At 39.1% G+C, this 71,046-nt stretch overlaps 4 protein-coding genes across 11 annotated transcripts in view; 1 reads left to right on the plus strand and 3 right to left on the minus strand.

Annotated features, from left to right (window-relative positions):
* Positions 1-9,738: 9,738 nt before the first annotated feature.
* Positions 9,739-32,145, minus strand: rufy2 (RUN and FYVE domain containing 2). Of its 6 annotated transcripts, none has more exons than XM_047362852.1 (20): positions 31,998-32,145; positions 28,120-28,423; positions 24,042-24,215; positions 23,793-23,910; positions 22,348-22,449; positions 22,121-22,244; positions 21,581-21,645; positions 21,423-21,488; positions 21,260-21,329; positions 21,065-21,166; positions 19,776-19,892; positions 19,594-19,686; positions 19,421-19,495; positions 19,249-19,346; positions 15,181-15,300; positions 14,827-14,956; positions 12,936-13,039; positions 12,709-12,757; positions 11,387-11,467; positions 9,739-11,259 (listed from the first exon to the last, which is right to left on the minus strand). In XM_047362852.1, the coding sequence occupies exons 2-20, from the start codon at positions 28,193-28,195 to the stop codon at positions 11,119-11,121; spliced, it is 1,905 nt and encodes a 634-aa protein (XP_047218808.1). In that variant the 5' UTR covers positions 28,196-28,423; positions 31,998-32,145; the 3' UTR covers positions 9,739-11,118. The 6 variants fall into 6 exon arrangements, with proteins under 6 accessions (XP_047218808.1, XP_047218807.1, XP_047218809.1 ...); XM_047362851.1 differs by having other exon boundaries at positions 31,877-32,055; XM_047362853.1 differs by having other exon boundaries at positions 12,936-13,030; positions 31,877-32,054.
* A 6,606-nt stretch (positions 32,146-38,751) lies between these two features.
* On the minus strand, positions 38,752-41,458 carry LOC124866572 (transcription factor Adf-1-like). Its single transcript, XM_047362417.1, has 2 exons — positions 40,867-41,458; positions 38,752-39,242 (listed from the first exon to the last, which is right to left on the minus strand). Exons 1-2 carry the CDS (start codon positions 41,212-41,214, stop codon positions 38,913-38,915), a joined length of 678 nt encoding a protein of 225 aa, XP_047218373.1. The 5' UTR covers positions 41,215-41,458; the 3' UTR covers positions 38,752-38,912.
* A 1,238-nt stretch (positions 41,459-42,696) lies between these two features.
* Positions 42,697-51,727, minus strand: hnrnph3 (heterogeneous nuclear ribonucleoprotein H3 (2H9)). 2 transcript variants are annotated; one of them, XM_047363748.1, is made up of 11 exons: positions 51,590-51,727; positions 50,394-50,486; positions 49,333-49,488; positions 48,897-49,037; positions 47,091-47,229; positions 45,383-45,576; positions 45,021-45,113; positions 44,654-44,772; positions 44,168-44,303; positions 43,798-43,854; positions 42,697-43,678 (listed from the first exon to the last, which is right to left on the minus strand). In XM_047363748.1, exons 1-11 carry the CDS (start codon positions 51,687-51,689, stop codon positions 43,599-43,601), a joined length of 1,308 nt encoding a protein of 435 aa, XP_047219704.1. In that variant the 5' UTR covers positions 51,690-51,727; the 3' UTR covers positions 42,697-43,598. The 2 variants fall into 2 exon arrangements, with proteins under 2 accessions (XP_047219704.1, XP_047219705.1); XM_047363749.1 differs by lacking the exon at positions 51,590-51,727 and adding an exon at positions 51,249-51,436.
* A 12,524-nt stretch (positions 51,728-64,251) lies between these two features.
* LOC124867563 (phenazine biosynthesis-like domain-containing protein 1) overlaps positions 64,252-71,046 on the plus strand; it is a 7,052-nt gene continuing 257 nt past the window's right edge. Inside the window, exons 1-10 of one of the 2 annotated variants that reach the window (XM_047364066.1) lie at positions 64,252-64,427; positions 64,786-64,885; positions 65,058-65,156; positions 65,349-65,458; positions 66,217-66,246; positions 66,347-66,435; positions 66,580-66,671; positions 66,881-66,924; positions 67,014-67,076; positions 68,982-71,046. The exon at positions 68,982-71,046 is cut by the window's right edge and continues 257 nt beyond it. In XM_047364066.1, the coding sequence (XP_047220022.1) occupies positions 64,344-64,427; positions 64,786-64,885; positions 65,058-65,156; positions 65,349-65,458; positions 66,217-66,246; positions 66,347-66,435; positions 66,580-66,671; positions 66,881-66,924; positions 67,014-67,076; positions 68,982-69,026 (756 nt within the window). In that variant the 5' untranslated portion in view covers positions 64,252-64,343 and the 3' untranslated portion in view covers positions 69,027-71,046. Of the gene's footprint in view, positions 64,428-64,785; positions 64,886-65,057; positions 65,157-65,348; positions 65,459-66,216; positions 66,247-66,346; positions 66,436-66,579; positions 66,672-66,840; positions 66,925-67,013; positions 67,077-68,981 lie in introns of both variants that reach the window. The other variant, XM_047364065.1, reaches the window with a different exon arrangement.

Raw genomic sequence — 71,046 nt, forward strand, 5'->3', positions numbered from 1 at the left:
TGATTCTTGCAATAATATATATAAATATGTCAGACAGATAATTAATGGAGGCATGCACTTTACATAAAGAAACAAGACTACAGGTTAGAATAAATAATACAAGATTATCCTGGTCATAGTTACCTTAACTTTATCTTTTAACTGTCTGTAGATTAAAACGTAGAAAGGCGTAAAGAGGAAAAGAAAGTATACCACCTTTAAATTCATGGATTTTAGATTTTAGGACAAACAAAACATTTTCTGGTTTTCAGAGTGATCAAGATATATTTAAATCTGATCTTAAATGTACAAAAACACAGCAGATTCCAGACTGTCATTTTTCATTCAACAATGATAAAGCCATAAAGGAAAAGTTAATATGTCCTTATAAATGCTGTACAACTAATATTAAATAAATAACTGACATATTTAATTGTAATGAATGTATTTGGCATGTATGCATATAGCTTCCTTGATTTTGTATTTTAATAAAATCAAGATTTTATTTGAAAAATATGTTGACAAACAGAAAATCTCCAGACACATAAAATGAAAACCATCTGTGTTGTTATTTACTGCTCGACTTACAGTGATTATCTTTTTAACTGCGTTTCTCTTTTAAATGAAGTCACACATTCAAAGTCTCAGTGCCTGAAAACTAACACTATACCTCAACCTCACCACGATGGTGGCAGCGTCATGCTGTGGGAATGCATTGTGGGAATAAAGGAGAACATAGTACAGGACAGATTGATCCTCTCCAGTTTGCTTATAGGTCAAAGAGGGGAGTAAATGATAAAGAGTTTTTATACTATTGACCCTGCGTTCATTTCCTGATTGATGGATTTTATAACAGTCGGGACAAAACGGGTCAGAGTTACCTGTGTTTTTTGGAGCCCCTTTTTTCATCTACTGGGTCTCCCAGTAGATGAAAATGGTGTGAAGCTTCCTTTTTAAACATAAATGTGGATAAGACCAAAGAAATCTGTACTGACTTTAGTATAAGCCTCATCTCTATAACTCCGGTAGTGATCAGCAAGCAAACAGCTGGACCAGCTGTTACCACATAATAAATACCTAGGAGTACTTATTGATGATGCTATGAATCAGAAAAAGGCAGACCCAAGATTCAGCCAGACACAATACTGAAAGTTTAAAAGGTTTATTCAGCCACAGGAAAACGTCACACACGTAACACTCCTCACAGCTTCCAGGAATCACTGCTTTTGTCTTGAGTGGAACTTGAAACCCAGAGGGGAAACCTCAGTGGGCAGCAGGCGGTGATCTCCACAGCACAGGTAAGAAGTGACTCCAGGCTGAATAATCCGAGGGCTAGGCTGGCTCAATAATCCAAGGACAGAAACAGGGTCAACGATCGGAACAAGAGGCGTCAGGCAAGGGGCAAGCAGAGGCATAAACCAGATGCAGGAAACAAGGTCGACAACCAAAATCCAAACAGTCCGACAGGGAGCAGGCAGAGACATAAATCCAAAAGGCAAGGCAAGGTCAAGAACAATGATCAGACAGGAAGGAACGCTGGATATCTACTCACACAATGGCTTTCAAAAATCTGGCACCGTCTGCTTGTCAGAGTCGGTATATATCAGGGAAGACACAGGTGCTTGGCATTCCACAGATTGCACTACACTGCAGCAGCCACCAGATGCATCTAATCTGCTGATTGCAGCCAGGGAGACAGGGTAGAGCAGACGTGCCAGAATCATAACAGATGATAAACTGAGCTTTGACCCCCAGGTAGAGTCATTGGGTAAAAAAGTACACCAGCATATGTACTTTTATTGGAAACTTTTAGTTTTTGTCAGTCCTGTTTTTATTAAAGTGTCTTGTTTTTGTTTTATTGAGTAATTGTTTACCTTTTCTGTCATCTGTTGGCATGGGTCACTTTCAGTTAGGAACAATAACTGTTTGTAGGGTATTGTTAAAGAATGCAGTAAAATCGCTGGCATCCCTCTTTACAATCTTAGTGACCTCTATAATAATTGATCATTAAAGAAAGCTGTGATTATTATATCTGGTCCCAGCCATCCACTTTAGACTGAGTTTCCACTTTTGCCATCAGGATGGAGATGTGGAATCCCACTCTGCAAAACCGATTGACTGAGGAAGTCTTTTATTGCCGCTGCTGATGAATTCAAGCATGTGAGAATTGTTGTTGATGAGGATTGTTGTAATTTTTTTCTGCTGACTGTACAGCAAATTGTCCTTTAGGTACAATAAAGGTTAACTGAACTGATCTGCAGGGACAGGGAAGCTGGTCAGAGATGACGGGAATGTGGATAGAGTTTAATACAGGACAATAATGGAAGAAAAATTTTTTAGATTATGTGAAAGACTTAAGCCTCAGATGCAGATACACCTTTCAGTTGGACAACAGATTTAAACTTACAGCCAGATAAGGGTTGGTCACCTTCAGTCCTTAAGATGCAGAAAACAGGCTCTTGGTCACTAGAGATGGCCATCCCTGGTTTAGATCAAAACATATTCATATGTTAGAAAGGCCCACTCAAAGTCCAGACCTAAATCCTATTAGGAATCTGAGGCAAAACTTAAAATATGTTCAGACTTAATCAATTCTGACTAAACTTAAGCTCTTTCGCAAAGAAAAACCGACAGAAAATTGAGGATCTAGATGTGCAAAGCTGGTAGAGACATAATCCAAATGCAGCTAAAATTGCAGCAAATTGAGGTTCTACAATGTATTAACTTTTAAAACCAATGAATCATTTCCCTTTCACTGCACAATTATGCACTACTTTGTGTTCTAATGTGGTCTATCACAAAAAAAAATCCAAATAAAATACACTGAATATTCTGGTACAAAATGTGAAAACTTTCAAAGGGCATGAATACTTCTGCAAAGCACTGTGAAACTTAGTTTAATGTCACCACATAAGCCACACACAGTTCCTCAGGTTATGAAACAGTTTATTTTATTAAACAGCTCTTTGAAAATATTAATGCTTTTTTAAATGCATTTGTGCACAAGTTATTGATTCATTGTTTTATTCATAATAATTATATTAAACATATGTTGAAGTAAAAAGTCTAAAAATCATCTCAAAACTGCCTCATTCTTTGTTTTATAACCCACAGAGGGCTCCGGATTAACTTTCTGTGAAATAGCTTAAAAATGGACAATGCTGAGTAGATTTGATAGTAATTTTTCACTGTTTTGTAAAATTCTACATGCAAATTTCCAACTCTCCCTGTGATGTATTTCACATTTAAAGAGCTAAAGTACCAACAACAAGATAACTCTAGCAGTCCTGAAAGTATCCTCCTCTCAATGAGCTCTGTAGTCCTGTGGCATGGTAGTTTATCAGGTACTAGGGGGTTAGTTACAGGATCATCTCCTATCGTCAGTGAGGTGTGAACCCCAGATTTCTCACGCCCCACCCTCTATCCCACCCATTACACCAGCCCAGGTGTCAAAGCCCCCACTGAGGTGACACTTATCACTAGTCTGGGAAAGCTGCTCTACAACAACACACACAGAGATAGCAGAAGGTGACTGTGGTCGGAAAATGTCTCTCCTTCTCACCAGATATTAGGATAGTCGGGTCTAGACCACAATGATAAAAAAATGTCTGTGCATCCCTAACAACCCCTTAACTACGAAGAAAGCAGCCTTGATTACGGGTTTCTCCCATTAATGCTGCCCATTGAGAGAAACCGGCCTCATAGTGATGTGTATCATCTGACTCATGCTGTTAACACTAACACTCACTTCCACATTTATCTGCGTGGCTACCTGACCGGAATCTGTTTTTAGGTTGCATATCTTGCTCTGCTCTCCCTCCTCCTTTCCTCTGAAGATAAAAATGTCACTCTCATTGCATGGGATGTGTGTGTGCCTCACAGAGAGTGTGTGTCCAGCAGATTTGGGGGGTTCACTTACTAACTGTTAGGAAGAAACAACTAAAAATCTGTTATATGTATCCAGACTGTAACAAATATACACACTATGCAGCTTATTTAAAACTCAGTGGAAACCTTTGAGTTCATATTGATGCTCTGACAAGACACCAAGGACAAGCAGAGTATAGAATCTGAACATTTGTGGAAGACAGTAGCCAAATGTTACTAGAGATGACCCTGTGACCAGGGGGTCCCAAGGTTCAAATTCCTTGACTGCCTGACTGGCAGAGAGAGCCACACGAACTTACAAGGAGGAGCTGCCAAAAATGTTGAGGTCTCAGCCCTAGCTCACAGCACTGCAGTGGTCCAGTCAGTACCAACACTGATGGATTGTTGATGGGATTAGTGTTTGTCAGTTTCTACGACCAAACGAAACCATCTCTATCTCTTCAGTTACCAAAACTGCCTAACAAGAGATAAAAATACAGGCACATTCTGATAGATTACAATATTATTGAACAGTTAATGGCAAAAAAGAAAACCAGAAGTTCAGTTTGTCCAAAAATTTGAATATTTGGATAAGGTAGTTATTAAAAAATTATTTTTAATATAGAAATTTCGGCCTAATGAAAACCTTGTCCTTCTGTTGTTCAATAAATTCACTCAGCACTTGGTCTGGCCTCTTGTTCCATGAATTACTACATAATGCTGCGTGGCAGGGATTCAATCAGCCTTTTGCTCTGCTGAGGGGTTAAGGAGTCCAGTTTGCTTTAATGGCGGCCTTTAGTTTGTCTGCATTGTTGGGTCTGGTGTCTTTCATCTTCATCTTGATAATACTTCATAGATCCTTTTTGGGGTTTAGGTTAGGTGAGTTTGCTGGCCAATCAAGCATAGGGAAATTATGGTCATTAAACCAAGTAGGCTGTGCTGACTTTGGACTTAATGAAACCCAATGGAGTCTCTATCACAATTTTTTCTTCCACTCAACTTCCCATTTGGATAGAGCATTCTGAGCATCCAGCTTCTTGCACAAAGCTGCTTTGTGTCTGATAGAAAGTTCTCAAGAAAGTTCTCTGGTAGTATAACACAAAAAGATTGACCAAACACGTTTCCTCAGTTTTTGTGCTAAGTTAATGTCACTGTGTCTAATGAATCAACGTGTTTCACATTTTAAATTGAGTTACTGGAATAATTTACCTTTTTGATGAGATTCTACTTTATTAAGATGCAGCTGCATAACTTTCAGTACAGAAAGTGGAAGGTACATTCAGTACCTTCCAGTTTCTTCTTGACTTTGTCACTTCTGTACAAAGATTTCACATGATTGTCTAAGTTCATAATAATAATAATGGAAAAACAGACCCTTTTTAAATAGTTGTTCTAAAATGTTGTATCTTTTTTTTAATAAAAAATGCAAGATTTAAGTTGTTTAATTGTCACCACATTTTGTTTTATTGTGCAACTTTCAAGGTATTTTGAAAATGCAGTTTTATGTAATAGCAGTTACAATATAGCTCCATTTGGGGGAAGAAAATATAAATCTATAAAACTCTAAGTGGATGCATGAATCTCTGTGCTGCGTCCATGTTATCAAACTTCTTCAGTTCAATTGAAATTCGGGTTAAATGTCTTTAGCGCCCTCTGTTGGTAAAAGTTATTACTTCATAACTTTTTTTTATAGACATGAAACATATTTACTCATATTAAATTCCTATAGAGTGTTTTAAATAAGGTTCAGGTTAGACCGACTGTTTCAAAACGACCTCTAAACAATAATTTTGTTTACCTGCCCAGTACAGTCTTTTTGAACTGTTAGTTTTTTTTAAGTGGTCTCAATGACTGCTGTTTCCTGAGCAGGAACTGAAGCTACCTTCCATAATCTGCTGATAAACAGAAAACAACAGACTCTGACGCTGCTTCTAGTGTGTTTACTCATCCTGCTAAAAATGCAAATCAGTCTCCTTTTTATGAATCAGAAGAAAGAAGCTTTTTTTTAAGCAGATAAACTGAAAATATTTTAAAGGTGCAAGCTAGGTGTCAACAGTGAACATCAGCCCCCCATGTTTATCTGATAAATCTAATAAAATTAGCAGTATCTCACTCTGTCCATGTTATCAATGTTGCCATTTTAAATGCTGGTGTTCGGACTTTCTGGATCCAAGTGATAACATGTTGACTCCTGTTGTGGGACTTCTGCAGATAGACAAGACAGTTATTATATAACAGTCACGGCAAGACTGGGTGCAATTACACATGACATCCCTCATGTAATTTGTGTTATTCATTGTGCAGCCCCTGTAATTTGTAGACATACATGTACGTACTAAACTGGTCCCAGCAGAGACTGTTTAATATGTTGCAGATCTGCATGTTTGCCTTTGACATGTAGCAGAAATCTAAAGCCCTGATGTTTGCACCAATCCCACCTGCCTGCATAATTGAGGTTGTTACCCTATAAAGCGATTTTAGTAAACCCCTATTATAATGGCAGCCTTTGATTATATAGTGTCTGAAACGCCAGTTAACAAGCAGTGCAAACAAATGCAGTGCATTGCAAATGTATTCAGTACAGTTGTCCTACAATTTTTCCATTTTTAAATATACATATTTTTCCGGACTGGATTTTCTAGATTATTCCAGCTGTGACTTTAAGGACATACGAGTACAAATTAAATAAAAAAAAAACCAAAACGGTTGGTTATTATTGCTCTCTTCTGCAAATCATTAAACAAACTGTTGCTGAAAATGGCTTCCAATTGAGCAGTGAGGTAAATCAGTGCAAATCTATCAAAGATAATTCAAATCAGTGTTTGTGATCAGTAATCGCTTCATATTCCTAAATAATAAAAAATAAAAAAACATTTTATGGGATTATTTAGCATATAACCAAATCTTGTTCAAGAACCCTTGGTTCTTGCTGAACCAAAAAGATTTAGAGTCAAGAAAAACAGGAAAAAGGTCCTTCTGGATTTTAGAATGGGCATTTTATCTGTTAGTAGCTAAAACACTAAAATTAATGTTAGACAAAAACGCAAGTTTGCTTGATGTGGCAAACTAAAACATAGGTCGTCATCTAAATGAAAAAGCTTTTTATTTTTCATAAACTCCGTATTTTTTATCTTGAAGAAAATAGAATTAAAATATAAATTCCAGAAATTTTTACATTTCCCCTATTTATCTACATCTGGACAAGAATGAAATCAAAAAAAGAAACAAAGAAACCTATGATAAATCATGTCTGCAGAATGCCACAGGCTCTAGAGAGGGAACAGCAAACATGTGGAGGAAGCTGCTCTGGTCAGATGAGACCATAACTGAACCCTTCAACCTACATGCAAAATGTTATCTGTGGTGAGAAACAACACTACATCACCCTTAACATACCATGCCAAGACATGGTGGTGGAACCATCATAATGTGGGGGATACTTGGAAGGAGATAAATACAAGGCAATTCTGGAAGAAAAACAGTTAGAGGCTGTTTGAGCCTCGGGTGGAGGTTCACCTTCCAGCAGGACAACAAGCTTAAACATACACCCAGAGCTACAATGAAATGGTTTGGATTCAAGCATGTTCTTAACGTAAATATACTACATATTCACAGAAGCTCTCCATCCACTTCAATTGTGTTTGAGCTACTTTGCAAAGAAGAATGGGCAGAAATACCAGAATGTAAAGTTGATTCGACAAAGGATTTATATACGGTGCTGGATGCAAATCCACCGCACACCATGAATCATTTTACTAAGTCTAAATTTATGCACAAAGTTGTGTTGCTCCATTGTAAAACAAATCCATGTAAATACATTGACATGCATTGTTTTAATGTTAAAATCAGATTTTTGCAAGCCAATTTTAATAGGAAATGAAATATAGGTTAAGGTAGCAAGTGCTTATGTTTGCTTTCATGATGATGTCATAATGATTGGTCCATTTTAAAAATGCATTCATCTTTTAGAATAAGTGGCAGATTTTTTCATTGTATTTAATGTTTAGACAAGGTGAAGAAACTTAATATCAGTAATTATCTACAGGAACCATCTCAACAATTCAACAGGAGTAACAAAGTTTAACACAGAGAACAAGTGCGCCATCTAGTGTTCCAAAATCCAGGCACAAATGAATTTAACTGCATAATGTCAGTTAAATAGGGTCTTCCTTGAAGATGAAAAGCAAACTGTCCTCTTTGACTTAGATAAAAAAAAAATAATAAACTTTAAAAAAAAAATTTAAAAGTAAAACTGGTCTTTACAAAGAGGAAATGAACACCATGGAAATACAAACTAACCAAATAAATGTAAAAACATTATTGAAAGTGAAAAACTTTTATTATGTTGATTGTTTTTATATTTGCATGATATCATCCAAGAAAGGATCAAGGTGACAGTGAGAAAACTTAAGAAGAGGAATTCATTTCAGTAATCTAATGACAGGAAGACAGGAACAGGAAACAGTTTTAAAGCATGTTTAACATACGAAAGAAAAATGTCAGAGTTTGAATTTAATTTCTTAACAAATAAATTAGACAGACAGTAGACATCAGCAATTTTCTAGATTTGAAACTTGGATGACTAGCCTCCTGTAATTTACTTTTACACCCCTCCCAACAAGATTGAGGGGATTCTGAACCAGATTGTGGTGAAATTAGCCAATGATGCAACCTTTCATCATTTCAAGGTTCCTTCACATCTTCAATTCAAATTCCTTACTTTTCCAGACACTAATTTCTAGGTTTCTCTTGTACTTTTCATATTATGGATATTTGAGAAGAGGAAAACCAACCCTGTTACAATGCTTTTGTAGTTTTAATCTAGATGTTTCACAAATGAACGAAAAACAGGAAATTCATGTTGGCTGCAGGTTGTTACAGGTCCATGTCAATAAAGGGCTGTTCCACTGCTTTTTTTTTTGGCATCTACACCAACTTAGGTCAGCTACTTTTCAGAATATTTACCAAGACTTGTCAAATCAGGTATTAATACAGGATATTTCATACTTTAAAGAAAATATATTAAGTTTTTTTTCCCCCAATAATCCATTAAATGTGGGCTTAATTGTCCATTTACATGTTTAGGTTTCACACGTTAGGCTTACAGCTGAGTGACTACTTTCACAGAGTATTTTTCTAAGTGGCAGAATTCAACAGTTTAATTTTTTTTTCCATAAATATCAAAAGGGTAATCAGATTTGTCAGCCAAAATAAAAACTTGAGTATGGCAGTTAATCTGTTTTGAAAATCCAAAAATAACAGTTTTAATGCTTTGTTTACTAGTAACCCACAGTCAGTAAAAATAAATGGTTAAAGTGTGAAATGGCCCTTTTTTAGTTTTGCTTTGGGTTCTCAGGAACTTACAAATCAAAATATTGTGGTACGATGTCATTAAAACATTAATCCATGTAGAACGTTTTTCAGAAATGTAGATTTTTATACTTCCGCAAACAGAATCAAGCCAAACCTTTTTCCATACAGTTTTCCATTTTTCATACAAAATAAAAGAGTTTGAAAATCTCAAGTGGAAAGATTTAGAAGCTATTGTGCAGGACTACAATTAAACTTGCAGATAGGAAAGGCCTTTTGTTTTTTTAAAGACAATTTCATCTGAATAATAAGGATAACAGGTTGTATTCAAATGCTGCACGTCCTGGCCTGTCCACCAGTACAGCCACAGACAGCTCTCAGTCAGCCTGAAACAGAAATAAACCGAACAGAAGACAAAAACACACTGTTGTTTTTTTAAACACTTTATGGAGGTCCAAAACAAAGCATTTTCCCCAGGCAATTATCCAGTTATCCTGATATAACAGGATGTTTTTTCTGGCAGGGATAGTCTCTGTTAGCTTTCATACTGCGTGACCCATGACTGGTAGAAACCCCCCCCCCCCCCCCCCCCCCCCCAAAAAAATGAGTTTTAAACTTTCCTTGTAAACCATGGAGCAGCACTGAAATGACTTTAACAGCTGACTTCAAGTTAACATCGATTGTTTAGACAAATCAATGTGCATAATTCACAGAAATTGAACATAAATACAAAAGATTTACATTTAATAAACTACATGATTGGCAAATACCTGCGTGTGCCATTAATGGTTCATCAACACAAAGAGATTCTGTTGCTCCTCTCGGTCCTCTGGGGAGGATCCACTGCATTAGTGTGGCTTTAATCTCAACTGAACAGCTAGTGTTGCTACTTTGAAATATTTCAAGACAGCAATTGTTTTCTTACAGAAATGTCTTTGCAACAGTTTGGAGAATACTTCAGCAACGTGAGAAACAGATGAATGGTATTTACTGTATTTACATTGGCTCAGATGGCACTATTATAAGTCTGGCCCAGTTTTAAAACTGACAAAGTTTGTGTCCAACAGGCCTTTTCTGTCCAACAGGACATCTGTCTCAACATGATTATGTTTATCTTCAGCAAGACCTGTTTTTACAGCTCAGATAATCCTTGTAAAAATATTTGCAGTCAATATTTTAACTGTAGGCGAGCATCTGTTTTGGATTTAAATTCAACCTGCCAGTTAGGATTAATACTAGTTTTGATTGCTTTAGGACAATTAAAGTTTGTTTTTACTTCACAAAATAAAGGTTCCCCAATGTGCAATAAAAAAAAATACAACAAAAAGGCACATGTCCTTGTGTACCAACTATATAATCTCATCAGTTTAGGTTTAAAGTTTGTCACGTGCATTATGACGATGGAGTAGTGAGAAAAACTGGGTTTGGTTCAGAAACCCATTTAGCAGAACCAGTCAGTGCAGTTTCACATTCAGGTCTTTATAAAGTTGGTCCTTCTTTCAGGTCCCAACTCTCTGATCACCACAACCAAAGACGAACAGCAGCGCTGCTGTTCCAACTCCATATATTACACTCCGTTATGTCTTTTAGAGTCTTCAAAACAATGTTTGACTTTTTAAAACCCTTCCCCTCCATGAATGCTGCCCCTGTATTTTTTATTTTCTTTGCTACAAATAGACACTTTTTAACTTCGTATTAGACAAGCCAGAAATAGAGCAGAGTCATTACTTCCCCTTTCCCTTGTTAGACTTTAGACTGTTGAAAAACTGCACAAACAGACTTGAAAGAAACATAGGAGATGGTGCTCATTCAGCCCGACAACATTAAAGAAACAAAAAAACTATGCATATAATCAGGATTTGTCGAAGTGGTCCACCCTTAGATGGGTCTGGTGAAGAGCTTGAGAGTAGATCAGTATCTGACTTTAGATGTCCTGGCAGGTGGTGGTGGTGGAGGTCCATCTCATGTATTGGAGGAACATCTCTGGAGGAGAAGAGCGTGGCAGGTGTCACAGACTCTGACTGGTTTGGGAGAGGCAGGCAGAGGAAGCTCGTTGTCAGAGCAGCTGTTGCAGAAAATCTCCCCACAGTTCCTGCAGTGGTGCTGTCAACAGAAGGTCAACTTTAATCTTAGAGCCCTCCTTCCTGTGACTTCAGTTTTCCGCTGGAGGCTAAATCTAAATGGCTAGAATGAAAAGGTCAACTTGTGGTTTTTACTCCAGAGTACTGACCTTTCGTCTTGAAATGGAAAACTCCTTCTCACACAGCTTGCAGTGAGTGGCATCTTTATCCTTCAACCACACCTGACCCCCCTGAAAGCAAACACCAGGCTGTTTACTTCACTTTACAGGTGCATCTCTATTTATCAGAATATCATTGAAAAGTCAATTCATAGTAATTCAATACAAGAACTAAAACTCTCATAGATTGAGTACACACAGAGTTATATGTGTTTATTTTTGTTAATTATGATGATTATGGCTGACAGTTAATGAAAACCCCACATTCAGTTCATCAGAAGACTAATAAAAAACAATTTCAACAAGGAAGTTTTAGCCTAATGTAAACTATTACTACATGTACTGTAATATGCACTAAGTACTCAGCCAGGGATCCTTTTGCCAGTTTGTTGGCCAATTAATTACAGTATCACCACTGACATTAAATCAGGTACTGGAACTTTTAGCAGTGTGGGCTGGTGCCAAGTCCTGTTGGAAAATGAAATCAGCATCTCCATGAAGCTCGTCAGCAGCGGAAAGCATGAAGTGCTCAAAGATTTTAGGTAGATGGCTGCACTGAATGTGGATTTGATAAAACACTGTAAAATAAAATGCACTCTACTTTAATCTTAAAAGAGGACTTTGGACAACTGAGCAACAGTCTAGTTCTATTTCTCCTCAGCTCAGGTAAGAAGCTTCTAACTATGGAGGTGTAACACAAGGAAAGGGACAGTTGTAGCCCATGTCCTGGGCACGTCTGTGTACTGTGGTTACTGAAGCTATGGCTCCGGGTTCAGTCCACACCTTGTGAACCTGAGCTTTGCTTCACCATCCTCTTAAGGATGTGATGGTGCTTGTCAACCGTTTTCTGCCATACTTTTTTCCTCCACTTAACTTTCTATTAGTGTGGTTGGATACGGCACTCTGAACAGCCAAATTATTTGGCAATAACATTTTGTGGCTTGCCTTTCTTGTGGAAGTTGCCAGTGACTGTCTACTGGACAACACTAAAAGTCAGCAGTCTTCCTTATGACTGCGTAGGCCAGAAAATGACCATGAACATTCCTGTATTAAAATTCCCTTTTTGTTGGTCGTATGTAATACTGTCATATTCTGGGAATCTGAATCTTTTTACTTGTATTTGCTGTAAGCCACAATCAATCAATTAATCAAAATGATCATTTATGAATGCTCTGAACAGATAAGCATGTCAATTGAATTACTAAAATAAAGACACTTTTCTGTGGTATTCTAATTTACTGAGTTGAACAATTATTGTGTTGCATTTTAGTTATTTAGTTAGTAAAGCTGGCTACAAAGGTCTGAGATTTCACCTGCAGGGCTTTGTTGGCTTCTTTGATGTCCTCAATCTTCAATTTAGACCTGATAGACAAAAAATATTTAAAAACTGTGGAAGAGACTGAAATAAAAAACTTTGTCTAAACAGTACAAACCATAAGTTGGTATAACTGGAGGTTAAGTTATCTTTAAATAACCTAACAAATCATCAGGTTGAAGCTGAGGGACGTGTTTGACAGAAAGCTGGTTAGAGTTTACATACTCGCTAAGTTTGGATCCGAGTTCCTCCAGAGCCTTTTCTTGGTCCTCGCAGATGGTCTTCAGCTGAATGTTTTCATCCTGAAGACGGTGGAACTCCTGGAAAAGCTCCAGTGAAAACGAAAGGAACGCTTCAGATCAGATCAACGTTCAGCAGACGTCAGTGTCTTTGAAGCATACACACTGTACGGTGCCTTGCAAAGGTATTAATAACCTTTCAACTTTTGGTACTATTTGTCACATAACCACAAACATCAGTGAAGCTTACTGTGATTTCTGTGATGGACAAACGAAAGTACTTAATAGAATTGAATAGAAATATCCTTTATTGTCCCACAGTGGGTACATTCAGGTGTGTCAGCAGCAAAGTAAAACAGCTAATGGCTAATACAAAATAAAAAAAAACTACAACAATGTCACAAGACTAAAAACTATAAAAATCTGAATCAAAGCAGAAGTCAAAATTAGAATAGAGGGGACATTAAAAGAAAAACCCACATCACAATAGAGAAATACTGTGCAGTTACAAACATGGCACACTCAGGTTAAATTAAAGTAAATGAAGTGTGCAACATAGTTGGGTGACCGGAAACCTACAAAAACGCATGTCTGGGCGAGAAAGAACAACCGTATATTCACAGAAAATAAGCGAACAACTGCGCAAACATCTGCATGGATGTAAAAACACGTATTGAGTTTGTTGGGAGCAGTGATGGTTACAAAGTCTAACAGCTGCAGGGAGGAAGGATATGCGATAACGCTCCATTTGCACCTAGTGAATTAGAGGTAAAATGATAGATGGTTGTTAAAATATTTCTTTGCAAAAACATTGTAGCGTGCAGATTTATTCCACCTCTTTTACTCCTTCACCCCAGTCCATACAACTACCCTCAGAATTCCTCAAATAAGCCATTTGAGACAAGCTGATCTGCTCCCTGAAAGGAAAGAGTATGGCAAAACTGTAAACCTACTACAGAGTGGATGTCCACTTAAACTGAGAGGCTAGGCAACAGGAGGATTTAATCCGAGATGGAGCAAAGAGGCTCGTTGTAACTCTGGAAGAGCTGCAGAGATCCACAGCTCTGGTGGGAGTATCTGTATAGAGGAATACTTTTAGTTGTGCATTCCACAAATCTGGCCTTTATGCAAGAGGGGCAAGAAGACGGCCATGTTGAAATAAAGCCATAATAAGTGTCGACTCTTCTGACCAGGCGACCCAGCAACCATTTTGAACACCAGGTAAGACTAAACGAAGCTGCTGGACTACATGCAAAACATTGTGTTGAGGAAAACTAAGACCCTGAACACACCACCCAGTGGCAAAACAGCATCATGCTGTGGTTATGATGTGGGGACGTGGAAACTGTCCACAATTGATCAGAAGATGAATGGAGCTAAATACAAGATATTCCTGGAAGAACACCTGTTAGAGGCTGCAAAATGCTTGAGACTGGGGCGGAGGTTCGCCTTCCAGCAGGAGAACGACGCTAAACATACAAACATATAAAGATATGACGGAGCGGTTTCAATCAAATAATATTTATGTGTTAGAATGGCCTAGTCAAAGTCCAGACCTAGATCAGAATAAGAATCTGTGGCAGGAATTTAAATTGTTGTTCATCTGAGCTTAAGTCACATTGAAAGGAACTGGCAAAAATAAATGTGTTCTGGTGGCAGAGGCGTGCCACAGTGAAAGGTGGATCCTTAAAATTTGACTCAATTTTTATAAAATAGAATCACAAATAGCAGGTTTCATTCTTCTTCCACTTCATAATTATGCACCATTTTCATAAAATGAAACATATAAAAGTTTGCAGTTGTTAACGTGACAAAATGTGAAAAGCTTTAAGGGATTTTAATACTTATGCAAGGCTTTGTGTTTTATATTTTCTCACCTTCTTCAGTCCATTGATCTGTAAGGCCTCTGTGCTGAGCTGAGAAACCATGTCTCTCTCTCTGTCCAGATCATTTTGTAACGTCTGTCTCCACTCCCTCTCAATCTTCAGGTCTGTCTCCAGCTGCTGCCTGAATGTCCAACGTAACCATAAGAAAAAAAAAAAAACACATCATAGTACTGCAGACAGATTCTTTACATATCTTTTTCAAACGGGTTGATTACTTAAATTAAAGACAGGAGTAATAAAATACATTATGTTGAGTATTTACTATGTCCAGAGGTAAATATTGTGTGGTGGGGATGCGATGAAAGTGTGCAGGTCTGACGCTCTCAGACAGTGGAGTTTGCTTACAGCTGCTTCTCTCTGTGCTCGATCTGCCGCTGCAGGCTGTCGGCCTTGTTGGCAAAGTCCAGCTTGAAGCGTCTGGACCCCTCCTCGGCGGAGCTGCGGTCCCTCTCTGCCTCCTGTAATCTGCACCATTATAACCAGGGGACAAACTCAGGACCATGGAGAGAAAAATCTGGGAGGCGTGTGCTCACGGGGAGAAAATAAAACAAACAGGGAAGTAAAATGATGGACGGGAGGATGGGTTGAAGACAACGCTTGTACTGCAGTAAAAGATGGGGTTGAAGTGAAGGCTGCTAAAAAGTAAAAGTGTGCTGTAGAGGGATGAGATTCGAACAGCTGTTTGAAGCTACAAAGTAATACATCCATGGAAAGAAAAGAGTGAAAAATAAAGTGAAATAACTGGTAGCCAAGTTCAGCTTTAGTGGCCAGTCAGAAATTCCTCCCATTCCTCTCATTTTATACACAAGGGCCTTTATGGATGGTCTGTTACAAAATTTATTTTCAGGAGGAGAAAACCCATAAAAACTAATCTGAGCAATCCAAAACAAAAAATATAGTTGACTTAAGGTCGTATACCTAAACTGGCAAATAAACTGCAGGTATTTCAGCAGCAAGCTGAATAAAAACTCCAGCCACAACCAGCACTTTCAAAACACTTTCATTTATTGATCACTGTGGTAAAAGATAACAGTTGTGAGGTTTAACTAGCAGAACTTGGTCTTTATTTCTGCCTAAAAATCCAAAGTTTTATAAACATGTAAGTTAGAATAGTCAGAAGGATTATTTTTAATATACTGTATATCACAGAAGTCAGTCAATATGCCAAAAACAAGAACAATGCAGATTTTTACAGCTCTGTTTCTGCACACAATATTTCACGTCTGGGAATTTGACCCTGCAAAATTTTAAAATATATTCTGCAATGTGTCTAAAAACTGAATTAACTCTTACAGAAACTTTTACTACAGACAGCTTGAGAGTGAGGTCAGGAGGGACTGATTGCAGGCACAGACGGGGTCGTCACAGCCACTTTGAAGCAGGTCAGGAGGTGCAACACATGCAGCACAAACCAGCAACAGATCTGAAGCACAGGGCTGCACAAACACAATCCTGTCTGACAGCATGTCTGCTCTGAAATCCTCCCTGACTGACTTCTGGATACCATGAAAAGTTGACACACCTCTTGAACTTTTTCACATTTCGTCACTTTACAGCCAAAAACCTCAGTTTATTTTACTGTGATTTTATGTGAAATACCAACACAAAATAGCACATTTGTGAAGTGGAAGGAAGCGGATTCAGGGTTTTGTGATGCATTAGTTCCCTCGTGGTGTAGTGGGGTAAGTCTGCATCTTTGTTACGGGGGAAATGGATTCAACTCCAGGTTGTGTCAGGAAGGGCATCTGGTGGAATAACTTTGCCAAGTCTGAGTGCAAGTTGTACTGATCTGGTCTAGCGACCATTAAACAAGGGAGCGGCCGAAAAATCGCCTCCTCCCTCTACAGCTGGTTTTAATCTTTGACTGTAGCTGCAGACTTCTAGGATTTTGCTGTATCCATTTCACGCTGACAAGTTTCCCTGTTCTTGATTCAAATAAAAAGCATCCCCACAGCATGACACTGCCACCACCATCTCCATGCGTCACCATTGGGATAATGTTTTAAGGACTTTGATTTCTCTCCACAGGTTTTTGCATGTACTGCAAAAAGCTCAGTTTAGTCTCATTAAACTTATAAATCTATTTTCAAATGATGAGTTAACCAGTGCTCTGTGGGATTAACAAAACCTGCTGTGTTCCCTGGTCTTCATGATGTTCTCTACAAATCTCTGAGGCCTTCACAGAACAGCTGGATATATACTGACGTTAAATTACGGACTAATTACCAACGAATTCTGTGTCTTCTCAAGGCGATTGTTTGCACTGGATTCCTTTCATGGGTATTGGATTAAAGTGGACTGAGTTCAAATGCACGCCACACTTTTTAGATCTGTTTTGGTGGAAAAGGTGAAAACCATATATCCATTTCCTTCAATTTCTTATTTACACACAACGTTGTGTTGATTTGTCACATAAAAATCACACAAAGATTTCTGAAACTTTTACTGTAAATGTAACAAAACGGGAAAAAAACAAAGTAGATGCCGCTCTGTGACTGCATTAACATCACTATTCTGACAAAACGCTACAAATGACTCACCCTACTTTTGGTGTTCCCACTTAATAACAATAAAAAAGACCCAATGATTACACTTCAAACTATCTTACTGCATATAAACTGACCACTGTTGGAACTGAGTGTGTTGCACATGTGACTGAATATATAGGTAGTGTATAATTCATTTAACTGGCATTTAATCAACAATCAAACAGTTCTCTGGACGCAACATCATTAAACCCGTCTCAAATATCACCATGAATCTCAGGACCGTCTCAGGAACTGAACCAAACATCTGTGTTTTACCCGATTCTGCTGTGCCTCTCTGGCCCCTAAAACCATTTCATTATAGTGAGTTAAATAACAGGAATGTTGTTCAGAGTTCAGTGAGTTATCGGTGCGAGCGTGTCCTCAAAAGGAGATGTCTTTGACCAGCTTGTACTGGTGCTCTGTGTCTGTGCTGGCACACTTAACAAATGACATGGCAAGTGTTCTGGTCTGGCTGAGCAGATCTTTATCGCTGCACAAGGGGAGCAGGAACAGAAACCAGGGGGCGGAAATAATAAGACGTTGAGGTTTCAAGCAAAGCAAAATGAATGGGATGGGATAAATGAGATGAACAGAAAGGAGGGAAGAGGGAGGAAAGAAAGGAAGAAAGGATGTCAATACATCAGTACGCTAATGCGGCCTCGGTTACACTGAACAGTTTGGTGACTTTTCAAGACAAGCATGACGTGTTAATGAGACATTGGTTCCTAAAAGTCAGAATTTAGGCTGCATACAAGTTTTCACTGGAAATACTGGAGAAGAGGCTGGGAGGTGAAGGAGGGAAATGTGATGTAGAAAAACAGATGAGCATACCTATATCTCACAAAATCTGACACTTTTTGAGAACATTACTATCATGAAAGATTCAAATTTGAAAAACCACACAAATTGCATTGAAATGTAAGTTATCTCCCACATTAGCTGGTAAGTTCTCATCTCATTTATCCCTTTTTTAATTGGAGAGTGAGAGTCTAAACAGAGTCTGTGTCCTGCACCGCCTGCCTGCATAAACCTGTGGAGCAGCACACTCAGAACCAATCACAGATAAGATGGAGACTTAACCGATGGGGAGAGGAGGGGAGGGATGGACTGTGTGGACTCTGAGAAAGCGAGCGAGGAGAAAATCGTTGAATCATCAACAAACCAGCAGGCAGCTAAATAATAACATTTTAACTTGCATGAAAATATCAGCAGTTTATCTTTTCACAAATAAGCCATGACAGAGGGCCGGGTTTCCACAAGGACATCACTCATTAAATCCTCATGTATAATATCATCTTCTCCCTTATTTCACACAAATAGTGCAATCACCCATTTTTTTTTAGTTAAGGGGTTTTAATCTTTTACTGTAGCTGCAGGCCTGCAGCAAAGGTGACATAAACCTGACATAAAGTCAGATGTAATTCTGTCAGGTATCAACAACGTGTGAAATGCATCTTGGTTCCTTGGGGAAACCCTGAACATTGAGTGAAGTAAAAGATGGTCTAAATAAACTGTCCACATTTTCTTCCCTACTTCTCTTCAGCATGGATATATCCCAACCAACTAGTGCCTTTATAATGCTCTCACGTTTTACTAAGCACTCTTAGTAAAGATGCATGCAAAGCCTTCAAAGAAATTCACTTTTATGGGAGCAGTGTTATCGCACTCTTAAAATTGTAGAAACATTCAAGCATTAAGGTGTACTGGACCAGGTACACATCCTTAGGGGGCGTGGACACAGGCCTTCGAGGACTGGACTTTGACACCTCTGTACTAAGTCAATAAAGGAAACATCGAGGTGGAGAGGACCTGGTATGGCACATGGCACCAATGCATTTATTAAAGAGGTGTGATGTGCGTCTACAGGCAGGGGAGAACATCTCACCTCTGTTCCAGCTGCTTCATGGTGGCATTGATCTGATTCGTCTTCTCCTCCAGGCGGCTGATCACGTCGTTCTTCTTCTTCATCTCCTCGTCGGATGACTAGGTGGGAGAGAAAGAGTGGCTTTCACACACAGGAGTGATTATGAAGAGGGTGAGCGTGTTTGGGCCATTACCTGCATCTTCTGGTACATTTCTACATTGATGGCTTTCACCTCATCCAGTTGATGCCTCAGTCCAATCAGTGTGTCCTGTTCGTTGAAAAAAAAAAATAGAAGTCAACACAATCCCCCTCCATAATCATCATTATTTCCCATTAGATTTATAGAAACCAGAATTCTGCCTTAACCTGTTTTTCATGAATATCTTTTTCCAGAAGCTTCATGGCCAGCTCCATTTCCTGTTTCATCGACACCTGTGCAACCAGCTCATTCTCAACATCCTGAGTATGGACAGAAAACACATGTGATCTGATGTTTGAGTCCTTTTTTACACATTTTACACATCCATTACACACACCCCGAGCCTGACCTGTCTGAGCTGGCACTCCTCTTTCAGCTGCCTCCTGGCTTCATTGTACATCTCATCCAAACCATGACGTGACTGTTTGTAGGTGTCCCGCTCCACTGACGCGTCGCCTTGAGTTACCTGAATAAATAACATTGGCAGAAAATACATCATGTCAGACTTGTTCCTTCTTAGTGTAACCAAATACTCTTAAAAATTGCAGTGTTTGCACATTTCACTGCTCTGACCAAGTCCTCTCCAGAAGGCCTCCACCATGACATCAGATTGATCTGAAATAATATTCTATATTGCTGATGATGTTCCAGAGATCGACAAGTCGTTTTTATTTTGATACATAATATTTCATGTCAAAAAGTGCTCTTTCAAGCAAATGATGCTATTCAGGCTAGTGAAGAAGTAAATGTTTTCAAATTGATGCATTCTTGGGTTTGTTTGCCTAAAATTATAACATGTTGGTAACCTTGAACAAGTAGCTGCAGCCAGTAAGATTTTATTATCCAGGTTTTTTTAAATCTCTCTCTTTGAAAAAGTAAAAAAAAAAGACCTCAAGTAGACTGTATTTTTAGCCTTGCTTGTGTAACGCGCCATGAACACACATTTTTCTGAATTCCTCTGGTGTGGTGGTCGCCGCCTGATGACATCACAGTGGGCAACTTCTGCGAGCTCTCTAATCCTGCCTCAGAGAAGAAACCCAGCACCATCACAAGCTTGCAAGCATGACCCACTTGTTTAAGATCCGATTTGCTAAAACATGTTGTTTTTAATGCATAATATTAACATATAAATTACCCATTATCAAAGAAGCAACCTTTAAACAGCAAACACTAACTTCATCCAATTATAATTTCAAATATGACAATTTATTATTTATTGTTCCTATCTTGAAACCAACAGTGGAAAATCGATTCAATCCCAACTTTGCTGCCAGTTGTTAGAGTTGGCAGATATTGCCAGGTGGAATTTATTATTAACAGAAAACTACACCAATCTTATCATACTTTTTACTTTCTGAGGCGTTAATTGCCTATCCCTAATATAAATGACATTGCTTTCTGTGTGGTATGCAAGTCAATCAGAATGACAATCAATAAATATGAGACTTATAAGATCACTAATATATCTTATATGAGCACAATTTTGACACAAAAAGATAGTTAAGCAGCCTTATCAAGTGGTATATTAGTGTAGCCAGTTCATGGTAAAAGCTAAAAATATTTTAGTTTTGGCTTCAGTTTAAGCTGCAATAAGAAAGGACATTTTTCATTTTGGTTTGTGAATGTGTTGCAGTTTACCTCCAAATGTTGTTGTGCCTTCAGCAAAATCAGGTTGTTTTCACCCCTCAACTGCTGGTTTTCTTCCTGCAGTTTGATGATGTTGTTCTTGGCTATGGCTAGCTGCAGACACACACAGTTCAATAGTAATAAAGCTCACCCTGACACTTCATTTCTGGAGTTTCGACTTGGAGATTTTGTTTTTGTAGCCCCCACCTCCTCTATGAGCTTCGAGTTGGACTTCTCTAGTGAATCGACTCTGCTCTGAAGACCATGAACCGTGGAGCTGCACAGAAAAACACAAATAAAAACAAACTTTTTTTGTTTGTTTTAAATTGGACTTGCACTAAATTTAAGTTGTTTTTGAAGAAAGCCTTACTTAAGTTGCCGGTTCAGTTCTTCTACGTAGTTCTTCTGATCCAAGATGGATGCTATCTGGCTATTCCTGTTGTCATGGAAACAGAAAAAAGAAAACAGCTGTGAATCACATTCGGAGGCAGACACCAGCTGCATGAATCAGTGAAGAGATGGCTGCACCTCTCCTCGCTCCTGTAATCATCCATGTCATTTTTCAAATACATGGAAAAGTCAATCACTCCGACCTGAAAGGAAAAGACAAATAGGCAAATAGTCACTGAAGAGTTGAAGTACTTAGAAAAAAAGCAGAGACAGCAGACCATACATTGAAATACATAAGTCATTGTATTCAGATCATTCAAATACAAGATTTCAACAGCAGCTGGACTATGCTTTACTATATATCCCAGCCTTAGTTAACCTGGTGTGAACATTAGCTGAGCAGCATTTTCGAAACACTGACGGGAACATATCTGCTCATTATTGGCATAAAAAAAAAAACAACACACCACCAACCTTTCTCCCTGCCTAATGGCAAGATAAAGCCACTTCAATACATCCAGGATCAGAAAGGTTTTATTGATCCAAGTGGAAATACTTTTATTATGATCACTCATCCTTTTTTTAGTCGGGTTAACACACTATTTGCAGAGTTAACGGTAAATGGATGATGTGAAAGTATTATTTTCACTGTGTGATGGTGTTTAAAGCCTCGGTTACCTGAGAGTCCAAGTCCTCGCCTTTGACACACAGGTTAGCATCGATGACGTTCAGGCCCACCAGCAGGCCCACAATCACCGCTCCCTCCTCCTCCAGCATCAGCGCCGAATCCTCGTAAAAATCACTGAGTGTGAAGATGCAAGAGATTGTCACGAGGTGCCTTTACCCTAACACAGCTTTCAAAATACAATGAGCAGACTGGGGTGTTTTCTTTGTCTTGGGTGTACCTGAGGAGGTCTTTTCGAGTGATGAGGAGTCGCAGGTAGTCGGCCAGCCGTTTCTGCATAAGTGCCAGACGAAGCCATGCCCTGGCTCTGCCCAGAGGGGTCCTGCAGAACACAAAGTTGTTCTGGGTCATAATATCTTTGTGCTGACACTGTGATTGGACACTTCATCTGACCACTGATGTAAGAAACTTAAAACCAAAAAAATTAAACTCTACATATCTAAGAATCCATTGTTATTGTTATACAGGTGCATGTTAATAAATTAGAATCTCATCAAAATATTAATTTTTAATAATTCAAGTTGAAAATAAAACCCTGATATTATATAGATTCAATATACACGGCATGATATATTTAAAGTGCTTTATGATTATAGCTTATTGCAAATGAAAATGCAAATTTCTGATCAGCAGACATTAAACAATATAAACAAAATTTAAAAACAATAATAATAAAAAAATATTTTATGCAGACATTTTATGGTGCAACTTTACAGTTTTCCAGCAGACAGTCACTGATACTGCCTGCAAGAGGGTAAACCCCAAAGGGTCATTCCTATACAAGCTGGCTGTATCCCAGAATATTAATTTAAAATTGAGTGTAAGGAAAATGTGTGGTAGAAAAACAGTGCAGGGTGCTAACCCTGAATCTGATGCAGCATCAGAAGCTGCACTAAGGAGAAAAATCACCTTCTCATTAGCTGTAAGCCGTAATAAAATTAATTAAATATTACTTTGTGTATAATAATTCTATATCATATATAATTTTCACTTCTTTAATTGAGTAACTGAAATAAATTAACTTAATTAAATTAACTAAATATATTCTAATTTAATTTATGCATGCTCATCTCTGCACAGATTCTCTGTATTATAACATTTTTTTTGTGTTTGTAGCCTCTAGCGCAGAACCATATTTCATCAGCCTTTTCTTAACGTTGGAGTGTGCACCGCTTTGCTGCATGTCTTTCAGTCTGACTCAGCGCCACCAAAAGGAAACAGACTGCGCTTTTGGCAGACAAACACACAAATGTTCCTCATTTTGCTGGATTGGAGAAACAATTAATATTTCTTACTTGGTTTCCTGTCTGGAGAATTATTGTCCACATCTTTCAACTTTCAAATGCACTCAGGTAAAAAAATAAGCAATAAATGCATTACTTGTATAAAGGAAAAACATATTTAATTTAATTGAATTATTTAAACTAGCCGTTGCTTAATGCTGACAATGATTTTTACTTCTGATGGTAGCATGACTATTTTTTGGTTGTCTGTAGAAAAGAGCAATAGAGGAAGAAAGAAGTGAAAGGCGAAGTGAAAGTAAATAACACACAGGTACTTCCCTGAGCGGGATCAGGTCACCATCTCCTGTAACACCTGTTTGTTTAACTGCTGCAGATCAGCCCAATGAGACCAAACAAGCGTGTGCAGGAGTTTAATCCTTACTTGAGCCCAGGTAGGTCTCGTACAGAGGCAGAGATCTCTGATGCTTCCGGACACAGCTTCTCCACCAGCTCCAGAGGACCCCACAGAGACTTGTTGAAACCCAGGAAGGACTTCTTCACTGGAAAAACAGGGGGAAACTGCTCAGACATGCATATGTGCAAATGAATGAGTGAGAACTCTGTTAGGGCGGGTAGATGAGACAATTTCCTAGCCTACACAAACATATCTAAAGGATCCTCCTTTACTTACCTCGGAGGCCGTGTTTCAGACAGTGCTCCATGACCACAAAGAACTGCTGGAGAGGTGGGTAGTCTGAGTCCAGCGTCCGTCCGAAGCTCAGAGCCGACTCAATCAGGCCTTTGATGCTGAGCTTTGCCATGTTCAGTAGGTTGGCCCGCTCCATGGCCATGGGGTCACGCATGGCTGTGGGGAAAGAAATCCCCTCAGTAGACAGTTAAAATATATTGGCTTACATTTTACTACTCCGAAACGCTGACATGAACGCAACCAACCAGTATCAAGGTATAACATTTTTTAAAAACCTATGGGTGTGCATTTTGTTTGGAATTTAGCATAACATTCTGATTTTGCCTTCAAACGATCTCAATTGCTCGGCATATTTGGGTATGCTCCTATTTTATAATGTCTGATGCACAGTTCACCCTTTTCAAAGGCTGAACCCACGTGCTTATGGTGGTCGTGCTGAAAGGTCAGCATAGGTAAAGATGGCAGGAAGTGAAGAGGAGAAGCGACTAAGCGTCCCGTTGTTAACACATGGTCTGTGACCACCTTCTATGGCCACTGCAGCAGTATTTAGGAAACCAAAAAAAGGTACAGTCTGTTGATTTCTGTGGGAACACAAACACATGGATAAATGCATCATGATATGCTACTACATGGCGTCTGCAAAAGTGCCACCCATCAATCCTTTAAAGATGATGCCGTTTTAAAACTACAGCTGATAAGATACCACAGCAGATAGATTTAAGAAAAAGGTTACTATAGTAGCTAAATAATTCATGTTGATCCGACAAATGTAAGCATATTAAATATATCGAGTCAACTTGAGCTTTGTACTGATTACCTACAACAGATTTTGGCCTGCTAAACTGCTGAAATCCCTGCTTTTAAGTCAAACTTTCTTAAATTAGATACTTTCCATTGAGCTAGCAGTGGATAATGTGACAAAAACATTTTCAATGAAACCAGTTTTAGCAGAAACTGGCTCATTGACTTAAAATTAAATTGATTTAAGAAGCAATAAGTGAATGAATGTACAACTCTCTGATGTAACTTAAAAACATTTATTTTGTAAATCTGGACATATTTAAGACTTTTAAGGCTACAAATTGAGAGTTTATTTTTAGACTTATTAGTAGCCTGGAGAGGTTGGAGATGGTGCGCCACCAGTGATCTTCCTGGGTAGAATATGAACTGTGAAAGGAACATGTAAAGTGTTTATGACCAGCGTAACCGTCTGAATTAAGCAAAGCCGTCTGAAGACCAAAACATATTATAGCAGTTAAAGTGCACGCTATTTTAATAATTTTTAAAGCGCCTTGTTTTCCATTTAGTTGGTTACTCTGAACAGAAATGCTTTACATATTCTGTTCTCAGCAGGAGTTTAACACAGGAAGATCATCGGTGGCGCACCGCCACCTATCTCCATTTACTGTGTAATCAATCATTGGCTTCTGTGTAATTATATCCACACAATAGGAACTTGAGGATAGTTTTAAGGTACACGATTATGATGCTTTGGTCTGGGCCCCTTTCTTCCTCGCTGTTAGCTTCAGGCTCCGGGACCCACTGAATTTATACTGAACGGAAATGCCAGGAGATTTATCTACTGCAAGGGTGCTTATAACCGTTCCACAGAATATCCTTTAAAAAACCCTGACCTATCCCTTTAAAACCAACCATAATATCATGGCCCAGAGCAGTTTAGTTTGAGAATGCATTTATGCAACATTGCAATCAACTGCTTTATGATTTTTTTTTTTCCAGTAAAGAAAACCTCCAGGGCCTGACCCTGTGATCACCTAAGGGTGATCTGCTTTTAAATGCTCCACACGTGGAGGTTTGAGTTAATGTGTAGCCAAACACCGCCAGAGGATAGAGCAAAGTCAGGAGGCACTGTTGCCGCAGCAAGTTAGCATGGAGGCAGACATTTTTCTGCAGGTGACTGAAGCACAGGCAAATGGCTTTTGAAGCACTGAATGAATGTGACTACTGGTTTCACTGTATGCATGGTTCTAATGTTGATCAAAAACTGTCAGAAGTCAGAACACAAACGCAGCTGCAAGCTTTGGGCTACAACACATAATCTAACATAAATTTGAGCATTTTGTAAGAGGAAACTGCCGAAGAAATTTACATTTTAGCTAAATTATAACAAATATCAACAAAAGTAGAACAGTTTCACATTGTGTTACATTTCAGTCAGAAACCTCAATGTATTTTAGGGTATTTTATGTGATAGACTAACAAAAAGTAGCAGATATTCATGAAGTGGATGCAAAATGATCCATGTTTTACAAATAAAAATCTAAAAAAGCACTCTGAAATCCTTAAACAAAACAGTGTGACACATTGTTATCTAAATAGTGAATCTTATCAAAGTAAGGACCCATATTACTTGATCTGGTTCATTTTAAAAGCAAGTTTGTGGTAAAACAAAAAAGGGTGACAGCTACCAGTTTATATTTAGCAGAGCGAGTGAGAAGGTAAGAGATGATGCTGCTGAGAAAATAAAGACGCCAACTGCTGAGTGGACAGAGTTGGGAGGCTTTTGTAGTTTAGACAACTGAATGACAGAGCGTGGAGTGTGTTAACCCCAAGGGAACTCATTTCTAAATGCATCCGTGCATCATGTGAGGCCTCGGGTTAGAAAGCTGCGTGCATCAGTGCAAACAGAGGAGGATGCATGAGTGTGGAACATTGATTGGTCGCACTATGGTGGAAACTACATACAGCAAGAGAGAGAACTGGGTCTGATACACTGTTTCATTTATCACACCAGCATATTACTACCAGCATACTGTACCTTGGACAGTCCAGTCCCCAGGAAGGGAAGTCCTGTGTTCCGACACTTTGGGAAGGACATGAATGCTTCCTGAAATGGTCTCTGATGCTTTCCTGGCTAAAGCGAAGATAGGAGCCTGCCATCGCCCGTCTACCACACCACCTCCTCTCACTGTGCTGTTCGCCTTATCCCCTGCACCTGATTTCTCCTCCTGTAGCCTCAGTATCCCGAACACCTGGCCTTTCTCTTTGCTGCTGTCCGCCTCAGACAGAGACAGGTCGTGCTCCGCAGCAGCAGATGCCATGTTCAAGGGAATATTATGCAAGCTAGCTGAGCGCCTTGATGCAAAAAAAAAAAACCGCACAAATTATCCAGATTCTTCGCCGTTAGTTAGCTAGCGATTTAGGCACAGCATAGTAATAAAATGTCCGGGATCCCACCGGTTAAATGATGGCACTGGTTTAACCAGAAGAATCAGCTGTCAACAAAAGTTACACCGCTCCCGGGCGTCAAACATGCGTCAGTTTTCCTACATGATGAGCGCCAGGGCCGGCTGTTACAGCGCAGCAAACAGGTTCTCATAAAGGTTTTATTTTCCGTAGATCTCGGAGGTGTACAGATTTGTTTACACCCAGCAAACCTAACCGACAGTTGGCGTCTCAATGGTCCCGCTGCTGCACCCTGTGAGGAGGCGGCGTCAGGAGGCCCACGAAGCTCACAAAAGGCAGCAACCAGCACTACGTAATGATTTTACAGGCTGCTGCTAGCCTGCCGCCCCCTACAGCTGGAAGTGTGAACTGCAGGGTGTAGCTGAAAGAGGGTGGTACATCCATGAGTTATGGTAACTTCATTCAGGATTTTCCCCTTTCAATTGAAATTTATTAGCTTGAAAACATAAATCTTACAGAGTTCTTAGCACGTTTAGACTTTAAAATATTTACTCTCAACTAGATGAACACTATAGATATAAAAAAGGCACAAAGCATTTTTTCCCCTCACTGTCTCACATTAAACCAAACTAAACGTTTCCTGTTTTAGGTCAGTTACAATTACCAAAAAATATTTTTCTTTGGTATTTGCCAGAATAATTAGATATTTCTTTAACACAAATGTTTTATTACTTTCTTTAAAATCAGCAATGTACATGTATTTCCCCAGTACTTTGCACCTTTTCATTTAAACAGACTGGTGTGTGATCTAATGAATATCCAAAAACATGAGTGTGGTATTTTTGTGGGGGGTTTTTAGTTGTTAAAATAGAACAGATAAGGTCAGTCTTTTAAATTTAAACCTTGGGCCTACCTTGGTTGTAAGCTAAGCGCTCCATGCTCTCACTGTGAGTGATGCCCCAGCGATGCAAACTCTGAGGGGAGTACATGGTGAGCGGGATAATTGTCTGCCCACTACCTCGATGAAAGGTGACCCTGAGTCTCGAAGCCGTATGTTTTGAAGTGGATTTTGCAGATCTACTGCTGGCCAGTGAGGTTTTGTTGTTTGTTTGATATCCCAGACGACCCTTCCTTCCGCACTGTGGTGGATCGTATTGTTGCAGTCCAGTTTGGTCAGGTTTGTCTTTAGACTCTGGGTGTGCTCAGCAGGGATGAATCTGTGATAAAAAGCAGACAGTTCAAATTGATCTAAAAAGCACAGGCTGGAACAAAAGAAGCCACACTGCAGATTTGGATAATGTTGGCTTGTCTGATGGATTAAAAAAAACACAGATTGATCTCATGTGATCAATTTGTTAAAATTTTATAAATGAATAAAAACTGACAAAATGACAGAATGTCTGGCTATCAGGCTGCTATTGTTCAAAGTAACAGAAATGATTGTGTATTATGTCCATTTTCTCTTATCCATAAAAACACACATCCTTTACAATCATGCTCCTATTTCAGGTAATTACTAGAACTATTTTCTAATAAATGGCAAACAAAATAAGTCCGCAATATAAATATGACTTACTTTTTCTTTTCATAGTAATTTATCCAGTAAGTCTCCACTTTGCAATAAAATGGCTAAAACCCTCCAATTCCTCCAGCAATCCAGTAAATTCACAATTTAACAGAGTCTTCTGTAAACTATGTGACAAAGCCCTGTGCTACTCTTCCTCTGCTGTGGTTTTCCTGTTCTCTCCCTCTCTAATCACTTAAGGCTGACCATAGATCATATGACCACTTCAGTACACATTTGTGGCTCTTAAGCTGCTCCTGTACTCCCTGTGTCAATTTCCTAAAAAAGCATTTTGAAAAATAATTATTGCATTCACTTTAGGTTATCTAACATGCTGGCCTGTATATATTTATTATAAATTTGACAGCTTCATTTTTTCAACCTTCCACAGGAAGAATGAACATTTACTTGTTGGCTAGAGGCTTAAAGGAAGAAATAAGGCTTACACCACCCACGTTTTTCTTTACAAACCCTTGTTCAAACATAATGAGATCTTGGTAGCTCCTCTAAACTGATAACAGGAAGCCTTTAATAAACTACAACTATCTCAGTAAATAACCCTACCACACAAGAGATGTGACAACATCCTATACACATTCATATTTGCCCTTTGCACAAAATTACTCCCACGCACTTTAAATTTAATTCTTAGGCAACTTATTTGAGGAATAGCAGTGATTGAAGCTAATAGCCAGACTTTTCTGTTAACCAGACTCAACTTAGATATTTCTATGGCCCACAGCATCAATGGTCATTATGGTCAATTTTTCTTGTTTATTTTCCTTAGTCAGTCATTTTCTACCACTTATTCCATAGTGGGTCGTGGTGGAGCTGGTGCCTATCTCCCGCAGTCTATGGGTGAGAGGCGGGGTACACCCTGGACAGGTCGCCAGTCCATCGCAGGGCAACACACAAACAACCATGCACACACTCACACCTAAGGGCAATTTAGAGTGACCAATTAACCTAACAGGCATTTCTTTGGACTGTGGGAGGAAGATGGAGTACCCAGTGAGAACCCACACATGCACAGGGAGAACATGCAAATTCCATGCAGAAAGACCCCTGGTTGGGAATTGAACCCAGGACCTTCTTGCAGCAAGGCAACAGTGCTACCAACTGCGCCACCATGCAGCCCATTATTTTCCTATTTTGTTGAAATACATAAATTATTCAAGATAATATCTACATTTCAAAAACCAAATTCCCACACATAGGCCTTTGGTGACTTTACATATCATATTAGACAACAAATCAAATCCATCCATTTGTATTTCTTGTTTTTTCTGCCTGTATTCTGATGTTTTTAATCAAATTTCTTCTTCAAAGGTGTTTGTGTATTTCACACAGCAGTGGACGTATGTTTGAATCGTATCTGAGAGCACTCTATAGCTTTCACTAATATTTGGCAAAGTAACAGAGTTAAAGCAGTTTGTGAAGAGATGCGGGGCAGACTGGAAAGAAGTTGGAATGCTTCAGAATCTATGTGGATATGTGTCAAAAGTTGCCCGTCCACATTTTATCTCTGTTGTGACTTCTTGTTGGTTCTGTTGTTCTTTTTTTTTGTAAGTCTCTGAACGTTGCACAGAATCCTGGATTAGAGTCATAATGAGGTGCTGAATAACCAAATAAAATTGGTTCCAACATGTAATGTTTCCTTTCAATCACTTTTTAAACTTCTAATTAATCATGGATTATTATCAAAGCTTCTCTTAATTTCTAAATTAACAAAATAATATCAGTCATATATGAAGTACGTTGACATAATGGCAGAAATTCAGACAAGACTTAACACTTTACGGTCATAAAAACAATATAATTTTTGCATTGGAAAATAGGTTGTTGTGTTGCAACAACCGTAAACTGCATCAGCAACTCTTTGTAGTACTTAGTCAAATGCAATTCTTGTGGATAAAAGGCCATATCTGTTGTGTTTGTTAACACCACTCTAACAATATCTCTATACAGTTACTATGTTCAAAGGAAATGCATATATTTAATAAGCTTAATAAAGACCTACGATTAATAGAGACCTTCATTGCTGTCATAATATAATATATATTATAATAATCTAAAATGTGTTGCAGTGCAAAAATGCAAAAAGTGGAAGCAAACAAAAAATGCATACATCTGATATTAAATATATTGTCTAATATTATTATGCTAATTAAAATACACAATAAGTAACTAAGTAGATAATGCTAGTGGATTGTATGTAGCAGATAAGCTATAGTAGAAAATGATAAATGATTGTAATAACCAGTTTGACTCTGCATCATGCCCTCCCCTGAAATAGAGGGTAAACAAATGAAGAAGGAATTGCTACTTAAATATTTCTACATGTAATAATAAAAAACAAATAGAAAAAAGGAATAAACTGAGTACTTGAGATTGTAAGTATGTATATGTATGTTTTTAAATACATCACTAAATAATAAATGGTTCATTATTCTTTTTTATCTTGACCTCCGCAGTTTAAAGTGTGGCCACTGCCTCTGTTTGTTACATAAACATTTATTAATGACACATGAATTAAGTTACGTATTTAACACATTGTTTATGTTTCAATTTTTATTCAGATATTGAACCACTGAAGCAATAATTGAATAATTGATTTTGTTTCGTGGCACTTCTGGCCCTCCATACACTGATTTCTGAACCACACCTACACATCCAACTACTCGACAACATGCCTGCGTTTCTATATAAAATATTTAACCTCTGACGAAACCACCTTCTAAATAACAGACAGCCAAACCAGCCAATCACCACGCTGTGCAGGAAGTTTTTTTTTTTAACCAATGGACGAGGGATGCTGTTTCATCGTAGTAACCAGCCTCTCACTGTGCAGCAACGCTGCAGATAGTGCTGTTATTTTAAATTACTCTACGACATACCGATTTAAATGTAATCATGATTCACACAGAAAAAGACAGTTTTATCAACACAAATGGCATCCAACATGATATAAATACTTAAAGTATTAAATAATTTGACATTATCTGTGTGAAAACTGAAATTTTGTCAACTTCTTGTATAATACTAAAACACCCTAACCTGGTGTAACTGAATACATGTGTGCTATTTTCCAGCGTCTGCATCTCACCTTAAAAGCACAGAAAAGAACTTCACTCATTCAATAGTATGGTAACTGTCAATGGCAGGCTTGATGTTCAGCAAAGCTGTAGTGCATTGGTCCAGTTGCAAAAGATAAAAGCAGTAATTACCAGCTCCCAGATGTCACTCTCAAAGCATGGGTGTCTAAATAAATCTGTCCGCCTATGGCTGCAGCGTCACTGAAGAGTTTCTGCAGCTCAAGAGGCAGTGAGCTGGTACATGCTCCGGGGATATCACGGACAGAAACCACAACCATCACCCCACACAGCACCCAATGAGAAGAAAGCGGGGAGGATGGGAGAAGGGAGGGGTTCGGAAAAAATATAGAGGGAGGAAGGCTTGTAGGGGGGAGAACTAGAGCAAAGAGGTGATGGGAGTGATGTTGACTTAAAGAAAAAACTGAGAAAACAGCAAGAGATGTATTAATTTCTTATATGGAAAGTCACAGGTAAGCAGAATGTTTGAATGAAATGTGTAAAGTGATGAATGAAAACACCACACCTATTACCAGTAGTGAGGGGAAGGAGAGGGAGGACCTTGTGAAGGCAGTGAATCGATTGGCTTGTTTTGAAGTGAATGACTGTGCAGCTAACAGAGCAGCTGGAAAACAGTTAATAAAATACCAGCATGCCTACTGAGAAAAGGCTGCAGAGACTTATGTACAAAGGCAAAAGTATTGACAGAACCAATAATTTTGAATTTTGATATTATTTTTTTACATCTATAAACACAGAATGCAGTTTTTTAATGGCACCATTGTCGTGGTAGACAAAGCAGAAAAGAGTTGTTAGTTATTGTAGACATTGCAATCCCAAAAAATAGCAATATCAAGAAGGAAGAACATGAGAAACACTAATGGCTCAAAGAGGAAATAGAGACATTGTCAAGGCCTCATTGGCACCACTGTTGACCTGTGTGATTAAGGTGTGACCCCTAAACTGCTAGAGTGACTGCAGGAGATTCTGGGAACAACCTTTAAGATCTTTGTCCAGAAGAGTGCAGTTCTAGGCACAGCTAAGATACTCAACGAACCATCAAACTCCCAGGTCTCTGAAGAGGATCCCCACTCTAAGTGGAACTACCCGGGTGGATAGGACAACTGGCAAGTTTTAATTTTTTTATTTAATTTTATTTTTACACACCCAAATCTCCTTGAACCGCCACTTTAACGTGGTGGAGGGGTTTGAGTGCTCAAATGATCCTAGAGGCTATGTTGTCTGGGGCCTAAATGCCCCTGGTAGGGTCTCCCATGGCATCTAGGTGATGGGTCAGACAAAGAGTGGTTCAAGAATCCCTCATGAAGAACAAAATATCGAGGCACGTGACGTCGCCCGGTACGTCGGAGCCGGGGTCCCACCCTGGAGCCAGGCCTGGGGTCGGGACTCGTCGGAGAGCGCCTGGTGTTTATAGTGGGGGCGGGAGACCGCTGACCTCGACTGAGGACATTATCGGGCGGTGGAAGGAGTACTTCGAGGATCTCCTCAATCCTGCCATCACGCATTCCATGGTGGAAACAGAAGATGGGGACTCAGGGTTGGACTCTTTCATCACCCAGGCTGAAGTCACCGAGGTGGTTAAAAAGCTCTGCGGTTGCAAGGCTTCGGGGGTGGATGAGATCCGCCCTGAGTACCTCAAGTCTCTGGATGTTGTAGGGCTGTCATGGTTGACACGCCTCTTCAACATTGCGTGGCGGTCGGGGACAGTGCCTCTGGACTTGCAGACTGGGGTGGTGGTCCCGCTTCATAAGAAGGGGGACCGGAGGGTGTGTTCCAACTACAGGGGGATCACACTCCTGAGCCTCCCTGGTAAGGCCTACGCCAGGGTATTGGAGAGGAGAGTCCGACCGATAGTTGAACCTCGGCTTCAGGAGGAGCAGTGTGGTTTTCGTCCCGGCCGTGGAACACTGGACCAGCTCTATACCCTCTACAGGGTACTCGAGGGTTCATGGGAGTTTGCCCAACCGGTTCACATGTGTTTTGTGGACCTGGAGAAGGCATTCGACTGTGTCCCTCGTGATGCCCTGTGGGGGGTGCTCCAGGAGTATGGAATCGGGGGCCCTTTACTAGGGGCCATCCGGTCCCTGTACGAGCGGAGCAGGAGTTTGGTCCGCATTGCCGTCACTAAGTCGGACCTGTTCCCAGTGCATGTTGGACTCAGGCAGGGCTGCCCTTTGTCACCGGTCCCGTTCATAACTTTTATGGACTGGATTTCTAGACGCAGTCAAGGGCCGGAGGGGGTCTGGTTTGTGGATTTTGTCTCTTTTTTTTGCGGATGACGTGGTCCTGCTGGCTCCCTCTAGCCAATACCTACTGCATGCGCTGTGGCGGTTCGCAGCCGAGTGTGAAGCGGCTGGGATGAGGATCAGCTCCTCCAAGTCCGAGGCCATGGTACTCGACCGGAAAAGGGTGGCTTGTCCTTTTCAGGTTGGAGGGGAGTTCCTGCCTCAAGTAGAGGAGTTTAAGTATCTCGGGGTCTTGTTCACGAGTGAGGGAAGAATGGAGCGGGAGATCGACAGACGGATCGGTGCGGCTGCCACAGTAATGGGGGCGCTGTGCCGGTCCGTTGTGGTGAAGAGAGAGCTGAGGCGAAAAGCAAAGCTCTCAATTTACCGGTCGGTCTACGTTCCTACCCTCACCTATGGCCATGAACTTTGGGTCATGACCGAAAGAACGAGATCCCGGATACAAGCGGCTGAAATGAGCTTCCTCTGTAGGGTGGCCGGGCACTCCCTTAGAGATAGGGTGAGGAGCTCGGCCATCCGGGAGGGGCTCGGAGTAGAGCCGCTGCTCCTCCACATCGAGAGGAGCCAGTTGAGGTGGCTCGGGCATCTATACCGGATGCCTCCTGGACGCCTTCCTCGGGAGGTGTTCCAGGCACGTTCTACCGGGAGGAGGCCCAGGGGACGGCCCAGGACACGCTGGAGGGACTATGTCTCTCGGCTGGCCTGGGAACGCCTTGGGCTCCCCCTGGAGGAACTGGAGGAGGTGTCTGGAGAGAGGGACGTCTGGGCGTCTCTGCTGAGTCTGCTGCCCCCGCGACCCGATCCCGGATAAGCGGAAGACGACGAGTACGAGTACAAGCACCCAAATCTTTTATTAAATTTATTTTTACAGAGCGTTTGCAAAGGTATTCCTTACTAGATTTGAACATTCCATTGTAGCTCTGGCTGTGGGTGTATGTTATTGATGGAGGGTGAACCTCCAACCAAATCTCAAGTCATTTGCAGCCTCTAACAGATTTATTGCAGTGTTAATCTGCATTTATCAACTCTGACCAGTTTGTTTATTCCTGCTGAGGAAACTCATTGACACATGATGATAATGCCAACGCCATGTGTCACCATAGAAACTATATTTTAGGGTGATGTGAAGTTTTAGTTTTCCTTCACAAACGGAGGTTAAAATGTTGGCCAAAACACACTTCCATAAAGGTCAGATTTGTGAGATAAATAACTAATAGTAGTCTTTTCAACAGGTTGGCCCACCTGAGCTGTATATGTCTGTTGCTCAGACAGAGGTACCATGGGCCTCTTGGCTGTTTCTGCCAAGGATACTCTCCTTGACATGCATGTCCATTTAGGTAAATGGCCATGTTTTGATAGGTTTTGTTGTAGTTGCTCCTCAGAAACTCCTGCGTGCTCATTTGTTTTGGTAAAGCTAAATAACACAGAGTCTGCACAGTTTCTTTTGCCCCGGCCAGAGGAGAGGTGTTCCAGCTAAGTCACCAGAACACCTCTGACTTTTCCTCCCCAAAGACAGGGTTTTTATTAAAAAGCAAGGCGTGTACAATTACAACGAAAAAACACATATTTTTAGCTGAGTGTCTGGTTGAACTCTTACACCTGGCATTCAGCTGTCTGTTCAAATCTTCACAACATTCCTGTTATTCTACTTTTGGCTGTTATCTGAAACATGTACATAAATATCTTCACTGGTGCTGGGCTGACCACAGCCAAGTCAGACACACACACACAGAGCAATCCACTAAGTTACACAGTACATTTCATTTCACACATTATTAATCCTAACTTGAGTTTAGCAATGCAGACCCTATTAAGTACTTTAAATATTTTCCAACAGTTTGCAATTGTGCCATCAATTTTAGGTTAACAGGCGGGTTGTGCTTGACGTAGAGTGGTTGGCCTGCCCAGCCTGGTGGCCCAGCTGGTGAATGTTTCCTTCTCATGAACTGGCGGGCTGGGGCTGCTGGCTGGATGGTTGGGTGAGCTTGGCGGTGTGCTGCTGTGCTGGCTGTTGTGTCCAGGGGGGTGGGATCGGGGTGGCAGGCTAGAGGGTGGTGTGGAGGGGCTGCAGCGTGTGGGGTAAGGGGGTTGTGTCCTCTTCTTGGATGTTGGGTCACTGGCATTTGGATTGGCTGAGCAGTGATGATAGAGCTGAGCTGGATAATGTTTCTCCCTGGGCTATCATTGCAGTGGCGGTGATGTGGTGTGTTTTTGTGGTTGCGGGGTCGTGGTGGGAAACGCCAGCCCCGGGTACTTGCCACTGGCCAGGGACCCCTTGCCGGGTGAGTTTGTCCCATCCTGGTGTGGGGTTGGGGGTTCCATGGTGGGCGTGGTGCTAGGTGGTGTCTGCCCTATTGGACCTGTGGGAGGAGGCGCGGTGTGCTGTGGTGGGGGGCAGGATGCGGTGGGGGTGCTTGGAGTGGGGAGCTGTGTGTAGAGCTTGCGCCGCTGTGTGGGTGTGGCTTCGTCGGTTTTTCGGCGATGGAGCTCACCTGTGGGGGTGTGCCCATGTGGAAAGGGGATTGATGGCGTTTGGGTTCGTGGGCATATGTTTGATGTCTGTGTCCTGGTTGGGGGTGGCCCTGTGGGGAAATTCATGTTGCGATTCATTGGGGATGGGGGTTAATGGAGTTAGGATCAGAATTCATTGGGGGGTTGGGACTGTTTCATCCTGAGGTGGTTGGCGGGCTAGTTTTGACCATGTAGACCCCTCATTTGCAGACGGCCTCCTCTCCGGACGAGGATGGGGGTCGTTGGGGACTGGGGTAGGGGTGGGGGGTCAGGGTACGGGCCGGGGTTGCTCAGGTTCAGGCACCAGCCCAGGCTAGCCCAACCCAGGTTCAGGTGCTGGGGCGGTCTGCCTGTCTCCACCCCCGGAGGGAAAGGGACCACCTCCTGGGTCTGGTTGCCCCTATGGGGTATCGGGACCTGGACCTGAGAGTATAGAGTATGTATGGGGAGTGTGAGTGAGTGTACGACATCCATTGTTGTCTGTCTTTACGTTGGGTGCGTGGGTGTTAGTTTTTTATGTGTACGCATGAAGGTGGGAATGTGTGATTGTGACTGTGTGTGCCTGTTTTTTGTGTCAGGTTGGATCTTGGACTGCTCCTTCTCCATGTTTTTAACATGTCACCTGGGTGTGTCAGCTTAGGCCCCCCATCAAATGTGGAGCCTGTTTCCTCCCCCCCATGATTTTAGTTATGAACATGAAGTTTATCACACAGGGATGATACAGCAGCAAATAATGCCATTGCTTGTCCATGAAAGTCATCACAGTACATGGATTTTTTACTGGTGGTTGGTGTCCCTGCCCACTGGTGTCCTTGTGGTTCTCGGTGTCCGGGGCTAGGTGCTTCGGTGCGTGCCGGCTCACTCCTGGTAGCTGCTTGCCTGCTTTCTCCTTCTCTCACTTTTACCTTTTTGCCCCACCTCTCTCTCTTTCGTGCTTCTTATTTTTCTCCTTTTCGTTTCTGTCTCTGTGTCTGTAACAGCTTAAATAATCCCAAAGCAGTTTCTAATAAAGTTTATTTTACAAATAGCAACCAGGGCTTTAAACCATTAGCTGTAATGCCCTAATTGTGAAAGTAAATCTGCTGGGCTTTTTCTTGGCACTCAGACAACAATTCTGAGAACTACTCTGCTGGACAGGACACGGCTAACAAAAAAAAAGGTTAATGGATATAACAGTGCTCTGTGGATGCTTAAGGCTTCGGATATTGGTTTGTAAACCTAACCCTGCTTTAGACTTCCACACACCTTTATCCTTGACCTATTTAGTGTGTTTATTAGTGTGTTTATTAGTCTTTGTGATGCTGTTTTTACAATTATGTTCTCTATTAATATAATTAGCCCATTTCTAAAATGAATTGGTTGAACTGGATTTTATCCAGTGATATCAAAGTAAAGGGGACTGAATATATATGCATCCCACACTTTTAAGACTTTTATTTGTAAAATAAAAAAGTTGATGAAGCCATGCATTTTTTTCTTCCATTCACAGTTATGGAATTTGTATTGGTCTATCACTCATAATCTGAAATAAATACAATGAAGGGTGTGGTTGTAAAAAAAATTGTGATAAAGTGTTTTTTGTATGGCACTGGATATGCCTGAATGAGGTTGGAAATTTTCTGAAAAAGTAGCGGCAAAAAACCAAAACAAAAAAAAACAATATATGTATATATATACATATATATCTATATATACCTATCTATATATATATATATATATATAAATATAGTATATATACTATAGTATATATACTATAGATATGTGTGAGATTACTACAAGTTAAAAATGTTGTTTTTAACATGTCACCTGGGTGTGTCTGGCAAAACAAACCCTTTATAATGAGGAAGTGTAAATAGCACGACATTAGAGCATTTGTGCTTTACCGTTTCATTTGAATGTGTCAAGAGATAATCCACTGAATGTTTGGCTCTACACAAACAAATCAGCCATGCAGGACTGCTGGATGAACCAGAGTGACTCCTTCATCACTGACACGCTTTTGTTGAAAAACTAGAACAACTCAAGGTACATAAATAGATGTTGAGATTACATCTAAAAAACAAATTGCCATGACTGTTTTCATTAGTCAAAGATGAGGCGGTCCAACAAAATCAAGCTCTGATTTTTTTTTTCCTTTTTGGCCAGACTGTGAACATTAGAAGTAATAATAATAATACAAAAATAATTATCAACAACCTATAAGTTATAAACTTTTACAAGCTGACTGTCGGTGGGAAAATGTATAGTTAGTGTAATGATCCAGACCCAGATTTCAGTCCTCAAACTCTGCTGCATAAAGCACCTGCTGGAACTTCATCCGGACCTCCATCCTTTTTTTAATGGTGAGCCTCTTCAGTGAGGGTAGCAGACTGAGCAAAAACAGTTCATCTTCATCCCTGAAATTGCTCAATGCATCTGCAGAACTGATCTCAGTTTCTGTGGTTGTTTGTCTTCTGCGTTTAGGAGAAGGTCCGATGAGCTGGTGGCTGCTTGGAGTGGGCTCTGCAACAGCAAAACTGGTGGTGACAACTGGGAGGGGATCAAGCAGCCTCTTCTTGTCATCCTCTTGCTCTTTTTCCACGTCGTCTGCTCTTCCAGATGTCTGTGGACCAAAAAACACACAGTAGTTACTGTTTAAAACAGAAAACAAAATCAGTGTAAGATTTTTTTTTTTTTGTTTTTTTTACCAAGTCATCCCAGCCAGAAACATCCAAGTCTTTCACAGGATATGCTTCATTTACCTGAAACTTCTGGAAAAATTATATTTTTCACCTAGATTTTTACATATTTAGCAAACATCTAAGCTCTGTATTGTGGTACTATATAATCATCCTTTGCTAATCTGTGCAGAAATTCAAAATAATATGAAATAATGAGATACATGCGGTAAAATAACTATGGCAGAAAAATTCTTACATATGTCAATATTAGGCAGATTATGGTTCTATTATGGCAAAAAAAACAAAGCCTACATGTAGACGTTGTGTACATCCCGAATTCAATATTATCTGGTAACTCTATACACTTAACAACACAGGGAATAAAAACTGAAATTGACAGCATTGTATTAATATTAGAAATTAGAATCTGTGTAACTGAATTTTAATCTGCCTATGATTGAATTGTATTGGACTGACTTGATTTTTGTCCATTTCTGAAAATAAATTGGACCTGTTGACTTATATAGAAAATCAGTCCCTGTCCATTATTCAGACAGAGCCTCTTAACCCGGATTTTGTCGATTGCCATTAGAGCTGTAGTTTGCAGTATTGCAATCATAAAGGATTGCTTGTATGCTAATTTAGTAGAATATCAAGTGCCATCAATAACGGGTAGTAAAATGGTTTCTAGCAGGCCTTTGTAGCCACAGCAGATGTACATTTATCGTGGCTGAGTTGCAAAAGTGCTCAGAAATTGTAATTATAAAAAAGAAAAGTCCCAGGAAAATGTGGATTCATTGTGATCGGTATTGTCACAACTACATATTTTCTTGATTTCATTGCACTCAATGTGCAGTTTTAAAGTAATTTTTGTTATGGTTGTTAAAAACCTATTAACAATCAAGTAATCTCATTTATGTATTCAGTTAATTTAACAATTAGCATTTTACTGTACTATGCAAAGTAACGTAGCAAATCTTTAATAAGTCCTTTAAATATATATTTTTATTTTGATCTGAATAAATTTTATACTGCTAGTTAATGTTGTGTGATATTTGTTTTTTGCTGTTTTTATTATTATATATATATATATTATATTATATATTTCAATATTTACCTTTCTTCAAGTTCCCATCTACCACTTTTGCCTTTGTGAACCCACTCGTTTAATTTATTTACTTTTTGTGTTTTGCCTTGATTTCAAAGCCCTTTTTAAATTACACTGCAGTTATTTACAAATGTATTTTGACCGTCATATTAAATGTATATAAACTGATAAAAGAATATGTGACAAATAGCCTTCAAACAGTATTACTTAGGAAATAGGACAATAACAAAAGGCTTTTATTTTGAAGGAGTAAAAGCGGATGTTGATCGAGTCATCCGCCGCCAGTCGTGATAAGAGAAGAACCGTCTCTTATGGTCCCGACGAGCTGCTGTTTCCATGCAATTATGTTTATTTATGAAAAAAATAAATGTTGAAACTAATCAGAATTAGCGTCAGAACTAAATAGCAGCAGAAGTTTATTTTAGAAACGTGAAAATGGTTCTCTAAATTGAAGCCACCTCCTCTGGCTCCCCCATGCCTCCTCCGACCTCCGCCCGCAGTTTAACATGTGCGGTGAGCCAGGCCATCTGGCTGAACAGCCCCGGGACCTGCATCTCCCACGGGATGTCGCTTTCGTCCTGCTGGGGGAACTGTCTCCTGACCAGTCGCTTCCTCGCTTTACAGAACTTGTCGCGCAGATTTTTCCACAACAGCTTCACTTCTTCCTCAGATTTTCCCATGGCGGCCCCGATTTCTTTCCACGCAAGGTGTCCCTTCACGCTGTTCCTGTAGTCCCGGCGCGACTGGTCGTAAAGGTTCGGGTGTTCGCGCACCAGGTCCGCCAGCTTCTGTTCGGTTGCGTTCATCGCCCCCCTCAGATTGCTTCACCGCGACGTCCTGTCGCCCAATGCAGGCGACCCCAGATTGACTGTCAGACGGAAGTAGAAAGCCCAGAAGAATTCAAAATAAGTGTTTGGTTTTAACGCCCCTTTTCTCCCTGTTGTATTAAAATATCACAGTTGGTTTGGAAACTACATTTCTACAATGTAAAGGTATATATTTTTTATTTAGTTATTTAAAATGTTGAGGTGGACGCTATCTATTGTAAGTTAAATATTTCAGGTGGTACAACTCAAGGTCAGTTTGTCATAATGTTTATTGTGTATATTATGCGTATTTGCAGAGAATTGAGAGCTATTAAAAATGTGATTCAAAATATGAATTTTTCATTAAAACAACTGCCTTAAAAATCTGAGTGTTTTTTTATTGATTATCTTTTAATCTTCAACACGATGTTTGACATCAATATTTTTGCTTCATTGTTTTTAGATTTGTTTCAGGACATTTTTTCCAATGACAAAATGATTATTTTCAGTCAGTCTTTCGCCAATGCCAATTAAAACTTCCTTCAGTTTGGCTCCATACACTGGAGATGATACAGATGTTTCTTTTTCTGGCTTTGAACTGAAACAAATTTGGATGTGGTCACAAAAAACAGTAAATACAACATGTTATGGTTCCCTCTGCTGGTGAGCTTGATTTAATTTTCCAGCAGGACTTGGCAGCTGCCCACACTGCCAAAGGCACCAAAAACTGATTCAATGACCATGGTGTTACTGTGGTTGAACCCCATAGAGAATTTAGTATGGCCAGGAGGAAGATTAGACACTGGAACCAACAATGCAGATGACCTGAAGGTAGCTCCCATCACACCTCAGCAGAACCATAGGCTGATCACTTCCATGTCACGCTGCATTGATGCAGTAATTTATTCAAAATGAGTTCTAAACAAATATTGAGTGCATAGAAATGAACAGAAGCCTAAAATACCTTTTATTCTTTATCTTACTTTAATGTAATGAGACACAAAATTTTAGGTTTTCATTATCTGTAAGCCATAACCATCCCAATTACAACAAATAAAGTCTTGAAATATTTCACTATGTGCAATAAATCTATATGACAAAAAATAAACCTACACAATATAAAATTTTTCCAAGATGTTCCTGTATGTTTAAAACCACGGAATTGGTAAAAACTGGAAATCGGTTGTGTAAAAGAAATTTAACTGAACAGTTTTTTTTGTCTTCTGCAATGTTTGCCTCATCAATGCCAGATTTTTATCTGGGATCTGTATAGTTCTGGTACAATTGGACATTGTAAATATTTCTGCTTTAGCTTCCTGAATCCTGCCTTCTAGTAAATCTGTTTCCTCATCCATGTCTCATGGGATCAAATTAAAGATGATATGGCCCTATTGTATTAATTAATTCTGATTCACAGCTCAGCTTCATTTGCTACAGCTTTCAACTAACACACACACACACACAAAATGTCAAACCCAGGAAGACAATTAAATACAAAATTTTATTAAGCAAATGTACAACAGCTTTATAGGCTATTTTACAGCTCAAATATAGATTTTCTTTCATTTCCACTCATTAGGAGTTTGAGATTCTGTAAAGAACTGTGAAAACATTTAATAAAAAAAACAAAAACACTCAATTACAAAACCTTTCAAACCAGGAAAGCTGATCTGAAATCATTTTTGTCAGGATGGTCTAAAGAAAATATTGTAACTAGAATAAAGAAAGCCTTTAAAAAACAAACATAAAGCACATTTTTACATCATATTCCCAAAATATTTTCAGGTGATCACATTTGACCTGATGATGCTGTCTTTCCACTGCAGTGTGGTATTTTTGTCTTGTATATTTAAAAAAGACCCACAGCTTTTATTCTTTGGGATGAAATCGTGTTTCTTTTTTCACAGCACCAAAACAATATGAAGTGCAATTAGTTTATAGAAATTAAAAAGGCTATAATGCTAAAAAAAGAAATTAAATGTTATTTCTGAAAGTCAAATGTGCCTTTCATTGCACTCTGCATGTACATCCTTTTATTTTTGTGATAAATTGTATTACAATACCCAAATATCCTACAAAATGTAAGAACAAACTGTCAAATACAAATATTTTCACCAGATACTAAAGCTCTAAGATTTTACCAAAGGGGGCAGGTTTTATCCATCATATTACAGCTTTAGGTACAGTGTAAAAACAGAGCTGCAGACTGAACGTTTATGTTGGATGAATGGGTATCTCAGCCCTGCACTAAACCACATCATTTGTCACAAGGTCAATAAATTATTTTCCTCCAGCTTTCCTGCTTAGAAATTATATTGTATTAAAACTGGTCTTCAGAGATGCAGACAAACTCCATGGATGGATGAGAAGAGAGTTGAGGGACATCAGTAAGCACCTCGTAGTCCACTGCTTCGAGAACCTCCGACTCCTCCTGAGCTGCTGTAGTAACCACCTCCCCCACGGCCTGAGAAAGTACAGGAAAACTATTAAAAGCTTATCAACTGAAGATAACTATTTCTTTGTACTATTACAGTAATCACAGACGAGAACAAGTTATTTGTGATGGTCTGAATGAGAACTCACTCATTTCGCCTGCTTCACTGGCCGCTGAGTTAAGGAACAGCTCAATATAGCGATGCTCTGTGGAGAAACATCCAAACATTTATAATGATCAACTCCTGCTGGTTAATGTTGCCTTCCCTAATCCTTTGGCGAGAACATGATTTAATAGAAGTGAACTGAGAAATCAGCTGGTGGCTGTAATCAACAGTTTCCAGGTTTACCCCACTGTGAAACTCAAAACTCTACCTTTTTTTTTTTTTGACCAGTGAACACACCGTAACCAAGCCCTACCAGGTCACCAACAACAAAACCCTTCAGTGTAGATGTTTGTAGCTGGCATTATCTTATATATGCTGGCATTAAATACAGGACAAAAATGTCAGGGACGTACGCATGTGATTTTTGTCTTTGGACATGGCTGCCACAGCATCGTCATGGGAGCGAAACTCCACATCTGCCTCTCCAGTCGGCTTTCCATTAGGCGCCATGTCGATGTGGACCCTCAGTGGATTCAGAGGAGAGAAGAACTAAAAAACAGAATAAACACAAGTGTTTAACAAACAAACAAAAAAAAACTGTTGAGGCTCTTTGCTACGATTCTGCAGCAGTATTTTCTGGAGAGTAATGGCTAAGGGATGAATATTACTAACACTAGTCTAACTTTACATCCACCTTTAGTTGTTCTTATTCTTCTACAAGAAAGAAACAAATGTAACCTTTAAAACAACTTATTTTAAAGGTGGGAATGAAATAAAAAAAGCTGAAGACTTAATTGCTACTAATTCCCCCCTCTTTAAGAGAGGCGGGCCATGTTGCAGATACTCTAATGCAATGCATTAATACTCTTGGTAGAAATTCTCTAACAACGTGTTCTTACTTTTGCAACGTCGCCCTCTGTGGCCCGAAAAGGTAAACCCCTCATGTGCACAAAATGGCCGCTGTGGAAACCCGAGTTACCTTCAGATTGTCTGCTATAACCGTGGCTGCCGCCAATTCCTGAAGAGAAGAAACATAATGAAACTCAGAAATTTACCAAGCAGGATTTATTACTGAATGTTATCAAGAAAGTATCTTTGAGAAAAGACTAAAGTCCAGTCAAGCAAGTATCTTTGAAAACCTATCCTAGGTGTCTTTTATAAACTGTAAACTTACCTAAAATGTGTAAAATGCTGATTTATTACAAAAACATTTATCCTTTCAGCTGGATTAAATCGTAGGCATGTGTGTTTTCCATAGAACTTTACCTCTTCCTCCCCTCTCTCCTCTCATTCGGTCATCAAACATCTCACCATAACAGTAGTCACTGAGACCATTGTAGTTGTCAAAGCTACTGTAACCTGGACACAGAGCGAGAAGGAAAACATTAAGATTGTACTGCAGCACGTAAAAAGACAGCTGAAGAAAAGTTTCCTTTGCTCAACCAGCAGAATCACTGGCATAGCTAAAAGGACATAGTATGCTCCCCCACCTCCCCCCAAGTTTCAAACCTATTCTGGGTCAGTAAACCAGTAAATAAATACTTCTCTTTTTAAAGGTTAACTCAGAGAATAAATCTCTCAGTGTATGCTACATTAAGTTTAAAGAGACAGTAAATACAGATGTTTACCTCCTCCGTAACCACCTCCACCCCTTATGTTGTCCATCAGACCCACACTACGTCCAGGCCCATACAGGCTTCCCCTCGGGGCTGCGATTACAGGTCTGTCATAGGGCCCAGGTCTCTGGGTTCCAGTTCCCCGCCTGGGAAGGTCATAGTGGGCTTTGATCTCCCAACGACTGCTCTTAAAGATTTCTATGTATCTGCAACATGAGAGGTCCGAGGAACAATGGGGAAGTAGATGAGAGGCTTAAAGTGCAGAAAAGGCTAACATTTGTAACAGGCACACATCACAGACAGAGACAAGATAAACTTCTTCATAAAAACATAAGCTGGGCATTTGCCTATTCTCATAGATTTCTATTTCAACCTCACCACTAATGCTTGTGGCCTAATCCTTACAGGGGGTTAAGGTATTGCTTTTCTGCTGACTAAGCATCACTGCGATGCTTTGATGGGCCTATGGGGTATCTACAGTGCTGACAAAACTATTCACCCTTTGAACTTTTTTTTTTCCCATTTTGTCACATTACAACCACAAACCTCAAAGCATTTATGTGGGATTTTTTTGTATTAAACCAACACAAAATAATGCACTATTGTGATGTGTAAAGGAAAATTATACACAGTTTGACATAAAGTCCCTGCAATCTCTATCAGAGTGGATTATCATGATGATTGAGATCAACTTTCAAAGATTGTCAAAGATTCTTAATTGGGGTTAAGTCTGGACTTTGACTGGGCCATTCTAACAATGTGTTTAGGGTTATAGTCCTGCTTAAAAGAAAGTTTGCCTAGATTAAATCTTTCTCTGCCTTCAGCAGGTTTTCTTCCAAAATTGCTCTGAAATTAACTTCATCCATTCTCAATATCAATGTCCAGCTTCCTTGGCCTTACTGAAGAAAAGCATCCACCCATCATGACACTATCGCCACTATATGTCCCCATTTTGATTGTGCAGGGTTAGTTTTAAACCACACATAGCACTATCACACAGGCCAAAACAGTTAAATGTAGCCTCTTTGGGTCAAGGCACCTTCTCCACACATTACCATGCCGTGTTTCTTGGTCTTTATGATGCTTTTTGTTCACTAATGTTCTCAAACAAACCTCTGAAGCCTGAGAGATGGACTTAATTTGCTAATTATGTAACTTCTGAAGGCAATGGGAGGCACTGGGTTTTATTTAAGGGTACCAGAGTAAAGGGGTAAAATACTAATATACAAACATTCTTTTCAAAATTCTATAACAAAAAATAAGTACAATGTATTTTCCTTCACTTTTTGTGCTACTTTGTGTTGGTCCATCTCATACAATCTGCCACTTCAAAATGTAAAAACGTTCAGGGGGTGTGAATACTTCTGCACTGCACAAGATAGCTCAGCATGATAAGTTATCTAACATATCCAGATGTCGCTGTCTCAAATGACTACCATAGACTGTGTATAATATAAATCCCTCACCATCTTCAAAATGTAGTGAATAACAGGAAACCCCTTAAAACCATTTCATTATATTGGAATTACACAACCCACCCAATTAAATCACCAACTTTCCCCCTTTTCTCCAAAAATGTTTTAGCCCACAAACCCGTACATATAATTCACCCACTCCTGAACCCATATTAAGTAACACCACAATTATTCTAACATGATCATCCATAAAATGCCATAGAAACCCAACCCAGTCCAGCCCGTCCCTCTCCCATCCGTCCCACCTGTGCCCTATTCTTTCCTTGTGTTTCCCCAGAGCCTTTTCTGCTATCTCCTTTGAAGCAAACTGCACGAAGGCTTCCCCTGTGCTCCTCCCCTGGTAGTCCACTGGCAGAGTTATCCCATTTGGCACGATTCTGAACCCTTCAACCCAAGCACACATAAATACATTGGTCGGTAGGTAGACTGGTAGGAATAATTGAGAACAAAACACCCACTGCATCACTGGAGCTTTCAGGATTAGTGTCATCATTTATCATTGTCAGTAGCATCTTGTAAAACTTCACACACATTGTAATTTCAGGAGCCTGGATTTACAATTACATGTACCCAGCAGTAAAATTAAACAACCGTGGGTCTGGAGTCAGTATGTGAATTAGAATCAAATAACTAAAGGAATTGTACCCTACATGCAAATGGCCACAGTCTGCTCCGCCACCTCCTTTATCTTCATTTGGTTGATGTTAAAATTAGTCTGGTGCTTTTCCTGCATTGTTATTTTTTTAAGCCATCACCTGAGACAGATGGTGCAAATTAAAATACTGATACCTCCTGATAATACTGACTCCAGATCGTCTACCCTCTGTCAACCCAGCCCAGCTCAAACAAACATTTCTATAAGCATGATCACAAATAAGCACGAGGGCACCTAAAAACAAGCAAAGACATGAATTCAGTCATAACAATCAATCAACGTGTAGTTTGGAGTATTCTGATTTTTTTATGGTGACTCATATTCCCTAATATGGCATTGGTTAAGATGCACAGATTTTGTTAGAATCTGTATTTTTGTATTGGTAGTCCACTGTACAGTGAAAAGACTGATGCATAACCGAGGAAGCATTCTACTTATGGAGCAACTGAGGCACAAGTACCGAAACAGAGAAAATAAAGAGAAAAAAAACCCCAACAATATTTATAATAGAGAAGTAATAAGCTATTAAATGCAAAACTAAGGCTTTAAAAAATATTCTCAGTACCATCAGACGTAGAATATTGTAGGCAATGCATGATGGACCTGAGGTATTTGTCCTCTAAAATATTTAAGTTATTTTTGCATTACTTTCACATGTCTCAGAACAAACTGCAATATGAGATAAAGATAATCTGATTAAACAACGGGAAAAAACGTGAATTATGATTTATTTATGGGTTTGGGGGAGGGAGGGGCTAAGTTGGTTTGTACAACTTCTTCCCTTAATAAATGAAACCCATATTTATATTTAGATTCGGATTATCTTTGTCTGGTAATAAAGTCTGATAATCTGAAACATTTAACTGACAAGAAAACAAAAATAAATAAAACAAATCTGTAAGGGGGCAAATACTTTTTCATAATGTTTGTGTTTTAATTTCAACTATTTCTTGGCTTTTCACTAAAACCTACTTTTGAGTGTTGACCATGTATGAAAAGAAATTAAACTTGGCTTTACTGTACTCTAATTATTGCAATTAGATTTGAATCTAACAGTATTATTGGACTGTAATATTATAATTAATAAATTAATATTAAGAACTAGATTGATTTAAATTTGGACCAAACTGAACTATAAATAAATGGGTATGAATCATACCTTTTGGTTTTGCTTGCTGTGAATTAGTGCTACAACTGTTATGACCATTCTATCAAACTTTGTGTCTAAATGCTGTAAGTTTTAAATAACCTTTTTTCTTTCTTGACCTTTATGCACTTAACCAACAAAGTCAACAATGAAACACAGTAACGTTTAATGTGAAACAAGTCTACTATCAAGACTCAGTGTGGTAGAATCCATCACAAAAGCTACAAAAACATGTCAGCATTTGTGTACCTGAAAAGAACTGGACAATCTCCTCCTTGCTACAGCCAAAGGGCAGTCCTCTTAATTTTAGCATGCAGCCATTGCAGCTGTCAGGAGGAGGGCCGCTACGTCTCAGCACCCATTCCATCTCACTATGTTTTGACTTAAACACTGTTTTAAACACACGAACACAAGGAAATATAAAAATAACACAAGCTATGCAAGAAAGATCAAAAATAAGAAACATTTTGTAAATTTTTATTAGAATAAGATCAAACGAAGAATCTATATTCACACATGTACATAATAACTAAAGCTCGGCAGTAAATTGGGGGAATGGACAACAGCATAATCACCGCCTGAACTGTAAAGCAATTATATTACAAATAAAAAGTAATAATTTAGAAACAAAACTGTTCCGTGAAATCACAACCCCAACTCTTAAAGAGTTTTGTCACAGTCTTACCTTCCACGTATCTGTGTCCCATGTATTTACGGTCCTTGGCAAGAGCATTCTTGTAATCATCAGCTGTTTTCAGCTCAATGAATGCCTCACCGGTGGAACGGCCATCTTTAGTGTAAGTCAGACAAACTCCACTTACTCCTCCCATGATGTCACAGTCTAAAGGAACAAATAATCACTTAAAAAAAACAAAACATTTTATATGTTTTCTAGGTTTGAGAAAAAGAATATGTTGGAGAACAGCTTCAGTGAAAAGCAGCTGAAGCTGATCAGATTCCAACTGAGTTATTAACAAAATGAAACTAATTTGTATAGCGCTGACTGAACGGAATAGTGCAGGAGCAAAGACCTTCACAAAGGAAATAGTACATTTTACACATTATGCGCCTATAATATGGGTGTTTAAAACTGCATCTGAAACAGTTACCAAAAGGTGCTGGTCATTTTATCATTATGTACCTTTGTAGCTTTTCAGGCAAAAACAGTGCTGTTTCTCAGACGACATTTCACACTGACCATGTCACCTGTTAGGATGAAGTTTTTTACCCACATCGAAAACTGCCAAATTTATGTTATAAATAATAAATACTCTATTCATAGTCTACTGTAAAAAAATGTGGATATATGACTAATAGATAATAACTGCATCATCCTATAACTGCGTCACTCATGTATTTTAGTTTGTTTGAAGGTGATAATCATCATAGATCATAAGTGTCAACTAGCCCAAATAGGGATCAGAACATAAATACGCAGAAAGAGGAGAAAACTGAAATAATACAAGTTATTAGCAAATAATACACATAAGATTTGGGCTTTTGTACGATTACTCATTTCCATAAGTAGGTACATGGATACAAAATGGTTTGCTTATGGCTGAAAAGGGCAAGTACAAAGGGACAAAGTAGCAATGTAGGGCTATAAAAATAGGTATACAAATTGAGGCAAATTAACCTGGAGCCATTTTAATACACTACACGTCCCAGAACAAACTATTGTTAATTGTGACTAACAGAAATCATAGTTGATGGTCTGCTTCAGTTGATGAGTGAGATTTTTCTCACCAGAGAAGAAACTGGCCACCTCGTCCCGTGAGCAGTTCCAGGGAAGTCCTCTGATCCGGACCACATATCCATCATCATTCAAAGACATCCTTCCTGCCACAGACAATATAAGCAAGGAAAGAGATATTTAATTAGTGTTCTTACATAGTATGTTACTATCAGTGAGTACATGACTTTTGTTCTAGTCACTTGATTTGTGATTACTATCCTTTACTGTCCTCTCAAAAGCCAATACTTATCAATTTGTTGCAGGTTTAAACTGAACAAAGTCAACACTCACAGAATTTAATTAATAATTTATTTTTTACAAAACAACTTCTACAACAATTATTCAAATAAATTCACAAAGTTAGAACCTTTATCAAAGAACATTTGCAAAAAGCTCAATGGCAATATTTCCACCAGCACGCTTGGACACAAAAAAACCCCTCTTTTTAGAGATCTTTTAAAGACTACCAGAGAAATATTACGTACAAACATTTCCTTTTGTTTGTAGTATGCTTGTTTTAAAGTTAATTCATCATCATAAATAAATACCTGTGAATTTTTAAACCCTTCAACTGCAGTTTTGGCTAAGAAGTATTTTTTTGGTACCCAAAAACGCAAAAGGTTGACCGCGATGACTCGGATTGTGCTGTTTAGTTAAAACTGCATATTAAAAGACAAAAATAATAAAATAATTTGACGCAAAATACGTGATTGGCGATTAACCGGTGGAATAGGTATACCACGTAAAACAGGACTACGCCTTGTTTGATATTATAAGACAGAATTACTGCAGCAGAAAAAGCTTCGTGTTTCCACGCAGCTAACCCAGCCGTTCATCTAAGAGTCATAAACGTAACCGCAGCTCACCTTTAAACTCGTTTACGACTTCGTTTTGTCTGCCTCCGGAAAAACTTATCTACTTGTTAATGAAGAAATATCACATTTATCTGCCTATAAACTGAGTTATACGATATTTAAGCAAACGTATTTCCTCATTCAAGCTAACGAGGTAATGTTAGCTTTAACGTTGTAGCTGTTAGCAGGCCAACTGCAGGACAGAAACAGCGTTCTAGACTACGAGCCTAAGCTATCCGCAGGCCAAAATTTCGAAAAGTGTGGCAGAGAATCAACGTATACTTATAATAAATGTGTTAACTATCAAACAAAACTAATCTACAAACAAATTACGTTACAAAAGCTTTTTTTACCCCGGTATTTTCCAGCCCCTAAGATTTCACTATCAGGAAACGCGCTTAGATAGGTTTTTTTTTTGTATAATGAGGCGGATGGCAGACCAATTGTAAGCATTACCGCAATACCGCCACCTATTGGCCTGGAGAGCTGACAGCAAATTGACAAGAACAAAATTACATTTAAACGATTTTTTTTCTGCAAAAAAAAGAAAACAGATTTTTTTTTAAAATCTTAAGTATGATATATTTTCGTGTTGAAGCAAATTTGCAATCAGAAGCTTTTACAAATTTCTGACAATTGTGTTCTTCAATCCAACAGGAGATGTCGGAAAGCAGGGCTGCATCTGACAATTATTTTCATAATCGATTAATATGTTGAATATCAGAATCAGAATCAGAATCAGCTTTATTGCCAAGTTCGTGCATACAAACAAGGAATTTGACTCCGGTACACTTTGCTCTTTTGTTCTGTTTTTGCATTACAGAATATACAAATTTACAATTTACAATATACAATATACAATGTACAATGCAATATTCTGCATTACAGAATATAAAAATTTACAATTTACAATATACAATATACAATGTACAATGCATTATTCTGCATTACAGAATATAAAAATTTACAATTTACAATATACAATATACAATGTACAATGCAATATTCTGCATTACAGAATATAAAAATTTACAATTTACAATATACAATATACAATGTACAATGCATTATTCTGCATTACAGAATATACAAATTTACAATTTACAATGTACAATATACATATATCTAATAGAAAAGGTGCATTTGCAACATCTGTATGCTGTTGTTCTGTACTCTATTTGAATGTTCATCAGAAAAACAGCCTGGGGGAAGAAATTGTGTCTGTGGCGGCTGGTTTTAGTAAACAGTGCTCTGTAGCGGCGGCCTGAAGGTAAAACTCTAAACAGTTTATGTGCAGGGTGTGTGGGGTCTGCAGACATTTTGGCAGCTCTTTTCTTGACCCTAGACCTGTATAAGTCCTGGATGGAGGGAAGGTCAGCTCTGATTATTCTCTCTGCAGTCCTGATTATTCGTTGAAGTCTGGACCTGTCCTGTTCTGTGGATGAGCCAAACCACACTGAGATGGATGAAGACAGGACAGACTGAATGATGGCAGTGTAGAAGATGACCAACAGCTCCTGTGGAGGGTTGAACGTCTTGAGTTGCCTCAGGAAGTACAGTCTCTGCTGGGCCTTCTTTCGAACAGTGTCTATGTGCGAAGACCATCTCAGGTCCTCAGAGATGGTGGTTCCTAAGAACCTGAACTGGTCCACGGCCGATACAGTGTTGTTGAGGATGGTGAGGGGGGTGTATGGGGGTGGTGTTCTCCGAAAGTCCACCACCATTTCCACAGTCTTGAGTGGGTTCAGTTCAAGGTAGTTCTGACTGCACCAGTGTACCAGCCGATCCACCTGCTGTCTGTATGCAGACTCATCACCGTCCTGGATCAGTCCAATGACAGTGGTGTCGTCTGCAAACTTAAGGAGTTTCACGGACGAGTCCGATGAGGTGCAGTTATTTGTGTACAGAGAGAAGAGGAGTGGGGATAGAACACACCCCTGGGGGGCACCAGTACTTATTGATCTGGATCGGGAGAAGATGCTCCCCAGTCTCACCTGCTGCTGTCAGTCTGTCAGGAAGCTGTTGATCCACTGACAGGTGGAGGCTGGGACGTTGAGCTGTGTGAGCTTCTGGTGGAGGATGTCTGGTATGATGGTGTTGAAGGCCGAGCTGAAGTCTACAAACAGGATCCTGGCGTACGTCCCTGGGTGGTCGAGGTGTTGCAGGATGAAGTGTAGACCTAAGTTAACAGCATCATCTGCCGACCTGTTTGCTCGGTAAGCAAATTGCAGGGGGTCCAGCAGGGATCCCGTGATGTCTTTCAGGTGCCTCAGCACCAGCCGCTCAAAGGATTTCATGACCACAGACGTCAGGGTTACAGGCCTGTAGTCATTTAATCCTACGATGGTGGGTTTCTTGGGAACCGGGATGATGGTGGATCGTTTGAGGCAGGAGGGGACCTCACATTTCTCCAGTGACTTGTTGAAGATCCTTGTGAAGATCGGAGCAAGTTGATGTGCGCAGGTTTTCAGACATGATGGGGAAAAGTTATCAGGTACTCCAGCTTTCTTTGTTTTCATGCGCTGAATATGTTTACAATTAATGGTTTTTGTAATTAAATTTAACTAGACTTTGTTTTAGCAGGTAGGTTATTAGAAACAAATTTAAGAGACATCACATATGAATTGAACATGCATGAGGAATTCCAATGGCACAATCTGCCTTTGGGGACATGGCACATCAGTTAACTGGCAAGTAAGGAGTCGGAGCTGTTGTGTGAGGTTGAGCGATACCAGCTAGCTGCAGTTGGCTACACTTCTACGCCCACCTTGGGCTCTGGTATCCAAATCCCCGAGGGGGACTGGATCTTCTCCTGCTCTGGAGCTGCCTAGAGAGAGAGGTGGCAGGCAGCTATAGGGATACCAACAATGGTGTTATCTAGAGGGGTGTGACTGGTAACAATGGCCTCGCCAATTTGAATTCAAGCACTGTTTAGTTATTGGACTTCTGTTGACTTCATGGGAGCATAAGATATTGAAGCGGTGTTCAGGGAACATTGGGTGGAAGACCACGTTAGGGTGATTCACTCTTCGGTGAGAATTTTCTTTATGATCCAAGACATGTAGGGGACCTGACCTAAATGTTGTTCAAATGGCGAGATCCTAAAATTATATTTATTTATTTTAATTATGCGAAAAGGTTTTCCAAACATTTGATTAAAATTGATTCAATATGTTCCTTCTTTCATGAACCTGTTCTGTTTTACTGCCATCCTTCCAGACCTTCATTCCACTTCTGAAGAAATGTTTTTCATTTGGCTTGCCAAAAATAAATAAAACATTTTATAACATAGTCCTTGTTCTCCACTGAGCAGGTAAACTATTAGAACAATCTTCTCTATTAAACACTTTCTGTAAAGAAAAGGTGTTAATTTGTGGTGTTTAAGATATAACATACAGCCTTTTTCTTGACCTTTCTAGGACTCCCATCTTTTGTTCTGTTATCAACATTACAGCTTTTAATAACAGTATTCATAAAATGGTATGTATGACTGAGTAAAACTGTATCCTTGTCTAATTAGTTTAGTTTAAATAATATTAGATATTCCATGTATTATTCAGAGAATTTAAACAATTAACTAATTAATGGTACACTTGTGATTAATTGCTATGATTGATTTTGTCTTAATTCTGCAGCTTTTAAACCCAGAGCTGTATGTTACAATCACTACTGTTGTGCAATTATGATTGTTTCACTATTAGCAACTGTTAATAATTAGTTGCTAATAGCCAACTAATTAGCTAACTAATTATTGGCCTGTCCATGGCGGCTGCAGGCTCAGCAGGTGGTTGGAGTGTGCTTTTCCCCACTAACCGCAGCCTGATCTCAGCTAGTCATTCTGTCATTTTCCGCTCCCTGCTGTTTGTGGCAGCTGAAAGTGAATATGAAGGGTTTTAGGATATGTAGTGAATAACTGCATGTTAGGTATTATTTAGTCAACTCAGAGGTAAGAACGATACAGTCAGAGTTACTTGTGACAAGGGTAGCCCACTTTGCAGTGAAACTACAAAGTTTTGACACCCTATCTCTTTATTTATATGCACAGTTCAACAGACAGTTCAGACAGGGTGTGTGTGTGTGAGACGGAAAGGAGGCTGGTTCACACAGAGATAACAATGATCTCACACACACAGGGAGGAAGGCATAGTGCAGGTGCCTTGCAACCCAAGGTTTTTACATGAGTGATAACAAGTTTTTGCACCCATCCAACAGTCCCTCCTTTTATCACAAGTAAAAACATTTAATATAAAAACGAGTAAGAAAAATACTTTGTATGAGCGAAAACCCACGGACGGTAAACAGATTATATTTTGTGGGAAATACTCATACGGCCCCGCCGCCCTCGGCGACCATTAAAAGTTAAATGTTGATTAATACTTGAAATCATAAAAATAAAAGAATAATACTTGAAATCATAAAAATAAAATAATGATACTTGAAATCATAAAAATAAAATAATGATACTTGAAATCATAAAAATAAAAGAATGATACTTGAAATCATAAAAATAAAAGAATAATACTTGAAATCATAAAAATAAAAGAATTAATAAATCTGCACTGTTTATGTCATCATTGTACTTTTTCTCATTTCACTTAAGCAACAACTTCTTCCGATTTTCTGCTGTAAGGTTATTTTATGAAATACAATGTATGAGTACACTCAGGCTTTTGATGTGATTTATTTACAACATGTCATCATAATCGTCCCCTTCATTTTCGTGCATTTCTACCTGGTCCAGTGTTGCATATGCCACCATGAACAATACCAGAAATTCTGTAGGAATGGATGTGCGTCATGTTCTTCCGTCAGTGTTCTGAGATGGGTCCCGTCTGATGTCCATCTCTTCTGGTTCGGTATCACCTCCTGTGGATCCTGCTTTAGATAGAGAAAGAGTCCTGCTACCAGAATTAAGCTCAGGCTTATCAGTCCTGTCCACATGTTACAGAGAGCCATTTTATAATTGGGCGCAGATCAGCTGTTTTCTTCACCGGTTTGAGACGCTGGGCCATCTTTGAACCCGGACTTCCTCTGCTACCCCGTCGGTTGGTTTGGCTCCTGTAACGGCAAAACTGGCTTACAGTGGCTTTTATGGATCCAGGAAGGCCTCTCTGCTATTTTCAGAACTGTGGGCGTTGTCAGGAGTATTTGAAACGGCCCTTTCCACCAAGGAGTGCTCCAATCCTTCCGGTGGAGTGTCTTAATCAGGACCAGGTCTCCAGGCCTCATTCTGTGGGATAGGAGCAGAGATTATCGGCAGACCACTGGACATTTGTTCTTCTTTTGTCTGCAACATTTTATTCATCCACTCAGCTAATGAAGGTTCCTGTTGTGCTTTCTCTATTTCATTCATGTCAGAGGGCAGAGAAAACGGTCTGCCATGTACTATTTCTTTGAGAATACAAATTCACATCAGCAACTTGGTGTCACGTGATCTCAGACTCAGAATATAGTGGGTGGAGCCATACAATGATGTACAGTAGGTGGCAAATGGAGTAAGACCAGTTTGATTTGGAGTTATTCTCATCCATAATTAACCAGGGATAGGCATTCGGGCCATGGCCTCCCTGTTTCTTCCATTGTTTTCCTTAATCTTTAACTGAAACCCTAATGCATTAGAACTTAGATCTATTAATTTATTTACAAAATGAGTTCCATTATCTGACCTTATAATCTGTGGGATACCATATGTGGGGAAGAAATGTGTCACTAGGTTCATCTATTACAACTAGGCAATATTTCTTCCCCCGTGTTTGCAACAAATTATGCATGATCTGCAAAAATGATTTGCATAGTCAGAAATATTTATAGTGTAGCATTAATGCTTTACCAGATGTGACATATTCCCCCCTTGACACGTGGGTCTTCCCAATGTGTCACTGTAGCCGCTGTGTTGTATAAATGTTTTGGGAGGATTGGTTTATCTTCTATCTGATTGATGTCATCTTTTCTCTGTGCTCCTCTCTTTAGCCAGGCCTTTATTTCTGTCTTGGTTGCTGACTGTTGGGCGTCTTTCAGTACATCTGTGTCTATAAATAGCAGATCTGACATTTTCTCTTTAATAGGTTGAAATGAGTTAGTTCTGTCCCTGATGATGTTTTAAAACCTCTATTTTGCCAAATCTTAGCATGGTGATGTACTGATCCGAAAACGTATTGGCTGTCTGTGTATATAGTAAGTATTTGTCCCTCATGTAATTCACATGCTCTTACTACAGCATATAATTCTGCTGTTTGGGCTGAGCATGTATTGGGTAGAGATTTAGCTTATATTATCCTATCGATGGTTGTTACTGCATAACCAACTCTATTCTTTCCATATTCATCTTTAGATGATGAGCCATCTACAAACACAACACATGAATCTGGTATAAGGGTTTGAGAAATGTCTTGTCTGGGTTTGGTGTCTTCTTCAACTTTTGCTTTATAAGAATGTGGTTTTCCATCTTCTGCAGTAGGTATTAGAGTACTTGGATTTAAAGGGCACATCTTTTTAGAGTTATGTTTGGCTGTGATAATAATAGCGATGTCAGTGTGATATGCCTTGCATGTAGCGTCAGGTGCTTCTTTTAATATTCCTGACTTCAACATATCTTGTATTACTGGCTTAGTATCTTCTTCAGCTTCTGGCTTTAAGGGGTATTGGCGGACTAATGGCCTTTTTTCAGATATTAGTTTAACCTTATATGGTGGGAACCCCTTTATAAGCCCTACATCAGTTGATGATTGGGACCACAGTTCAGGTGGGACAGCAGATAGGGCAGGATGCATGTTGCTCTCAGCTAAGCCCTGTATTTGTCCCTCTGCCTCATCTAAATGTATCCTTGGATGGACTTTGACTGTCCACGCTAGAATGAGCTTCCAGATTCCTGTAACTAGGATCTACCTTTGACAGTGTCAGTGCTGTTCCTGCAGAGGATTAAAGCCTCTGTTTTTCCAAATTCTTATTATTCTTTTTTATCATATTTTATAAAGTAAGTCCTTATTACATTTAAAAATGAGATCACTATTTTTGGTAGTTGCTATTATTATAAATAATGCTTGGTTTAGTTCTTATTAAAAATAAAAAATAAAAACTCACTCACTGATGAACACAAACAATGAAGGGCATATTATATCTTATAATCTTAGTTTGTTTTACCCAGTTTTATAGATACACTGTACAGTTTCAGTCAGCTTTGTATTTAGTTCAAGTAACTAAAGTTTGTTTCAATTAACTAAAGTTTTATCTATTTCAGTCCAGTTCAGTAATTCTGTTAAGGTTAATTTCATCTTATGTTAAGTTTGAGTCTAATTCAATCATTTTGAACCTGACTGGAAAAAGTCTAAACATCTGTTAAAATCTTTTGTTTTACCATAGAGAACTGACCTAATATTATTATGGTAATGTTGAGGACTCTAATTTTTACATAACATGAAACAGACATTTATTTCACAAAAACAGAAAGTCAAACACAGACATTTGGCCACATGAAAGTTTAAATAACCTGTTTGTACAAGAATTGTGAAAAATTGAAGACAGATCTATGAACTTTCTTATGGTTATCAGTATTTTCAATACAGGTAGAACCTTTGCCATCTTTATATGATTTTTCGAAAAAGATTCTGGAAACCTTATTAAGATATAAGTTTGGCAAAGATAATCAGAACATCAGACCTTTATTAGCGCTTTTAAGGTCCCTCAAAGATGCATTACAATGAAATCAGTCATTCCCATTCACACACATTCACACACTACTTACTTATTTTTCTGTCAGAGTAATTTTTATTTGCAAAAATTTGAACATAATTTGACTTCTATTATTCTTAAAATGCACATTGTTTCCTCATAACCCCTTTTGTTTCCACTAGGTCTGTTTTGAACGCTTCAATTCTTTTTTTTTTTATTCACCAAGAATCAATAAGGTGGTCTTAGTGGGTCCACCTTAAAGGTGTTGTCTGTTGGGTGTCATGTTATCATTGTCAGGTCAGTGAGGTTCATAAGTCAGTCAGAACCTTGGTCATTTGGTCTGTGCACATAATGTTTCATAGATCCAGCCTATGATTAGTCAGCAAAACCTCCACCTATAGGAGAAAAATTGATTGTTAATGAATGAGCTGCATTTCCTAGGAACACTGTCTTCCTCCTGGATGAACATCACCTGTTGAAAAACTTTCATCATTGTTTGTTTCACATATTCACTCAGATCTTTATATTATACCAGTAGGTGAAGTTGTTAGTATCTCATGTAGACTGACATATACTGTTGCATTTGGAGAGGATCTCAGATTAAATAAACATAGTTAGAGCTTCAATCCAAGTTCATTTTGTGTCTGCAGACTTTAGCCAATTTTTCTTTTCTTTCTTTTTTTTTTATACATAAAGAGCAAGATTCAAAACATTTTCAAAAGGCAGATTGTGGCAGAATGTAGACAAAACTGCTTATTGATTGACAAAATAACATTCAAGCACACAATCACCATATTAAAAGGCTCTACTTCTAGAGAATCACTAAACTTCTGAGGTCCGGTTTTGGCCCGCGGACCTTGAGTTTGACACATGCAGGGTAGAGTTACAATTTTTTTTTTCAGACCTTTCAGCAGAGACAGGCTTAGTTTTATCTTTGTTTTCAGGCAGCTGCATCTCTTTGTTAAGGTCGTTTCACAGAGCTGAAATTTAACTTCTCTCAAAGAGGAAAAATCAAGAATGCACACAATCTGAGCCAAATATGGAATTATTTCCCTGTAAAATGAATCTTTTGCATTTTATCATGGTATTGTTGGTAGTATAACACCATAGAATGATTTTTAAAGCACCTGTTTCTCACTAATGCTTGCCTACAAAATCTTTTACTCTCAGATTACTTCTTTAACAACTCTAGTCATTGTTCACTGGGTTGTCCAGTTGGACAGTTTCCATGTTGTCCACATTGTCACCTCCTCTTTTAACTTCTTTTACCACGTCCTCTAAAACCACCTCTTAGTCTTTATAATTTGGGGCTACCTTGGTATTCTAACCTGGGATGGGTGGCAGTCCGCCCCCCTTTATTTGTTTTCAGTTAAGCTGAAAGTTTTTCCTGTGCTTTTCTTAAGGCCTCAGTATTATGGCTATGTCAGTTAAAAGCTGCTCTTATTGTTGTTTTTTTAATTCATCTTTTTGTTTTAATCTGTTTATCAACTGTGAGCACTCAGGGACTGAAAAGTCCCCTTTGAAATTATAATCTGGCAAGGTTTTTTATTGTCTCTTGAATCTTTTGAATGCATAATCTCCAGTTTAAGATCCCCGTGTAGTTTTAGGATTTCAGTGATAATTAAGTTACCTGAAAATCCGTATTTTTATGCCATTGTGTACATATTTCTGTTAAATCAGAGCTTTTTCTCTGTTCTTCCCCATTGTTCTTTGTTATTTTTCTCTTTTTAGTTTTCATTATTGCTAATTTTAGATCCCCTTGTAATTTTAAGACATCCTTTGTATCTAATTTGCCCAAAAACCCATGTTTTTTATTTTTTATTCCATCTATGACAGATCATACCTGCTCCTTTTACATAGTTCTCCATAAACTTTACCTCCCATTCTAAGTCAATTAGTTTACTTTGTTTCTTCCCCATTATGTTTATGTTAGTTTAATTATAGTATAAATGTCCCAGATAAAAGGTCACTGGCATGAGACTTTAAGGAGAGGACATTAACACGGCCTTCTACTGCGACTAATTCGCAGCGGTGTTAATTTTCTGGAATGAAATCCGACCTGAATCTCCAAAGTCACCAGTACGTAGTTTTAATCTGGGCAAAAGAAAACACAGGACTAGCAGAATCCTGCTATGATTCTATTAAAATGCTTAGTCCTCCAAACACACACAACACAGTCACACAGTTAGTTTCAGGTACCTTGTAATTTTTCTAAGTTAACTTGGTGTTATTTTATGAGCTCAATTTACTCCGTTCTTTTTACTTGTATAGCGCTTATTCTATTCCCTCGCAGGGGAATAACCCTTAGTCGTTTTATTTGGCCCCCTTCTTGGCGGGGCCCTACCTTAATTTGTCACTATTCCTTTCACGGTGGAATAAAACCATCCCAATGCAGCGTCCTTACCGGCGACGCACTACCAACGACTTTTAAGTACTTTTCTTCTTTTATTTATATAGCGCTTACTCTATTCCCTCACAGGGGAATAATCCTCAGTCGTTTTCTTTAATCCCCTTCACGGCGGGATTGTACCAAATTTGTCACTATTCCTTTCACGGTGGAATAAAACCATTCGAATGCAGCGTCCTTACCGGCGACGCACTACCAACGACTGTTAAGTACTTTTCCTATGAACTGTATTTTAAAACTGTCTCACCTCGGAGTTGACTTCTTGGTGACTCTTTGGACCCTGTGAGAGTCACCCCGCGCAGAGGAAGGCAATAACCCACTGGCCAGGTGTGAATTCACACACACCGGGACTTTCAGCCACTCCGGCTAAAGGAGGCTGTGCAGCGGTGCTTCGCTCGACGTCAGGCTTCCCCCACGGATCCCAGAGTCACTGTTAAAGCAAAGAGAAATAAGGTTATTGAATTAATCCGGCTCGAAGGACCAATAAATGTTAGGTATTATTTAGTCAACTCAGAGGTAAGAACGATACAGTCAGAGTTACTTGTGACAAGGGTAGCCCACTTTGCAGTGAAACTACAAAGTTTTGACACCCTATCTCTTTATTTATATGCACAGTTCAACAGACAGTTCAGACAGGGTGTGTGTGTGTGAGACGGAAAGGAGGCTGGTTCACACAGAGATAACAATGATCTCACACACACAGGGAGGAAGGCATAGTGCAGGTGCCTTGCAACCCAAGGTTTTTACATGAGTGATAACAAGTTTTTGCACCCATCCAACACTGCAGGTACCAGAATATAAAATATTATTTTTTAACAGAACTGTTTGACATTTTAGGTTAATGTAGGTATTTCATAAACTGTGTTGCTACAGTTTTTCCTTAGAAAACATATTAATTGTATGTGTCTCCCTAACACTTTTTAGCATGTAAATTCATAGTAAGAAAAATATTTTAATATAGTACCCCGCTGATCAAACAGAGCACTTTCACTTTTCCTTGTGCATAAAACCTATTCCTAAGACTGTCTTTACATGTAAACCTTATTGTGTTGAGTGTGAACTCTATTTACGTTCATTTTCATAATTTTATGCAAACAGCTCTGCAGGAGGAGAGACCACAGTTCCAAGTTTGGATGCAGTTTCCTAAAAGCTCCTAGTGGTCCTCTTCACCCCTACGTCCTGCGATCATCTACTCCACTGTCTATGCATCTTCTACCTTATAAAATTGTTTGGTTATAGACAGTCAATGCATCAGTTCAGCTGATTATCTGTTTGTTTTTTGTTATTCTAATAAATACATTTTATCTAAAAACATTTTGTGTCTGTTTGTGCTGTAGATATCTGAAATAAGTTTATCTGATAATAATAAAAGTAAAATGTGTTATTCAGTGTTTAGTAGTATTGTAAGTTAATCATGCAACTCTGGCCAGATGCAGGTTGGTTAAAAATTATATGTAAAATAACAGTAACTTTTCCTGCTCATGGATCGAAATAATGGAAAGAATTAATCACCTGTATAACTCTAAAGCTAGTCATCATTTACTATCATTTGTCAGTTGAGACAAAAAATTATTTATAAGCAAATAGTGCTTCAAAAGGAGAAAAGTTTAGATTTGTTTTGGTGGACAATCATACTTAAACCATTATCTACTTAGTAAAGCTTTTTTATGATCAAAACTAAAAACCATGGCTCAATATTTTAAGGCTTCAACTTAGTATAGACAGTTCTTTCTGATTAATCATGTATATTTATATTTGTCAAAGTAAAATGTTTTCCCTAATTTTACTATCATTACTAATGTGAAAATAGTCAAATTCTCGAGTAAAGCAGGACTATTTATTGAAACTCTGTCACTACTGTCAGTGTGTGAATGTGTTCCAGTAATGCATCCTCCCGTTGTGGACAAGAACGTACTTTCACCTGTACGTACCAAGCACACACCAATGTACTGGCATACTTGGGTAATGATAAACCCCTAAGAGTTTGTAGAGAGGTTTGCTCTGCTGCCAAAGTAATGCTTTTGTTGCTAGATTTAGCGCCTCTTCAGACTCCCTAATGGACTTTTATGTAAACGCGCTACATTTGGCAATGAGCTGAGCATGTGCAGAAAAATACCTGCTACCATCCCCATAAAACTCTGCTTAGAACTTTCTTTTCTAATTCTTTGTCGACTCACAGAGTTTTTGTTCATTCTGATGATGGTCAGTCAGTCATTTTCTACCGCTTATTCCATAGTGGGTCACGGGGAAGCTGGTGCCTATCTCCAGCAGTCTATGGGCGAGAGGCAGAGTACAACCTGGACAGGTCGCCAGCCCATCACAGGGCAACACACAAACAACCTGCACACACTCATTCATACACCTAAGGGCAATCTAGAGAGACCAATTAACCTAACAGGCATGTCTTTGGACTGTGGGAGGAAGCCAGAGTACCCGGTGAGAACCCATGCATGCACGGGGAGAACATGCAAACTCCATGCAGAAAGACCCCCGGCCGGGAATCAAACCCAGGACCTTCTTACTGCAAGGTAACAGCGGTACCAACTGCGCCACCGTGCATTGAATTAATTTAGTTCGATAAAAAAAATCGGCAACTCAGTCAAAATTAAATTGGTGTTGCAGGGTTAAACTTTAGGACAGTCTAATGTTTTTTTCCTAACTCTATTGTGAAATAGGAGCACAGTACCGCACTTCTACAATCTGGCTTTTTTTGTTGTTGCTGTTGCTGTTTGTTTTTGGAGTGCAGGACCAAAACCTGATATTCATTTTGATTTATTTTTCAAGTTCAACTATTGTTGTTTCAAAGGATAAAAAATAGTTCTGGCTCCTGTTAGGCTCCATAAACTTGCAACACCACACACTGCTTCAGATTGTGCTGAGCCAATGAAAGTCCGCAGTCGTGGCAGTAAGGGGGAGTTGCTGAGGAATGCAGTCTGCAAACCAAAAAGAGAAGGTTGAAAGTCCACAGACAGCAGCAAGGTCACTGACACAACAACACCGTTCAAATTGATTCAGTTTTAGGCCTAATAATAATGGAGATCTCCGTGTATATAATGGATGCCTTCACAAATTCACCATTCAAAGGAAATCCTGCGGCTGTGTGTCCACTTTTGCAAGTGAGTTTGCATCTGTGTTGAAATATTACTGAGATTTTTCAGCTTTATGGCTTGTGAACAACTTAAGATATACTGTATATACTCAATCACTGAGCAATAAAGTGTACTAAGTATTAAATAGATAATACTCCTTACTGGGATGTAATTAAAAAAAGTTCATGCTTTATTTGATCAGAGCTGCTTTATTGATTTAACTGTGAGCAAAGTAAACCGTTTCAGGTTAAAGGGGTTGCATGATCACACCATTAGTCTTAAAATGTGCAGCCCGACACACTATCCTGTGTCTGAGCCTCAAGTCCTAATAATAAATGCATCATATTTATATGTGTGCATCATATTATCCTGTGTTTTTTAACAGGAGCTGAACGATGATTTGTATCAGAAGATAGCAGCAGAGATGAACTTGTCAGAGACCGCTTTCATCACCATGATCAACCCTACAGATACTTTCACTTCTGGTAGCTTTTTACAGCTAAGATTTTGTTTGCCAATGACTCAGCAGTAATTTATGACCTCTGCCACAGAAAATGTTTCTTGCTGACTGTTTAAAATAGCAAATTTAAGGAATCTATGGATATTAAAGTTGTGTGTGACCAGATGTCATTTTCAAAATGGTGTTGTCATTAAAAGGATCAAGATTTCACCTTAGATGGTTCACACCAACAACTGAAGTGGATCTGTGCGGCCATGCCACCCTGGCCTCTGCAGCAGTGCTGTTCCAGCATAAAAGTAAGACGTGTCTAATACACGTATGAATATCACATGAGGACTAAAAGTGTGTCATTCATTGGAGATCAAGAATTTTTTACCTTACAAACTGTTAAATGTTGTGCAGGGCAAATGAGTGGAGCAACATGTCTTAGTCAGCATATTTCAACCACATAAAAACATTTAAACAAACTGAGGTACATCATCTTTCAGATAATGTTAATCCAACGGTGGGGTTTGAGACCAGAAGTGGAGCTCTAGCTGTGACCAAGAAGAAAGAAGGATACATTATGGACTTTCCTCTGAATCCGCCCACCAAGGAGGTACATTACACAGTCATGAACACATCAAGACAAAGCTACAGAAAATTAATATTCTAGAAGAAATCTATGTTCTGTCATAAGTGAATGAATCAAGTATATCCTATTTATATTGCACCCTTCATTGACATAAACACAAAGTGCTTCAAAATCTGAGCATAAAGATTAAAACGTGATTAAATTAAAGATGTAAGCCTCATGATATGATTCCCTAAAGGTCTGTGCAGGTTTTGCACTTGCTGGACAAGAGCAAACCTGAGCATGCACACCTAAAGGCCCTACAAAGGGATTATTGGGTTTTTAAAGTTTTAGAGATGGACAGCAACATAATGTTTCTAAATGAGATAATTAAGAGGTGCCAAAATTTCCTGAGACCCAATGAAATACACATTTGGGAAAAAGCTTTCCATAGATTTGTATTTTCAAGTTAAAACATCAAGGCCAAAAATCTTTAAATTCCTTGCTAATACAGTGAGACTTTCTGTAGTTTTGAAGAGAGAATTGATACCTGCATTGCATACAACACACCTCGTTATGTAAAGAGGACGGTTTTTAATCAGCCTATTATAAATCCTGTTCCAATCCTGTATATTCTGTTACAGTTTATAAATGTAAAGTGCAAATGTTTTAAATTTCGGCTTTAGCTGAAATAGAAAAATTTGTATAACATTTATGCATTTTAACTAAAACATCTGGATGGATAGATTACAAAAAAATGTGAAACAATTCTTTGTTAAACTTGCATCTGTTTTATATCTCAGGATCACAGCGACTTTAAAGATATCATAAAGGTCAGTAATAAAATGTCCACACCAGTCATGAGCACATTTGTTTAAACACACTGTTTATGTGTGTGTTTAACACTGTTGGTGTATTTATACTTTTATACAGGCCACAGTAGGAAACCACCCAGTTGAGGAGGTCTTCTTCAGCCGGCACACAAAGAAGCTGATGATTCGATTGCCGGACAGCTGTGAAAGGTTATCCTTGAAACCCTGGAAGCAGACATATAAAAAGATTGAAAAGCCAGCCACAATTTCCTTCCGTTCACACCTCTGATCTTCTGCTCTTCTTTAAAAATGGCTGAACTGAGTATTGCCTGTGTATACGTGTAATGTCTCCAGGTCAGTCCTAACCAGTCTGAAAGTTGACCCAGTTGCTCTTCTGAACAGTGAATCTAGTGGTAGAGTCAGAGGACTGATCGTTACAATGAAAGGTAACCAGAAAACTTACTGAAGTCAAACCTGAAGCATGTTGTAAGTCAGTTTTATTACCTGCTCTGTCAGAAATGTTGCATCAGATTAGGAATAACCTCTTCAAGTGGAATCAATAAAAACATCATCCTCTTAACTTATTTATATATATATATATTAATCTGACATCAGGGTCCCCAGACTGTAAGCCAGGATTTGACTTCTGCTCCAGGTACTTTGCTCCGTGGGCCGGCGTCCCAGAAGATCCAGTCTGTGGTAAGTTGAACACTCACAGATAACCCTAATTCTGATCCTTATTGCCTTCACATACATGTGAAATACACATGTACCTTCTGCTCTTTTAGGGTCTGCCCACACCGTCCTGGGTAGCTACTGGTCAAAAATACTTGGAAAAAAGAAAATGCATGGTGAGTTAATGTATGAAGTTAGAGTAAGTTCTGGGTTTTGTTTTAGAGAAAATTTCAAGTTGAGCTCTGGAATTTCTTTCATGACGCTGGTTTGCCTCTTGATGGACAACTTAAGCTTCACTGTCAAGTCATATCTCAATATGTAAGAGAAAAAGATATGGATAATGTTTCTCCTTAATAACAACAAATAACATGTAAACACGGTGGCGCAGTTGGTAGCACTGTTGCCTTGCAGCAAGAAGGTCCTGGGTTTGATTCCCAGCCGGGGGTCTTTCTGCATGGAGTTTGCATGTTCTCCCCGTGCATGCGTGGGTTCTCACCGGGTACTCCGGCTTCCTCCCACAGTCCAAAGACATGTCTGTTAGGTTAATTGGTCACTCTAAATTGCCCTTAGGTGTATGAATAGGTGTGTGCTTGGTTGTTTGTGTGTTGCCCTGCGATGGACTGGCGACCTGTCCAGGTGTACCCTGCCTCTCGCCCATAGATTGCTGGAGATAGGCACCAGCTTCCCCGCGACCCACTATGGAATAAGTGGTAGAAAATGACTGACTGACTGAACATGTAAACACATATACCTCTCACCCTAGTGGTGTGCATTTGTGTTCAGCTCTCTTTATCTATTTTATGCCCCTAAATAACATCAGTGCAGCTAGTTGCTTTCAGAAGTTTGTTAAATAACATCAGTGAACAGACCAACACCAAGGAACACAGCAAACAGGTCAGGGAGAAAGTTGTGGAGAAGTTTAAAAGAGGGTTAGGTTTTAAAACAAAACTCAAGCTCTGGGCATCTCAAAGAGCATTGTTCAATTTACAATCTGAAAACGGAAAGAGGATGGCACAATTGCAAACCTACAAAGACATGGCTATCCTTGACAGAGCTGCCAAGGAGAGTATTCTTCAGAGAAGCAGCTAAGTGGCCCATCTGTAGAAACAATCGAGGTAGATCAGGTAGAAGAATCTGTTGAAAGGAGGAAAAGCAAGACGAAAACCATGAGAGGTCACATCTGAAGTTTTCAATGAATCATGTAGGTGGTTGATAGTGAGATGAATGGAGTTCAATTCAGGGTGTTCCTGAACGAAAACCTATTAGGGGCCACAAAAGATTTGAGACTGGGAAACAGTTCTTTTAAGCAGAACAACAACTCTAAACATACAGTCAGAGCTACAATGGGATGGTTCAAAGATCAAAGCAGATTTATGTATTAGAACGGTCCAATAAAATTTCAAGCCAAATCAAATTGAAAAATCTGTGAAAATATTTGAAAATTGCTGTTCAGAGACTCATCCAAAATGTTATTTATGAAAAAATTGTGTAAAACACAAACTGATTTATATGGGTATTTTATTGATTCAGAAGTAAAATACATGTGCTTATTAATTTTCATATTAGCCTTACTGCCAGCTTTCCGTTCCCTCCTCAATTTAATGCACACCTAATAAAAAAACAAGGTAACTGAACCAGTTGATAACTGGAAGTTAAGAATTGGTCCAATGTTTTCCTGAGGGAGGGGTAACAAGATGCAACACACTGAATATAGGGACTGACCCCTTGCGATCATTTTTGGTATGCCAAGGGCACAAACCAAATACTTATGTGTTGTACTGAGAGTACAGACTGAAAGGAAGTTAAAGATTTGTGGTGCCACAAAGTGTCTTCACTGTTTGGTACATATCCCTCCAATGATATAAGTACTTCTGGTTGCTCTATAGGCTATTATACTTTATTCAAAGAGTACAGCATTTTTGACTTATCTTTTGTTAGACTAGATATTTCAGTAATATTCTAATTAAAACCCAAATAGGTTTTAATTCTTCCATGACTTCTTTACTTGAACTGCTTCTTGATTTATTTTGTGAGCTCCCATCTTCCTTGATGATAACTGACTCTTGATCTTATGTCTGTAGCTTACCAGTGCTCGAGTCGAGGTGGGGAGCTGGAACTTGAAGTGAGAGATGATGGAAGGATCAACATAGCTGGAGAGGCCATCACTGTACTGCAGGGGGTCATCAGACTATAGATATAGTCACAGAATGTGAACTGCCTGAAAGTAAAATAGATTATTTTAAATCACTTTAAAAAGAAGTAAATGAGCTCCAATCCACATTGATTAGTCTCAATAGTATTCATAACACGTCAGTTAGGTGTAGAAGTTGACATGCTTCATTATGCTATATTAATGTAAGTAAACCATCAATCTCTTAATTGATCAAGAATCTGTCTGAAATAATATTTTTTTACCATCCTATTTGACAATTTTATTAAACATATAAAGAGCTGTCTATTTCCTAATGGTTTAATTAAGTAGAAAGGAAGACAAAACAAAAGATAAAAAAACACTGAACACTAATGCTATCCACTTGTACAAGGAAGTAGGGCAGGTATTCTGAATTCAAAATACATTTTCAAAATCTTGTCCAAGCTGGTAAAAGTTTCAACTATTTAAGGTTTGCTACTCTTTCAGGAGTTTAAAGACATGGTTTCAAGGTCTAAAATCCTTAATTAATATCTAACGTATACTGGAAGGAGGGACTGTGCCAGAAGAAAAAGAAAGGAAGATTTCAGCCTTTCCAAACCTCCTGGACAACAAACAATATCACCAGCATCAGAAACGTGCCTTATAGAACTGGAAAAGAGGGGCGGACGGTTTTGGCTTTAATACTGGTTCTGTCTTCCAGGAAGCTCACTCAGAGTGGATGGCACCTTGTTCTTTGTTCAGGTGGTTGTATGTTTGGGTGGTTAAAGTACTCCAAAGAGAAGGACTGAGAACTGCTGAGCACATCAGCATGACGAAGCAAAAAACAAAAATTAGACAAAAGTAACAAAGCGTCACAATCAATCTCCGGTTCTGACAAGGTGAGTCAAACGGCCTTGGTGGTTCTGTTGTTCCTCTTGAGTGTCAAAACTCAGCTGTCTCATGAACTGGTAGTTTCCAGGGAAAGACGTTAGGCACACCTTGGACACACTTGTGTAGCCATATGAACATAGCCAGTTAATAAGAAAAATATTTCCCTTTTTCCTACCATATTCTTTAAAGAGAAGACAAGAAATTAAAAAAATTGATTCTTGCAGATAGAAATCCCATCTCCAGGCTGAGGGTCATTTTTTTATATTTAGAGGTCACCAACTAATTAACACTCCAATACTAATTACTGAATAAAAACCCAATCACTGGTTACAACTAAATGTTTATTGGTTTACATATCTAGCTTATTTATATAGCGCTGATCCACAACAAAAGTTGTCTCATGGCACTTCACAAGACAAACCGATAATTTATGTAGAGAAATACATAACGCTGGTGCTGTAGGGGGTTAAGCATGCAACCCATGTGCAGAGGCTTTAGACTTCGATGTGGTCTGAGTTCGAGTCCCGGCCCCCGGTGACAAATGCTGCCCCCATTTCCTGTCTGCCTACTTTAATAAAAAAAAATATTAGAAAAATAAAGGTCACTAGTGCCACAAAAACAACTCCATCATAGTTATGAAACATTGCAGTCAAATCTTGTTTTTATTTTTCCAAGTTAGTAAAAAGTGTACTTAGGAAATGTAGCTGATTGCATCGGGAGACTGAATTTGCAGCAATCACTCCTCCAAAACAGGCATGTGGAAACTAGACAGATGGTTGCATCATCTCCTTAACTTTACAGCAGCTTAAAAATGTGCTTAATAGGCTGCTGCTTATAAGAGATACTTTGAGATATACTGACACTGAGCATTAAGACCTGTAGAGGACAGATATTATTCCTGTTCATCAGAGCAGTTCACGTAAGAAGTGGTGTCTGGGCAGACCAGCCATAATGGGCCGCTGGGGCTCATATACACTCAATATTTGTTTAAATGGTATTTAAAGCACATGTGAAACTAAATAAGCTATTTTCCTTTGCAACTTAAACCACAAATGTGATGTTTTATCTACCCTTCTGATTTGCATTGTGACTGGTTGTTTGAACACATGCAGATTGTTCTTAAA

This window comes from Girardinichthys multiradiatus, chromosome 4 (genome assembly GCF_021462225.1).
Source record: "Girardinichthys multiradiatus isolate DD_20200921_A chromosome 4, DD_fGirMul_XY1, whole genome shotgun sequence".
NCBI classification, from domain to species: Eukaryota; Metazoa; Chordata; class Actinopteri; order Cyprinodontiformes; family Goodeidae; genus Girardinichthys; species Girardinichthys multiradiatus.

What these genes read in the sequence shown, in the direction of transcription:
- rufy2 (XM_047362849.1), bottom strand. Translation starts at nt 27,121, where the DNA reads ATGGCATCTGCTGCTGCGGAGCACGACCTGTCTCTGTCTGAGGCGGAC. An exon ending in CGAGACCTACCTGGGCTCAA is followed by an intron (nt 22,450 to 23,792) that starts GTAAGGATTAAA and finishes TGTGTTCTGCAG; the next exon opens with GACCCCTCTGGGCAGAGCCA. An exon ending in AGATCAATGGACTGAAGAAG is followed by an intron (nt 13,040 to 14,826) that starts GTGAGAAAATAT and finishes TTTTCACTGGAG; the next exon opens with CTTTTCCAGGAGTTCCACCG.
- hnrnph3 (XM_047363748.1), bottom strand. Translation starts at nt 51,689, where the DNA reads ATGCTTACAATTGGTCTGCCATCCGCCTCATTATACAAAAAAAAAACC. An exon ending in TGGAGGTGGTTACGGAGGAG is followed by an intron (nt 45,114 to 45,382) that starts GTAAACATCTGT and finishes CTCTGTGTCCAG; the next exon opens with GTTACAGTAGCTTTGACAAC. An exon ending in CAAAGACAAAAATCACATGC is followed by an intron (nt 43,855 to 44,167) that starts GTACGTCCCTGA and finishes GTTTCTCCACAG; the next exon opens with AGCATCGCTATATTGAGCTG.
- LOC124866572 (XM_047362417.1), bottom strand. Translation starts at nt 41,214, where the DNA reads ATGAACGCAACCGAACAGAAGCTGGCGGACCTGGTGCGCGAACACCCG. An exon ending in GCATGGGGGAGCCAGAGGAG is followed by an intron (nt 39,243 to 40,866) that starts GTGGCTTCAATT and finishes TTTGGTCCACAG; the next exon opens with ACATCTGGAAGAGCAGACGA.